The 71,533-nt window shown below is 45.3% G+C and overlaps 2 protein-coding genes across 4 annotated transcripts; one reads left to right on the top strand and one right to left on the bottom strand.

The window, feature by feature from the left end:
* The first annotated feature begins 1,964 nt into the window (after positions 1-1,964).
* LOC129844846 (uncharacterized protein SCO4629-like) lies at positions 1,965-4,518 on the top strand. Of its 3 annotated transcripts, none has more exons than XM_055913001.1 (6): positions 1,965-2,095; positions 2,602-2,690; positions 3,077-3,200; positions 3,333-3,485; positions 3,878-4,060; positions 4,295-4,518. In XM_055913001.1, exons 1-6 carry the CDS (start codon positions 2,068-2,070, stop codon positions 4,411-4,413), a joined length of 696 nt encoding a protein of 231 aa, XP_055768976.1. In that variant the 5' UTR covers positions 1,965-2,067; the 3' UTR covers positions 4,414-4,518. The 3 variants fall into 3 exon arrangements, with proteins under 3 accessions (XP_055768976.1, XP_055768977.1, XP_055768978.1); XM_055913002.1 differs by having other exon boundaries at positions 2,093-2,182; XM_055913003.1 differs by lacking the exon at positions 1,965-2,095 and adding an exon at positions 2,189-2,454.
* Positions 4,519-20,273: 15,755 nt separating this feature from the next.
* LOC129844847 (cadherin-like protein 26) lies at positions 20,274-48,613 on the bottom strand. The gene is made up of 19 exons (XM_055913004.1): positions 48,549-48,613; positions 44,001-44,072; positions 43,807-43,899; positions 43,438-43,599; positions 43,174-43,321; positions 42,771-42,943; positions 41,998-42,126; positions 41,663-41,848; positions 41,002-41,279; positions 40,732-40,877; positions 40,339-40,566; positions 39,606-39,827; positions 39,117-39,247; positions 34,836-34,919; positions 31,961-32,029; positions 26,506-26,613; positions 24,456-24,488; positions 24,245-24,316; positions 20,274-22,191 (listed from the first exon to the last, which is right to left on the bottom strand). Exons 1-19 carry the CDS (start codon positions 48,576-48,578, stop codon positions 21,985-21,987), a joined length of 2,571 nt encoding a protein of 856 aa, XP_055768979.1. The 5' UTR covers positions 48,579-48,613; the 3' UTR covers positions 20,274-21,984.
* Between the last annotated feature and the right edge of the window lie 22,920 nt (positions 48,614-71,533).

Genomic DNA, 71,533 nt, shown 5'->3' with positions numbered 1-71,533 from the left:
CTCTCCTTCCGTGGCCTCCAACTGCTCTTAAAAACAAGTAAAACCAAATGCATGCTCTTCAACCGATCGCTGCCTGCTCCTGCCCGCCTGTCCAACATCACTACTTTGGACGGCTCTGACTTAGAATATGTGGACAACTACAAATACCTAGGTGTCTGGTTAGACTGTAAACTCTCCTTCCAGACCCACATCAAACATCTCCAATCCAAAGTCAAATCTAGAATTGGCTTCCTATTCCGCAACAAAGCATCCTTTACTCATGCTGCCAAACATACCCTTGTAAAACTGACCATCCTACCAATCCTCGACTTCGGTGATGTCATTTACAAAATAGCCTCCAAAACCCTACTCAATAAATTGGATGCAGTCTATCACAGTGCCATCCGTTTTGTCACCAAAGCCCCATATACTACCCACCACTGCGACCTGTACACTCTCGTTGGCTGGCCCTCGCTTCATACTCGTCGCCAAACCCACTGGTTCCAGGTCATCTACAAGACCCTGCTAGGTAAAGTCCCCCCTTATCTCAGCTCGCTGGTCACCATAGCAGCACCTACCTGTAGCACGCGCTCCAGCAGGTATATCTCTCTAGTCACCCCCAAAACCAATTCTTCCTTTGGACGCCTCTCCTTCCAGTTCTCTGCTGCCAATGACTGGAACGAACTACAAAAATCTCTGAAACTGGAAACACCTATCTCCCTCACTAGCTTTAAGCACCAGCTGTCAGAGCAGCTCATAGATTACTGCACCTGTCCATAACCCATCTACAATTTAGCCCAAACAACTACCTCTTTACCTACTGTATTTATTTATTAATTTATTTTTGCTCCTTTGCACCCCATTATTTCTGTCTCTACTTTGCACTTTCTTCCACTGCAAACCAACCATTCCAGTGTTTTTTTAGTTTTTATTTTACTTGCTGTGTTGTACTCACTTCGCCTCCATGGCCTTTTTATATTTTTATTTATTTATACATATATCTGTTTGCCTTCACCTCCCTTATCTCACCTCACTTGCTCACATTGTATATAGACTTATTTTTTTTCACTGTATTATTGACTATATGTTTGTTTTACTCCATGTGTAACTATGTGTTGTTGTATGTCGAACTGCTTTGCTTTATCTTGGCCAGGTCGCAATTGTAAATGAGAACGTGTTCTCAATTTGCCTACCTGGTTAAATAAAGGTTAAATAAAAAAAAAAAAAAATAAAAAAAAAATATTGACAGGAATTCGCACTGTGATGCATCTGTCACATTCGCTAAAGGATTTTTCTGTGTCTTGGTTGAAAAACAAAACAGCAATGAGTTTCTGCTGACTTTTGACCTCTGAGCACAAACGAGATCAGGTATGGGCTGGCACACAATGGCTGGGTTTCATTCTAGAAAACTGATCCCTCTGTCCTTGTTATATGGCAGAAACTAGGTGGAGCTAATGTATGTGAAGGGGAAAGCATTAGAGAATAGAAGGGGATCAAATAAAATGTAGCCCTTGTGTTGTGGATGGGGTTGGGTCTAGTCATGTGACAACAACACCCAATCTAAACTTGAGTGGGTGTGCATGCAGGTTAGCAGGAAAGAGCTAGGCTTTAACAGAAGTAGAGCTCTGTTTATGTTTTCTCACAGATCTTTCACTTTGGGACCTTTCAGATTTGTGTCTGCTTCTTTCTACTCCACTTAGAAACACAATCATCAGCCTACACTCATCAAATCATGACATCAGTGATCTTCAGGTCAGAAAGTCGGAGCTCTAGAAATGCCAGAGTTTACGATTTAGAATACCGAGTTGGATGACCGTTCAAAACGATTTATCCTGATCGGATATCGTTTTTTTCCCTAGTTCCCAGTTCTTTTGAACACGCTATAGTCGGAGATTTACCAGTTCCTAGTTGTTATGAACGCGGCATTAGAGACTCAGCAGCCAATCGAATAAGAGAAAGGGGGCCTAATCAGCCGGTCGGGATAAAGAGTGAAATGTACATTAGCCAATGAGAGTTAAACTGAGCAGCTGGATATAATTTAGACTAGCCAATCACAATAATGCCATAGAGTGGAATCTGCAGTGGAATATGCCGGAACATTGGCAGTGCATCCTGGGTAAGAAAACATTGACAGGTGAACAGTGGAGAAAGGGAGAGCATCGTGCAGAATGAAAGAAAGAGACCTGGATAGAGAGCCGCTGGGGTGTGTAAAGCTTTCATCCTTGCGACAAATGAGAAATAGAACAATTCTAATGTCTTCTGAATGATGTTCGGGAGTTAAGTTTAACACTGGTGCAGTGCAGTGTAGTGTGTTGAGCATAGCCACTTCTGCTGCAGTCGTCTGTACTTTTAAAGGATGACCCACGACACCTGCCCTCAGGGCGCTGTTATTGTGGTCTGCATGCTGCTGTTGCGTCACATGTTCATTGTCAATGCAACGGACCTCCACTACAGCTCAGTTTGTTCTCCCCTGAGGTGAGGTGGAGTGCCTCCTCTCCACACATGTATTTAATGAGGACATTGTTGACCTGTGAAAATGACTACTTTTAAGTATTGATTCATTCAGTATCATGCTGTTTATTCCATTTGGTTCTGCATTTGAAGTGACTTTCTCTCCCACAGACCAGCATGTGAGAGAAATGGACAATGAGAGTGAGAAGTGGGCCAGAATTCTGTGGGACTACCTTTGTCTGCACCGTTCTCTGGAAAAGGCAAGCCTTCATATCTGATTGTACATACACAAGTTGTACATACATAAGTTTTGACTGGATGCATTTAAAATGAACTGCAATCAGAATTGTAAACAGTATGATGCAACTTCCTTCCCCATTATCTTTTGATTTGATATGCTCTTCTGGCTTCACCAAAAATAGCATCATAATGATCTGTCCTCTTTTAGGATGATGTCATACTCCTAGATTTTCTCTCAGGGTTTTCTAACAATCAATGCTGTCTCCTCTGTTGAATAATCATGTATGTTCTGTCAGTGATGTCATAATTTGAAATGCCATGATGTCCTCTGAAATGCCATAATCCTGTCATAGTGATATCATAATTTATGTATCTGAAATTGCATTATAATCCTGTCTGATCTCAGAGTGATGTCATAATAGGCCTGGGTTGCCATGATGTGCGTGTGGCGGAGAGGTCAGCTTCTCTCTTCCTGGAAGGATGGGCTCCTTGGCTGCTCTTCACTGGTTACAAAGGCAACCAGACTGCAGGTCAGCAAGACTGGGCATCATTCTCTATTTCTGTCCCTCTTTCTGCCAATGCAAGAAAGCACAAAGGCACGCACACATACCATCTTTCTATCCAATGTCTCTAATGTCTGATGTGTGTCTTGTGTGGTCCAGGTGTGTGGTCGAGGCCAGAGGCTGACGTGTTCCTGGATGTGGCTCTGAGGATGGGAGTGCCCAGGGGGAACATACTGCTGGAGACAGAGGCCACCAACACTGGAGACAACATCTGCTTCTCATACAGGCTCCTCAAGGAGAGAAACATCCCAGGTGAGACTCTCCTCATTAGACACACTGATGGAGAACCTTTCATATGAAATGTCTGTTATTGTTGTAGCGTTATTCTACAGCTAGGGGGCAGGACAGCACAACTGAATCACTGGAACACATTTCAGCCAAGCCAATATTGTATTCCTATTACAGGAGGCTGTTGAGGGGAGGACAGCTCATAATAATGGCCTGAACAGAAAAAAATGGAATGGCATCAAACACATGGAAACCATGTGTTTGATGTATTTGATCCCATTCCACTCCAGCCATTACCAAGAGCCCGTCCTCTCCAGTTAAGGTGCCACCAACCTCCTGTGATTCCTATGTACAGTATGCCAATGTGTATTTTGTCATGTACCCATTAGTGGTTGTGGTTGTCATGTCTACCCCAGCCAACAGGGTGATCCTGGTCCAGCAGCCCTTTATGGAGCGCAGGGTCTCTGCAACATTCCTGCGCCAGTGGCCTGACCAAGGGGAACACACGCATGCCATCGTTACCTCCCCCCAGATGGGCATCTCTGCCTACCCCCACCCCACTGTGGGCACTGCCACGGACCTAATAACATACATGCTAGGTATGTTCTCTGTCCATAATCCCAGGACTTTTGTGTTGTCTTAAAGCATTTAGACCATGTAAAATAAATATTTATGCCCACGTCATCTTTCTAGTGCAGGAATGTATGAAGGCATTCAGAATCAAATATTCTAAAAGACGTTGCCCCGTTGCCAACCATTTCACTTACAGCCGTGTAGAAACAACAGACATAAGTATGATGCTGTGAGTGAGGTGTAAACTTTGTGTGTTCCAGGTGTTCTAGAGAGGATCCGTGACTACCCACAGAAAGGTTTCCAGGTGGAGCAGGAGATCACACCCAGTGCTCTCTCCGCCTACCACTGGTTCCTGCAGGCTGGCTACATTCCCAAGTGAATACACAACACACACACACACACACACACTTGTGCCTATGTTTCGCTATGGACATGTTGATGCTACTGATGGTTGGGAATTTAACATTAAATTACAGTAAGTTCATATTTTGTGAAGATGGTTGTTTCATTGATACCGTGACTTGAGACGTATGAAAATATGCCACAGAACTCAATTCTTGCTTATTGTAAGTCAGTGGATTGAATGCATTTCTACATAAATAAAACAAAATGAATATAAAAGCTATTACCCTTATTTACATACCACATAGAATATACATTAAAAGACAACCCCAAAATATACACCCAAATAAAACAACTGGACCTAAGCCCAAACCTTAAAGCCCAAGTGTTTAATTGATAATAATCTTAAACATGACCATCATATATAATATCATTAGACTATTTTTGGCTTGACGTATGTGGGTAAGAGATGGTGTGGTATGTTAAAAGAATGACCTCTTTCTCTCTCATTCACCATTATAACACTATTTCATTGCAGCCATCGCATTTGTAAAATCAAAGCTAAAAAGTAATTGACATTCAAGTATTTTCCACTCCATGTTGCTCACTTCCCTGGTCTGTTCTCAGTGCAGAAATCCTTTTGTTTTTTGCTGGCTGGTCAATCCAGCCAAAGTGGGCCCTGGCCAGTGTACAGTAGAGTAGAATGTAGCATGCCTGATATGTACAACCAGGCTCCCTACAGCACAGCTGTACATAGCTACTGCCCATGTAAGATCCATTGGTAAATTGCATTTATTTTCCTTCCAGCACTGAGTTCCATCTTGGTCTTTGTATTGGTCATTGATCTCCATAGTCCTGTGTATTTTATGCTTAAAAAAAAAAAAAAAAGTTTAACATTGCTTGTTGTTATCCAGATTTTGCATGAGCAGGTTTGCTGTTCTACTTCATTTTTAAGCATGAGTGATCCAGTTCAATTTATAATCTATGAAAGCGGCCGGTACCTAGCCTGTTATGCCCATGCTAACTAGCCAGTCCTGGCAGAGCCTCTTGCCCAAGAGGGTGAGGGCAAGGTGGGCTTAGGATGCTCTGGGGTATGGGGTGTTGCAAATGGAAGCCAGCGTGTTGAACCTGGCGCCCAGGTAGAGTAGCTTTTCCTGGTCGAAGGGGGTCTCGGGGATGGAGATAAACCGACCTCCAGCTGGGTGCTCTAGGTCCCCCTCTTTAGCGTAGGGGTGGGGGGCATAGTCCCCCAGCTCCTCTCCGGGAACCTGCAGAATGAACATCCTCTGGAGATGGAGGGATTGGAGGTCACAAAAAGGTTAATGAAGGAATAGAGTTCACCAGATAGATTTCAAAAATATACATTAGAAACAGTTTGTTTTTTGTCATAGTCATGATTGTTTGTTACATGATTGAGTAGAGTCATCAAGGGCCTGGCGTTATTGAGAGAATTATTTTCTCCCCATGAGGAGTATCTTGTTTTTGTCATCATTGATCTGCTCATCATTGACCCCTGAGTGATCAGAAACATACTATCACTACACACACAACCAATACAATGCAACATGAATCAAGTGAAAGTTTCAGAAAAAATAGTTGGCAAGTTTAATTTAAATTTTAGATCTTGAAATGCCTGTCCATAACCATTGGAGTGTAATTTTGTGGGCGCACTCTGAAACCAAATTCAAAATGTTGCTGTAGTTCAGTGCCACTGAAAAGTTAATTGACAGGTCAAAAGTGGATGAAGGTAGTAGATTTATTAGACTTATATAGCCTACCTTGCGCAGAGAGGTTAATCGTTGAAACTGTTCCTGTTGCTATTGGTACGAGGAAAAATACCCTGATATCCTGAACATACTGATGCTCGCATACTGGCGGACCTCTGTACAGCCTGGGGAAAGATAGTATCACATTTACTTTGCATGGATCAACAATTTTCCATTTGCCAAATATGCCCAGTGTGAACCAAAACAATACTGATGAATGGTGAATAAATATTGCTGGTTTCCTAACCGGCATCTTACATTGGTAGAAAAGCAGCTTTTGTTCCCAGCAGACTGTCCAATTTGAGTGTGATATGTGTAGGCACCTATGATCAAAATAGCATATTGTGTGATGGAAAAAAGCAATGACCAGAGATGAATGTGATGGTAATGTTGTATGTTGTTACCTTGCAATCAGTTCCTGGGATCTCAATATTCGATTTGATCTGACGTTCTTCAGAGTTTTCATCTGTAGGGATCAGCTTCAGTTCTCTTTTACTGGTCAACAGGAGGGACAACAGTAGAAAACCTAGGAGGAACTCACAAATCTCCACACACACTGAAGTTCTAACGAACTATACCAAATCAACACTAGGTGGGGATGTAGGCCAGTATGTCTTTCTCAAGTGTAAGATTCAGATCAGTGGTGAAGTTTCCCCTAGGCACAGATCTAAGATCAGCTTCCCCTCCCCCAATCCTAACCTTAACCATTAGTGGGGAAAATGCAAAACTGGCCCACAATTAACATCTAGGGGAATCTTCACCCTACTCCTAAGATTGACTTACCTAGCAGTAGCAGCATGACACCGATGACAATCCCTACAGCCCTCGCTCCAATCTTGGTTCCAGAGGCCCTGCCGAGACTGCAGCTGAACACCAGAGCAGTCATACACGGTGACGAACAGGTTGTGGAGGGCTCCCTGACCCTGCTGGTCCAACACCATGCGCAGCAGGTCGTAGTGACCTGCTTACACTGGGTTCTCCTTCACCAGGTTCACTGTGTATCCTGGAGGGATGTGTAGTGTGAAAGAGAGTCATTAACAGCATTAGTTCAGCTAGTTTATGACTGCATATAGTATGAGACTTGGGCCAACCTGAGGTGTGTGAAACCTGCAATAGTGGTGTGTAAAGGTGAAAGAGACCATATGTAAAAATGAGGAATGAGTGGCCAGATAGGGTGTACACTCTTTAAAAAAAGGTGCTTTCTAGAACCTAACAGGGTTCTTCAGCTGTCCCCATAGGAGAACCCTTTGAAGAACCATTTTTGGTTACAGGTATTTGGTTCTAGGTATAACTTTCCACAGATGGTTCTACATGGAACCCATAAGGGTTCACCTCAAGAGACCTATCCTGGCTTCAGTATTTATCTCTCTCTTTTACTCTCTCTCTCTCTCTCTCTCCTTTGCTCTCTTTTGCTCCCTCTTTCTCTCTTTTGCTCTACCGGAATGGGCATCCATGGAACTCTTGACTGCAGACAGAGGCCTTAGTCAGTCATGCAGTAACTACAGTACCAGTCAAAAGTTTGGACACACCTACTCATTCAAGGGTTTTTCTTAATTTTTACTATTTTCTACATTGTAGAATAATAGTGAAGACATCAATACTATTAAATAACACATATGGAATCATGTAGTGACCATAAAAGGGTTAAACAAATCAAAATATATTTTACATTTGAGATTCTTCAAAGTAGCCACCCTTTGTCTTTGATGACAGCTTTGCACACTCTTGGCATTCTCTCAACCAGCTTCATGAGGTAGTCACTGAATGCATTTCAATTAGCAGGTGTGCCTTGTTAAAAGTTCCTTTGTCTCAAATGCATTAAGGAAATAAATTCCACAATCAGTTGTGTTGTGACAAGGTAGGTTTGGTATTAAGAAGATAAACCTATTTGTTAAGTCAGAGTCCATATTATGGCAAGAACAGCTCAAATAAGCAAAGAGAAATGACAGTCCAGCATTACTTTAAGAAATGAAGATCAGTCAATCCGGAAAATTTCAAGAACTGCAAGTGCAGTCGCAAAAACCATTAAGCGCTATGATGAAACTGGCTCTCATGAGGACTGCAACAGGAACGGAACACCCAGAGTTACCTCTGCAACAGAGGATACGTTCATTATAGTTAACATTAGCGTTAACTGCACCTCAGAATTTGCTGCCCAAATAAATGCTTCACAGAGTTCAAGTAACAGACACATCTCAACATCAACCCTTCAGTGGAGACTGTGTGATTCAGACTTTCATGGTTAAATTTCTGCAATGGAACCACTACCAAAGGACACCAATGTGAAGAAGAGACTTGCTTTGGCCAAGAAACACGAGCAATACGCCATCTCATTTGGTTTGTGCAAGGGCTATTTGACCAAGAATGAGAGTGATGGAGCCCCACATTTGCAAAAAAATAATAACATTCTTTGGGCTCGCCTGTTTTGCATGTTATTGTGGCATTAATACGTGTCACATATCAGTTTGCAAACAATGTCAATATATATATATATATATATCATTGAGTTAAAAAAGCCACGTACAAACATGGTCTCTTTTTTGTGTTCTTGAATAAGGCAGCTACAAAATGCTGGTGTTTCAGCCTAGCTCAGTGCTTTCTGTGGTGGTGGGGCAAGCCAGCAGAAAATACAGAACGTTGCACCATGATTGGCTCAGTATTCTGTCACTCATGGGGACACTACATCACTGCGAAGTCTAAGGGGAGACCTCAAACATTCTAGCCCCTTGGGTGAAGCCATAGAGTTACATTAGAAGTGCCCATCCAAGAAGGGTCAAGGACATTGGCCACAGATAAAATTACATCAAATCACGTAGCTTTGATTGGACTGATCATGTCAACATCATACTTTAATAATCTTAGCTAGCAGTCATCATCATGAATCAAGTCGACAATGTACTGGCAAATCCTTTTCCATCCTTATCATATGAAGATAAATAATGAAGAGAAATCATAGATAAAACTTATCGGTGCTCATCGGCCATTGGACATAAACATTACACAACACGTTGGAAATCGCAAATTCAACAATGAGTGGTTTGGAAGGAAGTGAACACAGCACAACAAGGTGAGTTGAAAAATGTCTTGTATGCTGCTGCATAAATAATGTAATATTCCAGGGAGATATGTATACTGTAGCTAAGAAAGTAATACTAAGTGTATGTTGTGTAGTAATCTGTTAGTAGCCCATGTGCCTCATGCTAATAATTTGGTCCCTTTTCCCCTCTTAATTTGCTAACTGTTCTGACTTGGTGGTGCATGTCCACATGTAGCCTAAAGCCTGTTTTAGCAAAATGTAATCATTGAATATTGTAAGAGCTTTCATTGTCTGCTTATATGCCCCCTTTATTTATCCTACGGTTCTGACTTGGTTTACAGGGAGAATACTGTAAGTGTAACGGATGTGAAATGGCTAGCTAGTTAGCGTGTACGCGCTACTAGCGTTTCAATCAGTTACGTCACTTGCTCTGAAACCTAGATGTAGTGTTGCCCCTTGCTCTGCAAGGGCTGCGGCCTCTGTGGAGCGATGGGTAACGACGCTTCGTGGGTGACTGTTGTTGATGTGTGCAGAAGGTCCCTGGTTCGCGCCCGTGTCGGGGCGAGGGGACGGTTTAAAGTTATACTGTTACATTGATGCTGTTGACCCGGATCACTGGTTGCTGCGGGGGGAAAAAGGAGGAGGTTGAAAGGGGGGTGAGTGTAACGGATGTGAAATGGCTAGCTAGTTAGCGGGTACGCGCTACTAGCGTTTCAATCAGTTACGTCACTTGCTCTGAAACCTAGATGTAGTGTTGCCCCTTGCTCTGCAAGGGCCGTGGCCTTTGTGGAGCGATGGGTAACGATGCTTCGTGGGCGACCGTTGTTGATGTGTGCAGAAGGTCCCTGGTTCGCGCCCTGGTATGGGCGAGGGGACGGTTTAAAGTTATACTGTTACATAAGAATGGCCCATGTTCTGAATTCTGTCACTGTACATTTCAATAGTTCTGAACAAATAGTTATATTGACAACGTCTGTCCTAGCTCGCTCATAAATGTCTTAATCGAAATTACGGATTGCCTCTTATCAACTCGTCGTTCCCTTATGCCATAGTTTGTACATCTCAATTGTCAGTAGAAACCACCTTTGTTTAAACAAGTCAGCTATATCAGCTATGTTTTAACTGTATCGATGCCTGACAAGGCTCCGCTGATAGCCAGGTGATCGCCCACCCGTAGCACGTGCTCCAGCAGGTATATCTCACTGGTCACCCCCAAAGCCAATTCTTCCTTTGGCCGCCTTTCCTTCCAGTTCTCTGCTGCAAATGACTGGAATGAACTGCAAAAATCACTGAAGCTGGAGACTCATATCTCCCTCACTATCTTTAAGCACCAGCTGTCAGAGCAGCTCACAGATCACTGCACCTGTACATAGCCCATCTGTAAATAACCCATCCAACTACCCCATCACCATACTGTATTTATTTATTTATTTATCTTGCTCCTTTGCACCACAGTATCTCAACTTGCACATTCATCTTCTGCACATCTACCACTCCAGTGTTTAATTGCTATATTGTAATTACTTCGCCACCATGGCTTATTTATTGCCTTACCTCCCTTATCTTACCTCATTTACACACACTGTATATAGACTTTTTCTACTGTATTATTGACTGTATGTTTGTTTTACTCCATGTGTAACTCTGTGATGTTGTATGTGTCAAACTGCTTTGCTTTATCTTGGCCAGGTCGCAGTTGTAAATGAGAACTTGTTCTCAACTAGCCTACCTGGTTAAATAAAGGTTAAATATATATTTTTTTTAAATAAGGTGTTGGGACTGCTGTTGGGACAGCTTTATGTTGGCCCTAACAGTTTATGGTCACTGTTTGTCACTGTTATAGTGCACTTAATGGATTGTTTAGTGTAGTGGCTTTGCTGGCATGAATAATTATTATATATATTTTTTGCTCCACCAAGATTTACATGCTCAAATCGCCACTGATAATAATCTATAATGAACCTTTGGCTGATCAGTGGGCAACGGCTGGTCCCCTTACCAAGAAGGAACGGACCAGTTTTCTGATTGGCTGAGCTGAGCACGCAAACTCACACTCAAAGTCAAACGCGGCATCAGCAAAGAGACCTGATCCGACTAGGACATCAGTTAGACAGCCAAGATCATGGATTGTGAAATGTGGAAAGGGTGAATATAAACTTAGAAAGAGCACATTCTACATTGTCACCTCCCTCAAAACTGCCTATTTTTTGGCTGCTACAACCATGATTGACTCACACAATAAGGTGCATTATCCTCATGATTCCTGTAATGAAAGTGTCTGCCCTGCCCCTTTTCCTGTTTCGATGGGGTATGCTGCTGTGTTGAGCCAATCACCCATTCGCATGAGAGAAAAAAATGCGTTCTGATGGTGTAACAGTTCAAAATGCAATTGTGGGAAAAACACAGTTTTGGAAGCTTTGTCCTCTTGTCCCTGTCGAAGCAAGGAAGGTCTCAGCTTTCTCTATATATGATTTTTATTCCTATAACTTTCAATATTCAGCTTAATAGCAACTATTTTACAACAAAGATATTTGATTTGGCTTTGAGATAATGAGCAGCACACACACAAAATGTGCACCGGCCATTGGGAGGGCATAGGCCAATAGGTCTAAATATATAACAACTATAGTATAATTGTCAACCCAAAATTCATGTCGATCACTGGATTCGGTTACACATCCAAAATATCTTGAGTCATGCATTACTGCTTGGACGTGTTAGATTAAACATTTCTTTAATACCCCAGTAGACTATTTATTACACTTCTTAATAAAGCCCTATGAATTCATTTATAAGATGATTACTCATGAATTGTGTCTGACCAAATCACCATATCATGGACTAGTGCCACCAACTGTCAAAATTAGAGGCACCAGTGACAGCAGAGGAAAATGTTAGTCTGGAACCCTGTAGTACTTAACACTTAGGGTACACACTAAAATTAAAAGATTCCAGGAAGATCTTTTACGGGTTCTTCAAATTGAAACCGTGGGGGAACCTCTACAAGTTCTTTGAAGAGAACCCCCTTTAATGGTTCCTCGAATAACCACTTTTACCTCGCCCATTATAAATCAGCATAACAATAACAAAAACCTTTATTTGTCAGTGTTTATTATGATTTTAGTGGCAAAGCAGAATTCAAAATATGAGGTAAACTCCCAGCAGAGCTCCAAGTTCAATCAGTATATGCTCTTTCGTGTTAATGTGTTGATATCCTTTGTATCCATAGCCAGAATGATTTTGCAGTGCATGGTGATCAAACAGGTTTCCAGTTATGTTCATCAGCAGTGTAGGAAGGGTGAAGTCTGTGAACACAAAAATAATAATTATACAGATGATGCACATGACAGTAATCATACCTTTTTTTTGTGGTAAATGTGAATGAAAAAACTGTTCACTTTTGACAACGGTTTTCATACATATACCTTGTCCATAATGTAGAGACCTCTGTGATTTTCATTGAAGAGGTCTGGGAGGAGGAAGATGGCTGCTATGACTGAGTCCTATAAGGTTTTAGAGAAACCATTAATAGAAATGAGATGATAGTCTACATGTAATCTGCATAACGCTATGTGAAAAATCAATATCAATTGTACATACCTTTGTGTGCCTCCTCGTCAGTATAGGGTTAGAGCATTGGGCCAGTAACCAAAAGGTTGCTGGATTGAATCCCTGAGCTGACAAGGTAAAAATCTGTCGTTCTGCCCCTGAACAAGGCAGTTAACCCACTGTTCCCTGGTAGGATGTCATTGTAAATAAGAATTTGTTCTTAACTGACTTGCCTAGTTAAATAAAGGTTACATTGAAAAAAAAGCTACAGACACAGAAATAAGGGGGCAGTTCAGTCATCTGTGCCCAATACAGCTAAAGCCGTCAACACCTCTTGATTGACATCCATTAAAGTGTGCCAAACACAGCCATTTGCACAAATATGAAAAGATTGATGGTATCATCATGAAACAATATCAATTTAGATAATACAAGAAACCTTACCTTAAATTGAAGAGATCTTAAAAATGTTAAGTGCCTGCACCTGCTGTTTTCTAAAATTCAAATCCACATTTTCAGTTGGGCAATTAGGTTCCTGCAAGAACCCCCAAGAACTAAGGAGGTACCTTGATGAACCCCACCTCCTATGGGGTTCTCGGAAGTACCTTTTGGGAGGATTCTTCAGTGCCAAGAACCCTAAGCGTGTTAACCCTCGCAGGGCTGTCAACCCAGACGGCATCCCAAGCCATGTCCTCAGAGCATGCGTAGATCAGCTGGCTGGAGTGTTCATGGACATATTCAATCTCATTGTAGAGTAATAGTGAAGAGATCAGCACTCTGAAATAACACGTATGGAATCATGCAGTGACCAAATACATTTTATATTTGAGATTCTTCAAAGTAGACACTTTTTGCCTTGATGACAGCTTTGCACACTCTTGTCCTCCTTGTTCCGCTGTGAAAGGACCGTCCCTGCTCAAGTGTCCGAGGCTGGGACTTGCGGGTTAGGACCGTGAGAGGCGCTGCCACCACACCAAAGTTGCATATAAAACACCTGTAAAAATTGGCAAACCCGAGGAACCGCTGGACCCGCTTTAGTGAGGTGGGATGGGGCAAGTCGGCAACCGCCTCAACCTTTACAGGGTCCATTTGGTAGAGAACTGATTCAACATATCCCTAAGAGTGTCATTGACCAATGCTTGAACGACTGCCGGTGAGTTCGATAATCTGAAGGGCATGACTAAATACTCATAGTGACCACTAGGGGTGTTAAAGGCAGCTTTCCACTCATCTCCCTCCCTGATTGTCACCAGATTGTTAGCGTTGTGGAGATCTAGTTTGGTGAAGAATTGGGCACCTTGGGCCAATTCCAAGACAGCGGACGTCAGGGATAGGGGGTAACGATTCTTGATCGTAATCCGGTTCAGCCCTTTGTAATCGATGCAAGGACGCAGGCCTCCATCCTTCTTACCCACGAAGAAGAAGCCTGCACCAGCTGTGGATGTAGAGGGGCGAATGAAACCTGCCTCCAGCGACTCCCGGATGTAATTATCCATGACTGTTGCTTTAGGGGTCGAGAGGGAGTACAGACGGCCCGGGGAGTTGTGGAGCCGGGTAAGAATTCTATGGTACAGTCGTATAGACCATGGGGGGAAGGGTGGTGGCTTGCCTCTTACTGAAGGCCTCCCGGAGGGGAGAGCGGAGAAGTCTTGGTCTTAAATGGATGCAGGAGGACACGACGAGGCTCTTGGTGGGGGTCTTAAACATTTAGTCTGGCAGTTCTTACCCCAGTCTAGTAGGTGTCCCATGGACCAGGAGAATAGTGGGTTATGTAGCGCTAGCCAGGGGTACCCTAGGATAAGGGGGTTCTCAGGAGCAGTGATTCACCCCAACCTGCAGTAGAATGGGCTTGGTCTAATATTCCATCTGACCAGAGACAATGGGATGGGACACTTCACGCAGGGGATTTGTAATTCTCTGGCAAGGTCCTGATCAATGAACTTATCCGCGGCCCCGGAGTCCATGAAGGCTTGAATCTTGTGCTGACGGTTGTCCCAGTGGAAGGTTGCGGGTAGTGACAGATAGTGACTAGGTACCCGGGAGGTAACTACACAGCTCGTCAGGGTCTCCCCTTGTCCTGGCAAGCCCTGGTGTTTCCCGTCTGCTCTGGGCATGTAGCACGGAGATGACCGAGACCTCCCGTGTATAGGCAACAGCCTTCGCACATGCGCCTGTTGGCTCAGACATGTGCGTCCCAGTTGCATGGGCTCCTCAATGCTCTGTTCGGGGGGCTTGGAGTGCTCAAGAAATCAGGATACTGGGGTGATGTCAAAAAGGCACTGTCTCACGCGTTCTCGGAGGCGGTTGTCGATCCAGATTGCCAGCATTATCAGGGACTCAAGGTCCTCTCCCAGTTCCGGAGAGGCCAGTTCATCCTTGATGGAGTTGGTGGAAAGCGGTGAACAGGGTCTCCGTATTCCACCCACTCTTGGCGGCGAGGGTGCGGAACTCAATGGCGAAGTCAGCCATTGGTCTCGCCCCTTAGAGCAGGGGTGTCAAACTCATTCCACGGAGGGTCTAGTGTCTGCAGGTTTTTGGTTTTTCCTTTCAATAAAGCCCTAGACAACCAGGTATGGGGAGTTCCTAACTAATTAGTGATGTTAATTCATCAATCAAGTATAAGGGAGGAGCGAAAACCCGCAGACACTCGGCCCCCCGTGGAATGAGTTTGACACCTGTGCCTTAGAGGATGTTGAACAGTCGGCTGGCCGCTTCTTGTCCGCTGACTGAGTGGTCGAAGTCTCGTCGCAGATCGGCAATTAAAGCTAATATGGAGCTGCAGGATGGTGGCTTCTGTTCCCACACCGCCGTTTTTTTGCATTTTGTGTAACTTATTTGTATCTTATTGTGTACATAATGTTGTTGTTACCGCCTCTTATGACCGTAAATAACTTCTGGACATCAGAAAAGCGATTACTCACCACGGACTGGAAGAAACTTTTTCCTTTAACGATTCCGACGAGACAGATATCCTGCTTTCACTGGAACAGGCCCAGATCCACGCCTTTTGCGTGAAGAAATGATGCCGGAAAAGGGGACGCAGATTGGGGATCCTTCTGAGAATCCCGGAGGCGAGTGAGTAAACTCCCAATGCCTTCCATTCTTCTTGCTAACGTGCAATCATTAGAAAATAAAATTGATGGCCTAATATTAAGATTATCCTACCAACGGGACATTAAAAACTGCAACATCTTATGTTTCACCGAGACGTGGCTGAATGAAGAAAAGGACAATATAGAGCTGGCAGGATTTTCCATGCACCGGCAGAACAGAGACGCTACCTCTGGTAAGACGAGGGGTGGGGGTGTGTGTCTTTTTGTCAATAACAGCTGGTGCGCGATGTCTAATATTAAAGAAGTCTCGCGGTATTGCTCTCCTGAGGAATAGTACCTTATGATAAGCTGTCGACCACACTATCTACCAACAGAGTTCTCATCTGTATTATTCGTAGCCGTCTATTTACCACCACAAAGCGAAGCTGGCACTAAGACCGCTCTCAACCAACTCTATTAGGCCATATGCAAAGTAGAAAATGCTCACCCAGAAGCGGTCCTCCTAGTGGCCGGGGACTTTAATGCAGGCAAACTTAAATCAGTTTTACCAAATTTTTACCAGCATGTCACATGTGCAAACAGGGAGAAAAAAAATCCTAGACCACCTTTACTCCACACACAGAGATGCAGAGATGCTGTTTAAAATGGCGCCGAAAGAAATGGCAGCAGTTTTACGGGCGCCCAACCAAATGTGCTATTATGTGGGGGTTTTTGCGTTATTTGTAACTTATTTTGTACATAATGCTTCTGCCACCGTATCTTACGGCAAAATAGAGCTTCTGGATATCAGGACAGCGGCCGACATCCCCGTTATTTGCAAGAGGATGCAACGCAGGTACAGAGGACAAAGAGCCTGGTCAGGACCCGGAGATGGCGAGTGGGAAAGCTGCCGCTACCGTCAATATTACTCGCCATCGTGCAATCATTGGACAACAAATAAGACGAGGCACAATCACGAATATCCTAACAACGGGACATCAGAAACTGTAATATCCTATGTTTGATGAAATCATGGCTGAATGACGACATGGATATTCAGCTAGCTGGATATACGCTGCAACTGCAAGATAGAACAGCACACTCCGGTAAGACAAGGGGGGTGGTCTGTGCGTATTTGTAAACAACAGCTGGTGCACGAAATCTAAGGAAGTCTCTAGATTTTGCTCACCTGAAGTAGAGTATATTGTGATAAATTGCAGGCCACAATACTTGCCTGAGACTTTTCAGCTATACTTTTCGTGGCTGTTTATTTACCACCACAGACAGATGCTGGCACTAAGACCACACTCAGTCAGCTGTATAAGGAAATAAGCAAACAAGTAAACCACTCACCCAGAGGCGGCACTCCTAGTGGCCGGAGACTTTAATGCAGGAAAACTTAAATCAGTTCTTCCAAATTTCTATCAACATTTTAAATGTGCAACCAGAGGGAAAAAAATTCTAGATCACCTGTACTCCACACACAGAGACGCATACAAAGCCCTCCCTCGCCCTCCATTTGGTAAATTCGACCACAGCTCTATCCTCCTGATTCCTGCTTACAAGCAAAAATGAAAGCAGGAAGCACCAGTGACTCGGTCTATAAAAAAGTGGTCAGATGAAGCAGATGCTAAACTACAGGACTGTTTTGCTATCACAGACTGGAACATGTTCCGGGATTCTTCCGATGACATTGAGGAATACACCACATCAGTCACTGGCTTTATCAATAAGTGCATCGAGGATGTCGTCCCCACAGTGACTGTACGTACATACCCCAACCCGAAGCCATGGATTACAGGCAACATTCACACTGAGCTAAAGAGTAGAGCTGCCGCTTTCAAGGTGCGGGACTCTAACGCGGAAGCTTACAAGAAATCCTGCTATGCCCTGCGACGAACCATCAAACAGGCAAAGCGTCAATACAGGGCTAAGATTGAATCATACTACACCGGCTCCGATACTCGTCTTATGTGGCAGGGCTTGCAAACTATTACAGACTACAAAGGGAAGCACAGCCGCGAGCTGCCCAGTGACACGAACCTACCAGACGAGCTATGCTCGCTTCGAGGCAAGCAACACTGAGGCATGCATGAGAGCATCAGCTGTTCCGGACGACTGTGTGATCACGCTCTCCGTAGCCGACGTGAGTAAGACCTTTAAACAGGTCAACATACACAAGGCTGTGGGGCCAGACAGATTACCAGGACGTGTGCTCCGGGCATGTGCTGACCAACTGGCAGGTGTGTTCACTGACATTTTCAACATGTCCCTAATTGAGTCTGTAATACCAACATGTTTCAAGCAGACCACCATAGTCCCTGTGCCCAAGAACACAAAGGCAACCTGCCTAAATGACTACAGACCCGTAGCACTCACATCCATAGCCATTACGTGCTTTGAAAGGTTGGTAATGGCTCACATCAACACCATTATCCCAGAAACCCTAGAGCCACTCCAATTTGCATTCTGCCCAAACAGATCCACAGATTATGCAATCTCTATTGCACTCCACACTGCCCTTTCCCACCTGGACAAAAAGAACACTTATGTGAGAATGCTTTTCATTGACTACAGCTCAGCGTTCAACACCATAGTACCCTCAAAGCTCATCACTAAGCTAAGGATCCTGGGACTAAACACCTCCTTCTGCAACTGGATCCTGGACTTCCTGATGGGCCGCCCCCAGGTGGTGAGGGTAGGTAGCAACACATCTGCCACGCTGATCCTCAACACTGGAGCTCCCCAAGGGCGCATGCTCAGTCCCCTCCTGTACTCCCTGTTCACCCACGACTGCATGGCCAGGCACAACTCCAACACCATCATTAAGTTTGCAGATGACACAACAGTGGTAGGCCTGATCACCGACAACGAAGAGACAGCCTATAGGGAGGAGGTGAGTACTAGCAGTGTGGTGCCAGGACAACAACCTCTCCCTCAATGTGAGCAAGACAAAGGAGCTGATCGTGGACTACAGGAAAAGGCGGGCCGAATAGGCCCGCATTAACATCGACGTGGCTGTAGTGGAGCAGGTCGAGAGTTTCAAGTTCCTTGGTGTCCACATCAGGAGACTGAAAAGATTTGGCATGGGTCCCCAGATCCTCAAAAGGTTCTACAGCTGCACCATTGAGAGCATCCTGACCGGGTGTATCACCGCCTGATATGGCAACTGCTCGGCATCTGACCATAAGGCGCTACAGAGGGTAGTGCGAACGGCCCAGTACATAACTGGGGCCAAGCTTCCTCCCATCCAGGACCTATATAATAGTAGGTGTCAGAGGAAAGCCCAGAAAATTGTCAGAGACTCCAGTCACCCAAGTTATAGAGTGTTTTCTCTGCTACCGCAAGGCAAGCGGTACCGGAGCGCCAAGTGTAGTACCAAAAGGCTCCTCAACAGCTTCTACCCCCAAGCCATTAGACTGCTGAGCAATTCATAAAAATCGCCACCGGACAATTTACATTGACCCCCCCCCCTCTTACACTGCTGCTACTCGCTGTTTGTTTGTTACCTATGCATAGTCACTTCGGCCCCACCTACATGTACAGATTACCTCACACTGACTCGGAACCGGTGCCCCCTGTATATAGCCTCGTTATTGTTAGTCTTATTGTGTTACTTTTTATTATTACTTTTAATTTTAGCCTACTTGGTAAATATTTTCTTCTTCTTGAACTGCACTGTTGGTTAAGGGTTTGTAAGTAAGCATTTCACGGTAAAGTCTACACTTGTTGTATTCGGTGCATGTGGAAAAAAAAGTTTGATTTGATAATTTGGACACACCTGAGTGTCATTAATGTCTCTAGGATGGTCTAATAGGATAAAATGCCAGGGCTGAATTCTTGTCCAAGTCCATCCCTGACGGGAAGTCAATTCAGCCCCAATGTCATTTACCTTAGAAGGTGGATACTGTATAAAAAAATATTAGGACTTACAATGTAGTTGCAATAATGTTACTAATTGAAATTGGTTTTCTAGCAAATGCATATGTATTATAAACAAATCAAACTGTTAGCTCATTATCGATCCTCTGCTTAGGATATGTATTACATAAAGTTGTAGCTCTCCTGCAACATAGAGGACAATATTATCTAGTACTTGATGTGTGCATACTGTTTTTTATATGTCACAAACTTTACAGAATCAAGTCTTGTACCGCACCTCTACACACTCTAGGTCTCTCCACTCCTCTATTCTGTAGTATTACAGAACCAGTTCTACAACTTGGTCTGTAGCATCGACAGGAAGGGCGGGTCAGAGCATGTACTATCGGCATGATTCAAACTCAGTTTGCTGAGGGATCATTAGAAGGGGTCAGATATGGGTACAAGTTTAGGATCTTAACTTGAGCCAGTTTGCTATAGAAGGAAAATAATCCTGCAGCAACAGGAAATGTGCATTATGTGGATTATAATTAATGGCCATTTTTGTAGGGGTTGATATATTCTTCATAAGAGAAAATCAAGTCTGAAATGTCAATGTGGAAATTACGAACTTCAGAAGCCTTTTTAAACCTCAAATACACTACACGTTTTAAGATATCCTGCAAAAGAGTGGGCAAATTAAGACCCTACCTCTGTAGTGACAGGACTACACAAAAATGACCTTCTCCTATTCACATGAAATTGTTACAGTGAGTTGTTACAGTCAGTATTACGGAGAACTCAAGGGGGTGTTCCAAGGAATTCATGTCATTGAAGTGATTTCATGTCATGTTTAGTGTGAAAAACCTTGAAAACCATTTAGGATCATAATCGTGTTTTTGTGAGGTATGGCTGAGAGATACGGAGACACTTTTCCATGACGTGCATACTTTAATCAAATTTGAAATATAAACAAAAACATGTTGATATATTGTCTTTTGATACAAAACCGGCATAGCAGTAGACGTTAGCAGGGATTAAAAGAGAAGCAAGTCAAAAAGAAAAAAAGACCTGTGCGCAAAAGTGAAGGAAACCAAGTCTAGTATTATACAGTGAACCTTTACATTATGTTTAGGATACACAACAGCACAGCTTTGATTGCTCTTAAAGGTTTGGTGAGGGCAGGGCACACAATGGTTCCAGGCTGTCAGGTTAGGCATTGTCACTTTTCTGCAGATAGGTGATGATTCCAAAATAGCTATCAATTGTTCTTCTGAATCTGCTGTGTTCCAATTCTATACTACCAGACATCGTGTGGGATTCTACTCCATCGAGGTCAAGAAATTAGTTTCAAGCAACATGTGTAAATCGTTATCCTAAGCAGAGAGAGGTTATGAAGTATCATTCGCACGATAGTAAAACTCCCACAGAGGTGATGTTGACATTTCCATCCAAGTGTTGGCATCAAAATTATCCCATTCTGGCATAACTAGTAGATCAAGAGATGATAAGGTGCTGCTGAAAAGTACTGTGAAGCCTGATGATAAAAAACACATTAAACAACAAAACAACAGTGTTGGAAAAGTACCCAATTGTAATACTTGAGCAAAAGTGAAGATACCTTAATACAAAAGGACTCAAGTAAACGTGAAAGTCACCCAGTAAAATGTACGGATAGCCAGGGGTACACTCCAACACTCAGACATTATTTACAAACAAAGCATTTGTGTTTAGTGAGTTCGCCAGATTAGAGGCCCTATCGATGACCAGGGATGTTCTCTTGACAATTGTGTGAATTGGAAAATGTTCCTGTTCTGCCAAGCATTCAAAATGTAATGAGTACTTTTGGGTGTCAGGGAAAATGTATGAAGTTATTTTCTTTAGTAATGTAGTGGAGTAAAAGTTGTCAAAAATATAAATAGTAAACTACTTTAAAGTATTTGTGCTCAAGTACTTACTTTACACCACTGCAAAACAATCACCATACAAACACACCCCGGCCCTGTCAAAACATAAATCCATAAATCCATCCGAGCATGATGTGGTTTATTTAGTGCAGTGAGGTCATTATTCATTGTTTCTTCAGACATCCAAAATATCAAAAGTGTTTCTCACAGTCCCTCCTTGTGTGGGTAAAAGCCAATCCAGCATGTTTTTTTGTCGGTAAAAAAATGGCCCTCTGTCGAATATGACGCAAAGCATGATCCAGAATCTCAATGGGCGATGTTTGGTGTAACTGTCCTCTTCTCCAGCTGATGGCGCTCACCCTATCAGTGTCGTAGTGCAGTTACATTAGAACCATCTCCAGTTCCAGTCCAGCCAGTTGTGTGTGTTTGTGTGCGTGTGTGTGTGTGCATGCGTGTCTACAGCCTGATGTTCCTCTCCTGCATGTCCTGCTGACAGATGCCCCCCAGGGTGTTGAATTTTGACCCCAGGTCCCCCAGGAACTCCAGGTTGTCATCCAGTTTGTTTAGCGACAGCTCGTCCAGCGACTGGCACTTGCTGCCTGTCCCCTCGTAGCCATACCCGTAAGGTTGGTAGTCCACCTCGTCTCCAATCATATGCAGCTTCTGGAGCACCAATGTGTCAATGTTAGAAAATATTTAAGAAAAATCTTAAATCATATTTTAATTAGATTCTACAAAATCTTATAAAACTCTCAATACTAATAACTAAACAAGTAGGCTATGTATATGTAATAGATCCAATACAGGGATACTTCTTACATTACAGAATTTGTATTAATGATAAGATAAATATTACCACCATTAGATCTTGTTTTCAAGACCACATGGTGCATCATACACATCTTTACCAAAATGTCTCTCTCTGTTCTAACACAACAGGCTACTTACTGTATGTAACCTTTTCTACATGTCACATACAGTACCAGTCAAATGTTTGGACACACCTACTCATTCCAGGGTTTTTCTTTATTTTTTACTATTTTCTACATTTTAGAATAATAGTGAAGACATCATAACCATGACATAACACATATGGAATCATGTAGTAACCAAAAAAGTGTTAACCAAGGCAAAATATATTTTATATTTGAGATTCTTCAAAGTAGCCACCCTGTGCCTTGATGACAGCTTTGCACACTCTTGGCATTCTCTCAACCAGTTTCATGAGGTAGTCACCTGGAATGCATTTCAATTAAGAGGTGTGCCTTGTTAAAAGTTAATAAGGAGTTTCTTTCCTTCTTAATGCATCTGAGTGAATCAGTTGTGTTGTGACAAGGTAGGGGTGGTATACAGTGGGCTCCCGTGTGGCGGAACGGTCTAAGGCACTGCATCTCAGTGCTAGAAGCGTCACTCCAGACCCTGGTTCGATTCCAGGCTGTATCACAACCGGCCGTGATTGGGAATCCCATAGGGCGGAGCACATTTGGCCCAGCTTCGTCCGGGTTAGGGTTTGGCCGTCACTGTAGATAACAATTTGTTCTTAACTGACTTGCCTAGTTAAATTGAAAATTAAAAACAGAACATCGCCCAATAAAAATAAAAAACAGATGATCACCCTATTTGTTAAAAGACTAAGTCCATATTATGGCAAGAACAGCTCAAATAAGCAAAGATAAACGACAGTCCATCATTACTTTAAGACAGGAAGTCAATGAAGTCAGTCAATGCGGAACATTTCAACAACTTTGAAAGTTTCATCAAATGCAGTCGCAAAAACCATCAAGCGCTATGATGAAACTGGCTCTCATGAGGACCAGCACATGAAAGGCAGACCCAGAGTAACCTCTGCTGCAGAGGATAAGTTACCAGCCTCAGAAATCGGCAATTAACTGCACCTCAGATTTAAGCCCAAATAAATGCTTCACGGAGTTCAAGTAACAGACACATCTCAACATCAACTGTTCAGAGGAGACTGCGTGAATCAGGCCTTCGTGGTTGAATTGCTGCAAACACACCACTACTAAAGGACACCAATAAGAAGAAGAGACCTGCTTGGGCCAAGAAACACAAGCAATGGACATTAGACCGGTGGGAATCTGTCCTTTGGTCTGATGAGTCCAAATTTGAGATTTTTTGGTTCCAACCGCCGTGTCTTTGTGAGACGCAAAGTAGGTGAACGGATGATCTCAACGTGTGTGGTTCCCACCGTGAAGCATGGAGGAGGAGGTGTGATGTTGTGGTGGTGCTTTGCTGGTGACACTGTCTGTGATTTATTAAGAATTCAAGGCACACTTAACCAGCATGGCTGCAACAGCATTATGCAGCAATGCACAATTCCATCTGGTTTGCACTTAGTGGGACTATAATTTGTTTTTCAACAGGACATTGACCCAAAACACACCTCCAGGCTGTGTAATGGTTATTTGACCAAGAAGGAGAGTGACAGAGTGCCGCATCAGATGACCTGGCCTCCACAATCACCCGATCTCAACCCAATTGAGATGGTTTGGGATGAGTTGGACCGCAGAGTAAAGGAAAAGCAGCCAACAAGTGCTCAGCATATGTGGGAATTTCTTCAAGACTGACTACCTCATGAAGCTGGTTGAGAAAATGCCAAGAGTGTGCAAAGCTGTCATAAAGGGAAAGGGTGGCTACTTTGAAGAATCTCAAATATTAAATATATTTTAATTTGTTTAACACTTTTTTGGTCTCTTACCCGGTCTATGTGCTCTGAGATGTGCTGGTTCGACAGCAAGCCGAAGGAACGGGAATACCTCGAAGAGTTACTCTGAGGAGAGAGTGGAGAAAACACAAAAAAACAAACATGGATGATTGATGGAGGAACAACAGTGTATGTCGTGTGTATGTATGTGTCAATGGTGTGGTGTCAAGTAGACCAGATCCTGATAGTGCACGGCAACACTTACCCTCATGGTATTGTTCCTGCTTGTAGTCTGGTACTGCAATTAGAAAATATAATATCAACAATATGAATGTGTAAGTATCGACTGCATTAACTTCTTGCGACTACAGGGGGTGCTGTTTTCTCATTAGCATAATTGCATTACAGACTAAACGGCTTCCTACTCAATTCTTGCTCGTACAATATGCATATTATTACTATTATTGGATAGAAAACACTCTCTAGTTTCTATAGGCGTTGGAATTTTGTCTCTGAGTGGAACAGAACTCATTCTACAGCAATTTCCCTGACATGGAGTCAGATTTCACACATTTTGGCCCCTGATCTGGAGTCAGTTTAAAGGCCACTGTGAACGCTATCAGGATACGGACACTGCTTACTGGATGCCTTTACGTGATGACGATTTGAATGGTATCGATTGCGCAATCACAGCCACTATAAATGAAAAAAACCTGTAGGTAGGAACTCTTTTCCAGATGCGCCGGGCGCGCGGTGGACACCGACCTGCTCTTTTTCCAAGCATTAGTGTAGGGAGTAATATTTCTCCGGTCATGTTTTTACTCGTTATAGGAGTTAAAAACATCATAAGGTAGTTAATTTAAACCGTTTTATAGCAATTTATATCCGTTTAGTGCGATTTTGGGACATTTATTTCTGATACACTTTCAAGCGCCGGGCAGGTTTCCAGTTCATGCCGAACGCAGTGGACATTTCCACATGGCAAGAGGACAGCTTTCGACCAAAAGACGATTAGACCCAAGAAAGGATTCTTTGCCCAAGATTCTGATGGAAGAACAGCTCAAAGTAGGAACAATTTATTATGATAAATCGTGTTTCTGTCGAAAAATGTTAATGCTTATGACGCCATCTTCTTAGACGTAGCTTCGCTTGGCGCAAACTGTATTGAAAAGTAAGGATAATTAAAAAAATGTAAATCAGCGATTGTATTAAGAATTAAATTGTCTATCAATCGCTGTCCACCCTATATTTTTTAGTCACGTTTATGAGTATTTATGTATACGACTAGATCACTGTCTAATATGGTGCACGACATTTTCTGACCAGCTGGGCTACTTTTCTCATTGTCTAACCATGATTTTGGTGGCTAAATATGCACATTTTCGAACAAACTGTATATGTATGTTGTAATGTGATGTTACAGGAGTGTCATCTGAAGAATTCTGAGAAGGTTAGTGAAAAAATTTATATATTTTGGCGATGTTTACGTTATCGCTCTCTTTGGCTAGAATCAATGCTGGGGTAATGTTTGCACATGTGCTATGCTAATATAACGATTTATTGTGTTTTCGCTGTAAGACACTTAGAAAATCTGAAATATTGTCTGTATTCACAGGATCTGTGTCTTTCGATTAGTGTATGTTGTGTATTTTTACGAAATGTTTGATGATTAGTAATTAGGTAAACACGTTGCTCTATGTATTTATTCTAGTCCATTTGTGACGGTAGGTGCAATTGTAAACTATGATATCTACCTGAAATATGCACATTTTTCTAACAAAACCTATCCTATACCATAAATATGTTATCAGACTGTTATCTGATGAGGTTTTTTCTTGGTTAGTGGCTATCAATATCTTATTTTAGCCGAATTGGTGATAGCACCTGATGGAGTAAGAAACGGATGGAGTTAGAAAAGTGGTGTCTTTTGCTAACGTGGTTAGCTAATAGATTTACATATTTTGTCTTCCCTGTAAAACATTTTAAAATCTGAAATGGTGGCTTTATTCACAGGATCTGTATCTTTCATTAGGTGTCTTGGACTTGTGATTTAATTATATTTAGATGCTACTATTTAATTGTGACGCTATGCTAGCAATGCTAATCAGTGTGGGGGGGGGGGGGTGCTCCCGGATCCGGGGTAGATGCTCGTTAGAGGTTAATGCACCCACTTCACTGTATAAAACATTGATAACCTGTAGTTAATCTGTAATAACCTGTATCTATACACCTGTCAAATCATACAGCACTATAGTAAAAATTCATAAAAGGAGGGTTATGTTTCCCTCTAGTGGCTGCCTGCAGATGTCACTCACCATGCCCCGCCCACCCTGGCTTCTCAGAGTTCCGTTGGCCTCGCCCATTCTCTGGAATGTTCCCCCTCCTGAGAACCCTCCCTCTCCTGACGAGGACACCTGGGTGACCTGGGGAGAGATGGAGGTTGAGTTCTGAGACATAGGCACTGCTGCTAAGACTACTGGATGGCCTCTGTTTTGCAAGCTCTGACCCAGCTTTCTATTTTGTGATTCTTTTGTCATTCATTTTTACTTTATTTTCATGAAATGTATCCTCTATCATTTCTTACAACCGACAAGAACGTTTGAACATCAGATCAGCAGTTAACCTCTTGGAACTATAGGGGGTGCTGTTCCGCATTAGCATATTTGTGTCTCCAAATTAAACTGCCTCGTGCTAAATTCTTGATCGTACAATATGCATATTATTGTTATTATTGGATAGAAAACACCTTCTAGTTTCTATAGAAGTTGAAATTTTGTCTCTGAGTTGTACAGAACAATTTCTACAGCACTTTTCATGACAGGGTTCAGATTTCAATTTTTTTTACCTCTGATCTGGGGTCTGTTTTTAAGGCGACAGTGAATGCTATGAAGAAACCGACACTGCCTACGTCTTCCTCTGGGTGTCTGTACGTCATCACGCTTTCAATGGAATCGATGGGATATTCACAGCCAGTATAAAAGACCAAAATGTATAGAGACCGCCCTTTCTCGTCGTGCGCCTGAAGCGTGAAGGGCATCGGACCTGCCTCGTTCCAAATCGTTTTCTAACCAGCAATATTTCTCCGGTCATGTTTTTACTCGTTTTAGGTGTTAAAAACATCAAAATGTAGTTAATTTGAACCGTTTTATAGCAATTTATATCCGTTTAGTGCGATTTTAGAGGAATTTATTTGTTGTGCACTCTGAAACTTTGGACACGTTTTGGGGTGTCGGTCGTTGGTGGTGGACATTTCGAAGGACAGAGGACATCTATCGACCAAAAGACGTTTATAACATAGAAAGGATACATTGCCCAAGAATCTGATGGAAGAACAGCTCAAAGTAAGCAATATTTAATATGATAAATCGTGTTTCTGTCGAAATATTTTAAACGCACATTTCGCCATTTTGTTTGGTATAGCTTCACTTGGCGAACCCTGTATTGAAAAGTAAGGATAATTTTAAAAATGTAAATCAGCGGTTGCATTAAGAACTAATTTGTCTTTCGATTCCTGTAAACCCTGTATTTTTTAGTCAAGTATATGATTAGCTATTAATTAAACCAGATCACTCTGAAAGATGGCGACCGACATTTTCAGGCTTGTTTTGCTACTATTTTCATTGTGTAACCACGGTTTTGTATGGCTAAATATGCACCTTTTCGAACAAACTGTATATGTATATTGTAAAATGATGTTACAGGAGTGTCATCGGAAGAATTCTGAGAAGGTTAGTGAAAAAATTAATATCTTTTGGCGATGTTGACTTTTATCGCTCACTTTGGCTAGAATCAATGCTGGGCTGCTATGTGCTATGTGCTACGCTAATATAACGATTTATTGTGTTTTCGCTGTAAGACACTTAGAAAATCTGAAATATTGTCTGTATTCACAGGATCTGTGTCTTTCGATTCGTGTATGCTGTGTATTTTTACGAAATGTTTGATGATTAGTAGTTAGGTAAACACGTTGCTCATTGTAATTATTCTAGTCCATTTGTGACGGTGGGTGCAATTGTAACCTATGGCAGCTACCTGAAATATGCACTTTTTTCTAACAAAACCTATCCCATACCATAAATATGTTATCAGACTGTCATCTAATGAGTTTTTTTGTTGGTTAGGGGCTATAAATATCTTAGTTTAGCCGAATTGGTGATGGCTACTGGTGTTGGTGGACAAATAAAAGATGGTGGATTATGCTAATGTGTTTTTAGGTAATAGATGTACATCTTTACATATTGTGTCTTCCCTGTAAAACATTTTAAAAATCGGAAATGGTGGCTTTATTCACAAGATCTGTATCTTTCATCTGGTGTCTTGGACTTGTGATTTAATGATATTTAGATGCTACTATCTACTTGTGAAGCTATGCTAGCTATGCTAAACAGTGTGTGGGGGGTGGGGGGTGCTCCCGGATCCGGGTTTCTGAGGCAGTAGAAGTTAATTACCTAAATTCAGGCTTCATCTTCAACTCATCTGCCCTGAGCTCTTTTTGTAATTCCGACCCAATTTTTGGGATACGCAAGAAGAAACGCCGGCATTACAGAGGCAAGAGAGGGGGATCCTGAAGGCGAAGGGAAAACCGGCCACCTCTTCCCTCCATTGTACTTTCCAATGTCACTTGATAGTAATTTGCTTCTAACGTGATTCTCAAAACTGCAATATTCTCTGCATTTCGGGAACATGGCTCTCGGACACGTCTTCCTCACCACTAGGGGTGATAAAGTCATTGACCACTGTTATTTTACCCACAAGCAAACATACAAGGCCCTCCCTCGTCCACCATTCGGCAAATCAGATAATAACTCTGTACTCCTGCTTCCTGTTTACAAGCAGAAGCTCAAACAGAAAGTACCCGTGACTCAATTCATTGAAAAATGGTTACCAGAATCAGAGGTTATGCTACAGGACTGCTTTGCTAGCGCTGATTGGAATATGTTTTGAGACTCCGTTTATAACATCAACAAGCTATCAACTTCCCTCAGCGGCTTCATTAGGAAATGCATAGGCGAATTTGTCCCCACAGTGAAGGTTCGCTGCGTCCCCAATCAAACGCCCTGGATTAACACTGAGGTTGGCGCTAAACTAAAGGATAGGGCTACCGCACACAGGGCTTTCGCAGCCAACCCTGAGGCTACGGCTGAGGACTGGAACAAGTACAAAAAGTCCTGCTATGTCCTCCGCAGAGTCATCAAATGAGCAAAAGGACAATATAGGAATAAGGTGGAATCATATTACACGTAATTAGACGCCCGCCGCATGTGGCAGTGGCTACAGTCCATTACGAATTACAAAGGAAGACCCAGCCGTAAACTGCTTAACACTGCCTCTCTATCAGACGAACTCATTGCATTTTATGTATGCTTCAACAATACCAACATTGTGCTGGGTGTGAGGGCCGTCACAGACCCAGATGATTGGGTGATATCGCTCTCCGAGGTCGACGTGACTAAAGTCTTTAATCAGGTCAACACTCACAAGGCCGCGGGGCCGGACAGTATTCCAGGGCGCATTCTCAGAGCATGTGCAGAACAGCTGGCAGGCATATTCACAGTGATTTTCAACCTCTCCTTGTTCCAGTCTGTAATCTCCACATGTTTTAAGATGACCACAATCACTCCTGTTCCCAAGAACTCTAAGGCTTCATGCCACAATGACTACCGCCCTGTTGCACTCACATTTGTAATCATGTGGTAGTTTGAGAGGCTGGTTAAGGCACACATCAACTCCAATTTGTATACCGCACCAACAGATCCATAGATGACACAATCTCAATTGTACGCCACACTGACCTCACCCACATAGATAAAAGGAATACCTATGTGAGAATGTTGTTCGTTGACTACAGCTCAGAGTTCAACGCCATTGTCCCCTCTAAACTCGTAACCAAGCTTACGAACCTGAGACTAAACACCCAGGTGGTGAGGGTAGGCAACATTACCTCTGCCACGCTGACACACAACATGGGGGCCCCACAGGGGTGTGTGCTTAGTCCCCTCCTGTACTCCCTGTTTATCCACGACTGCGTGGCCATGCATGATTCCAACACCATCATCAAGTTTGCTGACGATACGATGTAGGTAGGCCTGATCTCCGGCATTTATGAGACAGCCCACAGGGAAGAGGTCAGTGACCTGGCACAACAATTTATCCCTCAGCGTCAGTAAGACCAAGGAGTTGATCGTGGACAACAGGAAACGGGGGGCACACCCCCATCCACTTCAACAGGGCTGCAGTGGAGCGGGTGTCTAAATCACTCAGGACTTCAAATGTTGACAGTTCCTCTTCCACCTCAGGAGGTTGATAAGGTTTGGCAGGGGCCCTCAAATTCTCTAAAAGTTCTACAGCTGTACCATTGAGAACATCTTGACTGGCTGCATCACTGCTTGGTATGGCAACAACACCGCCCTCGATCGCATGGCGCTATAGAGGGTGGCGTGAACAGCCCAGTTGGTCATTGGGGCCGAGCTCTCTGCCATCCAGAACCTCTATATCAGGCGGTGTGAAAAGGAAGGCCTAGAAAATCGTTAAAGACTCAAGCCACCCAAGCCATAGACTGTTCTCTCTACTTTCGCACGGCAAGCGGTACCGGTGCATCAAGTCTGACACCAACAGGCTCCCGAACATCTTCTATTCCCAACCCAAAAGACTGATAAATAGCTAACAAAATAGCTAACTAAATGGCTACACGCACTATCTGAGTTAACCCTTGTCACACACACTGACACTCCAACACACGCAAACACTCAATCCATAGTTTGCTCACACACACATACATTTATACTGACGCTACACTCACCCACTCATATACAATCATCATATACACTGCTGCTACTCTGTTTATCATATATCCTGATGCCTAGTCACCTTACCCTATACATATCTACTTCTATCGATCCAGTATCCCTGCACATTGTAAATATGGTACTGGAGCTGACCCTGTATATCGTATGCTTACTTACTTTCTCGTATTCTTCTTATTTTTATTTATTGTGTGTTTTTGTTCTACCTTTTTTTGTATATTGCATCGATATTGATTACTGCCTTGTTGGGTGTATAGTTTTCAAGAAAGGCATTTCACTGTACTTGGGCATGTGACATTAAAACTTGAAAACTTGAAAGGTTATATACATTTCAATGTAGACTGATGCCCTACTCCATCAGCTGACTGAATTGTGTACCACTGTTGTCACCACTATTTTGTTGCGTTAAGTATCTAACATGGTATGAGCATGTTAGATAATGACATAGTAATAGGGAAAATGCACAAAGTGCAAAATTAAAGCATAACTGAGGATTATGAAGAGTTAAATTCTGTTATGTACACAATGATGTAGTACCACTCAATGTAGAACTACGGAAAGTATACCACTGAGACAGGTAGGAAGAGCATTTAAGATCTTCACTCTTTGAAATGTCTCTCACAAATAGTTGACACAGGTCAAATGCAAAGCTTATCAGTGCTATTGAACAGTCAGGACAGTACAACTGGTTCAAGCTAAATAAAACTTTTGCATTTTGTTATTTTGCCATCGGCTAATATCCTCCCAAAAACAAAGTTTCCCACAGTTCAGATTGAACTATAGCCAGTGAACAAGGGCAGGCATGAACTGCATGTATTTCACACTGCCCAAATGGTTTAATGTGATGTGAGACTTCCATCGACTAGAGATGAGATGCATCCAAAAGGGAAAAGTATTTCAAGGTATTTAAAAACACATACTTTAAAAAAACTTGAAAATCGTGATTGTCAGTAAGGATGTCACTCACAATGGTCCTCCCTGTGGTTCTGTACATCTCATTGGCCTCTTGGGTCGTCTCATTAGTCTTCTGAGTAAACTGTCCAATCAGAGAGCAAGAATTAAGCACAGCATAAACAACAGTGATTTAGACTGTGATCAAAGTGTTGTAGTAAGATGGTAGAAGATATAGTAACTAGTTGTTGGTGGTGACAGAGTTAAGAATATAATAATATTTACATTTTAGTCATTTAGCAGACACTCTTATCCAGAGTGACTTACAGTTAATGAGTTCATACATTTCATTATTTTTTTCCTCCATACTGGTCCCCCGTGGGAATCAAACCCACAACCCTGGCGTTGCAAGCACCATGCTCTACTGTACCAACTGAGCCACATAATATGATATACAGGTCTGTGGAGTAGAAGTTCTCTAATGGTGGCAAATGAAGTGGTGTAGTACAGATGTAGGATCTTCATTTGATCCCCCTGTATCAGGAGAACTTTCCTGCAATGCAGGAAATGTTTCACTTATAGTGTATTTGAGGTTTTAAAAGGCTTCAGAAGTTTTTGACTTGATTCCCTTATGAAAATCTATCAACCCCTACAACACTGTCCATTAATTATAATCCACATAATAAATCACATTTCCTGTTGCTGCAGAATTATTTTCCTGCTGTAGCAAACTGGCTCAAATTAGAATCCTACTTCTGTAGCAGATAGAAAGGTAGGGACAGTTATATAATAGGTAGTTCTGTTCAAACAGTAGCACTATCTTACAGATAGGAGACTTGGCTCTAACTCATTCTCCATTGGCAAGCATATGATACATATTGCTTGTAAATCCCTCAATCTTAGGAAACCATAATTTAATGTTACATTATATATACAAAAGATATGTGGAGACCACTTCAAATTAGTGGATTCGGATATTTCAGTCACACCCGTTGCTGACAGGTGTATGAAATTGAGCACGCAGCCATGCAATCTCCATAGACAAACATTGGCAGTAGAATGGCCTTACTGAAGAGCTCAGTGACCTTCAACATGGCACCGTCATAGGATGTCACATTTCCAACAAGTCAGTTTGTCAAATTTCTGCCCTGCTAGAGCTTCCCCCGGACAATTGTAAGTGCTGTTATTCTGAAGTGTAGGAGCAACAACGGCTCAGCCGCGAAGTGATAGGCCACACAAGTTCACAGAATGGGACTGCCGAGTGCTTAAGCGCGTAGCACTTAAAATATATCTGTCCTTGGTTGCAACACTCACTACCGAGTTCCAATCTGCCACTGGAAGCAATGTCAGCACAATAACTGTTCGTCGGGAGCTTCATGAAATAGGTTTCCATGGCCGAGCAGCCGCCCACACAAGCCTAAGCTCACCATGCGCAATGCCAGGCATTGGCTGAAGTGGTGTAAAGCTTGCTGCCATTGGAGTCTGGAGCAGTGGAAATGCGTTCTCTGGAGTGATGAATCACGTTTCACTTTCTGGCAGTCCGGTGGCCGAATTTTGGTTTGGCGGATATCAGGAGAATGCTACCTGCCCATGCATAGTGCCAACTGTAAAGTTTGGTGGAGGAGGAATAATGGTCTGGGGCTGTTTTTGATGGTTCGGGCTAGGCCCCTTAGTTCCAGTGATTCTAGACGATGCTGTGCTTCCAACTTTGTGGCAACAGTTTGGTGAAGGCCATTTCCTGTTTCAACATGACAATGCCCCCGTGCACAAAGCGAGGTCCATACTGAAATGATTTGTCGAGATTGGTATGGAAGAACTTGACTGGCCTGCACAGAGCCCTAACCTCAACCCCTTTGAACACTTTTGGGATGAATTGGAACCCCGACTGTGAGCCAGGCTTAGTCGGCCAACATCAGTGCTCGACCGCACTAATGCTCTTGTGGCTGAATGGAGGCAAGTCCCCGCAGCAATGTTCCAACATCTAGTGGAAAGCCTTCACAGAAGAGTGAAGGCCGTGATAGCAGCAATGGCGGGACCAAATCCATATTAATGCCCATGATTTTGGAATGAGATGTTCAACGAGCAGGTGTCTTCGTACTTTGGTCATGTAGTGTATGTCACTCAGTGCCCTTCTAAATCTTCTGAATCTCACTGATGTGGTCCACCGGGCCTACTTCACCATGCACACTGTGTCCTGCCCAATCCACTACACTCAATATCGTAGTACATACTAATTCGCTCCATAATATCCATACACTCGATAAATCTCTGGTACACACTACTGTGATGTGGCCTATACTTAGCTCTTTAGTAATCACATCTGTACTGTATTCTATAATTAATCTTCACCCTTTACAAAATGCAAGTCTCCTCCAAGACTTGTAAGCAAATGTTTAGGTTTTTAAACCTGTTCTGGGGGCTCTAACACATTCTTTGAGCAGATGAGTCATCTTCCCTGCACAGTCAGCCTTACCATATAAATGTGGTTTGGAGAATGTAGTCAGTGTTGTAGGCTTACTCACTCTGCATGTGGCACATGTGCTCATGAGTCACACCCAAATCATGGATGTGATCTCTTTTACTCTCTCATTGGTACTACAGAACTAAATTATGCTAATAGTGACTGAACCTGCTTCATTCAGTGATTACCATACATACCGTACCTATTAGAGGGAAGCACACACCGTAGACAGAAACTACTAATTACCTGTAACTGTCGTGATTTTAATTACTTTTTCCTCCATCATATGACACCTCACACACTCTCTCACACAACTCCACCTAACCGTGCAGAACACACCCACAGACACGTCATTGAAAAATCTCAGGCCCTGTGTTGACCATAGACTGTTTTTTGTATTTTTAAATAAGGGCTGTGACACGGAAAAAGATGAGTTACAGAAAGAATGAAAAAGAAGACAAGAAGAAAGTAAGAATAGTGTCCAGTTTACCGGTATGCCTGGGGTGGTCTGCTTCATTCCATCTATCACTTCCCTGTTAGGAGCGGTGGGGGTCAGGATCAACATGGGCTCACCCTAAAAGGTAGGGACAGGAGGAGAGGGAGAGGAGGAGAAGAAAAAAAGGTGGATATGGGTATAAGAGCAGCAGAGAGGAGACAGGAGAGGTAAGTAGAGAGTATTGGAAAAGAAGAAGAGTTTATGATTGCAGAGGAGAGGAAAGAGATGAGGAGAGGAAAGAGATGGGGAGAGGAAAGAGATACCAGGAAAGAGATGACAAGAGGAAAGAGAAAAGAGATGAGGAGAGGAAAGAGATGAGAGGAAAGAGGAAAGAGATGAGGAGAGAAAAGACGAAAGATATGAGGAGAGGAAAGAGATGAGGATAGGATAGAGATGAGGAGAGGAAAGAGATGAGGAGAGGAAAAGACATGAGGAGAGGAAAGAGATGAGGAGAGAAACGAGATGAGAGGAAAGAGATGAGGAGAGGAAAGAGAAAAGAGATGAGGAGAGGAAAGAAATGAGGAGAGAAAAGAGATGAGGAGAGGGAAGAGGAAAGAGATAAGAGATGAGGAAAGAGATGAGGAGAGGAAAGAGATGAGGAGAGGAAGGAGGAAAGAGATGAGGAGAGAAAAGAGATAAGAGAAAAGAGAAAAAAGATGAGGAGAGGAAAGAGAAAAGAGATGAGGAGAGGAAAGAGATGAGGAGATGAAAGAGAAAAGAGACGAGAAGAGGAAAGAGAAAATAGATGAGAGGAAAGAGATGAGAAGAGGAAAGAGATGAGGCAAGGAAGAAGAAAAGAGATGAGGAGAGGAAAGAGAAAAGAGATGAGGAGAGGAAAGAGAAAAGAGATGAGAAGAGGACAGAGAAAAGAGATGAGGAGAGGAAAGAGAAAAGAGATGAGAGAAAATGAACATTGAAAGTTATTACAAGATGAAACATCATGTCAGACTACAAACTGGTCACATACCAGAGGAAGAATACCTGTCTTGCCAAAAACATGTAATTCCCAGACTCAATGACAACAATAATATAAGCACATGACTGGGGTTTCAAAGCTACTGGTGATTTACCAAAGTTACCGGAATCGTCAGTAATTTTGGTAATTTACAGAACATCTATGGCAACCTATTGTAACTTTGGTCAATTATACTTGAATAACTTAAATGTATATATATTTTATATATCTGTGTCAATATCGTTCATGAGTATCTAGTAGATAGACCATATGGTTCAAAAGAAAATTCATGAAAAAGTATCTAATTAACATTGGCATTTTTTTCAATTCCGTCTGAAACTCTTCAACTATTGACTTTTTCACAACTGCCACCAGTTTGACGCCAAAACATTGACAACAAATACATATTGACATAATAAAATAACTACATACTGACATGGTAAAATAGCTACATACTGACATAGTAAAATAAATACATACTGACGTAGTAAAATAAATACATACTGACATAGTAAAATAAATACATACTGACATGGTAAAATAACTACAAGTGTGTAATATATAAAGGATATTTCATGCTGAAACCCTCATATTAAACACCAATGGTATTGACTAAGTTGATGGTTTATATTTAAGATGACGTTTTACAGCTTTGTCATTCTATTTTTTATTTTAAAATAGTCTTGTTTAATTATTACATATTTGACATGTGATGAGGCCAAACAGAGGGCCAACCTTCGCTCTCTCTCCCCCGCTACTCTCTCCTCTTCCATCCTATCATCTCTTCCCTCTGCTCAAACCTTCTCCAACCTATCTCCTGATTCTGCCTCCTCAACCCTCCTCTCCCCCCTTTCTGCATCCTTTGACTCTCTATGTCCCCTATCCTCCAGGCCGGCTCGGTCCTCCCCTCCCGCTCCGTGGCTCGACGACTCATTGCGAGCTCACAGAACAGGGCTCCGGGCAGCCGAGCGGAAATGGAGGAAAACTCGCCTCCCTGCGGACCTGGCATCCTTTCACTCCCTCCTCTCTACATTTTCCTCTTCTGTCTCTGCTGCTAAAGCCACTTTCTACCACTCTAAATTCCAAACATCTGCCTCTAACCCTAGGAAGCTCTTTGCCACCTTCTCCTCCCTCCTGAATCCTCCCCCCCCCCCCCTCCTCCCTCTCTGCAGACGACTTCGTCAACCATTTCGAAAAGAAGGTCGACGACATCCGATCCTCGTTTGCTAAGTCAAACGACACCGCTGGTTCTGCTCAGACTGCCCTACCCTGTGCTCTGACCTCTTTCTCCCCTCTCTCTCCAGATGAAATCTCGCGTCTTGTGACGGCCGGCCGCCCAACAACCTGCCCGCTTGACCCTATCCCCTCCTCTCTTCTCCAGACCATTTCCGGAGACCTTCTCCCTTACCTCACCTCGCTCATCAACTCATCCTTGACCGCTGGCTACGTCCCTTCCGTCTTCAAGAGAGCGAGAGTTGCACCCCTTCTGAAAAAACCTACACTCGATCCCTCCGATGTCAACAACTACAGACCAGTATCCCTTCTTTCTTTTCTCTCCAAAACTCTTGAACGTGCCGTCCTTGGCCAGCTCTCCTGCTATCTCTCTCAGAATTACCTTCTTGATCCAAATCAGTCAGGTTTCAAGACTAGTCACTCAACTGAGACTGCTCTTCTCTGTATCACGGAGGCGCTCCGCACTGCTAAAGCTAACTCTCTCTCCTCTGCTCTCATCCTTCTAGACCTATCGGTTGCCTTCGATACTGTGAACCATCAGATCCTCCTCTCCACCCTCTCCGAGTTGGGCATCTCCGGCGCGGCCCACGCTTGGATTGCGTCCTACCTGACAGGTCGCTCCTACCAGGTGGCGTGGCGAGAATCTGTCTCCTCACCACGCGCTCTCACCACTGGTGTCCCCCAGGGCTCTGTTCTAGGCCCTCTCCTATTCTCGCTATACACCAAGTCACTTGGCTCTGTCATAACCTCACATGGTCTCTCCTATCATTGCTATGCAGACGACACACAATTAATCTTCTCCTTTCCCCCTTCTGATGACCAGGTGGCGAATCGCATCTCTGCATGTCTGGCAGACATATCAGTGTGGATGACGGATCACCACCTCAAGCTGAACCTCGGCAAGACGGAGCTGCTCTTCCTCCCGGGGAAGGACTGCCCGTTCCATGATCTCGCCATCACGGTTGACAACTCCATTGTGTCCTCCTCCCAGAGCGCTAAGAACCTTGGCGTGATCCTGGACAACACCCTGTCGTTCTCAACTAACATCAAGGCGGTGGCCCGTTCCTGTAGGTTCATGCTCTACAACATCCGCAGAGTACGACCCTGCCTCACACAGGAAGCGGCGCAGGTCCTAATCCAGGCACTTGTCATCTCCCGTCTGGATTACTGCAACTCGCTGTTGGCTGGGCTCCCTGCCTGTGCCATTAAACCCCTACAACTCATCCAGAACGCCGCAGCCCGTCTGGTGTTCAACCTTCCCAAGTTCTCTCACGTCACCCCGCTCCTCCGCTCTCTCCACTGGCTTCCAGTTGAAGCTTGCATCCGCTACAAGACCATGGTGGTTGCCTACGGAGCTGTGAGGGGAACGGCACCTCAGTACCTTCAGGCTCTGATCAGGCCCTACACCCAAACAAGGGCACTGCGTTCATCCACCTCTGGCCTGCTCGCCTCCCTACCACTGAGGAAGTACAGTTCCCGCTCAGCCCAGTCAAAACTGTTCGCTGCTCTGGCACCCCAATGGTGGAACAAACTCCCTCACGACGCCAGGACAGCGGAGTCAATCACCACCTTCCGGAGACACCTGAAACCCCACCTCTTCAAGGAATACCTAGGATAGGATAAAGCAATCCTTCTGACCCCCCCCCCCCCCCCCCCCCCCCTTAAAAGATTTAGATGCACTATTGTAAAGTGGCTGTTCCACTGGATGTCATAAGGTGAATGCACCAATTTGTAAGTCGCTCTGGATAAGAGCGTCTGCTAAATGACTTAAATGTAATGTAAATGTAAAATAATTAGACACCTGTGATAATCTGAAGTACCCAAAAGGGCCACTAGATGTCTTGTGATAAATTACATAACATCTGTGAAAGACACCCAAATTCTGGTAGTTTACTGGTAAACTTAGAAAGTTTCCATTACTATACCCTCCCTTTTCAACCCTACACAGGACAGCTCAGTAAGTGATTGTATTGTACACTCCTGTCATTGTGCTGAACACCCAGACACATAACTTAATGTATACATTCGGCACAAATACTGTAGATATACATGCACACATGCACGTGAACATATACACCCACACACACCTTGCATGCACTGCCCCCTGCCTCCTCGTTGTATTTGATGAGAGTCTGGTTGCCCTCTTCTTGCAGGTTGAGGGGGAGGTGTGTGAACTTCTTACCGCCACACTCACACAGCAGGAGGAAAAGCAGTAGCACTGGGAAAGGGACACACAACCACACAGTCACCACTAACAGTCATATCTCATAGCATTTTACCATACAAAAAATGAATGGATGTTTAGTGTTTTTATAACTTTTCATAGCATGCTGTATCACTGCTATCTATCAACATGTTTTAATTACAATAATGCATCAAAAGTTTGCTTTCATTTGATAGATGTGATTTAGTTTAGACTGAATTGGTGTCTCTCTCTTCATTTTTTCCACTGAATTTCAGGCCACAAGCACTAAGTTCTAAGAGTGTCTGAGTAACTGACTTACTGATTATCCACCTACTCTCTAACTATCCCTATATACTGTACAGTACTCCATTCCTATTCCCTTCTAACTCACGTAAGAGGAGCAGCAGTCCAGCCAGCAGTAGTCCTATAGCGGCAGAGCCCAGGCTGGAGCTCCGGGGTAGAGAAGCCCTACATTTGTCTTCTTTCCCACAGTCACACACTATCACCTGGACAATGTCATGTGCCTCCTGGCCTTGCTGGTCGAGGATCACCAGAGGCACCGTGTAGTTACCGTACGGCAGGGTCTTCAGACTGACCAGACCCGCCTCCATACCTGACCACCGGGGGAGAGCAAGGGAGAGTGGTGGACGGAGAGGAAAAGAAGGTAGGAGGTTAATTTAGCAATAAGTCCTGAGGGGGTGTGAGTCATGCGTATGGGTTGAGTCATGCGTATGAACAGCCCTTAGCCGTGGTATTTTGGCCATATACCACAAACCCCCGAGGTGCCTTTTTGCTATTATAAACTGGTTACCAATGTAATTAGAGGAGTAAAAATAAATGTTTTGTCATACCCGTGGTATACAGTCTGACATACCACGGCTGTCAGTCAATCAGCATTCAAGACTCGATCCACCCAGTTTATAATGATATTTAATTCTGTGCTGCTACAAAGGAAGGACCTGGCGTCTGAGTAGTGCTATTTTCTAGGTTAGCAGGTTGTATGGCGATAGTAGATGGATAAAAGCAGTGCTTTGGTGTGTGGGTGTGTGTGTGTGTCCGTGCGTATGTGTGTGTGTGTGTGTGTGTGTGTGCGTGCGTGCGTGCGTGTGTGTGATTCTGCTGACCATTGGCAGGGTCCAGTTTCCAGTGGCTCTTCAGTGTTTTGTCTCCATTGTCCACTCCCAGGGAGAAGGAACAGGGGCATCCAAAGGGAGGTTTGTCCTTGTCTTCTACTGGCACAATCACTTTGTTACCACACATGACCAGCTCCTTCTCCACCAAAGAGGGTATGTTATCATTGATATCCCCCAGGTGAACCAGAATGGTGCCTGTAGCTGTGGCAGGAGGTTTGCCTGAGAGAGGAAGAGATTCTTTAAATACTTTATTATGCTCAATACCATATACTGTACATATGCATACGTACGTACCACACACAGCTACATGCATGTTCACACGCACGCAGGTGCACACGCAGGCACACACACAGACACAGACAAACACACACCTCACGCACTAACCGTCATCTATGGCATGGATTTGGATAGTGTATATGTTGTCTTTGTTGACGTGAGGTGACTCCCGGTCCATCTTCTTCACTGTAGTAACCGCTCCTGTCTTGTTATCTATGGTGACCCAGCCTGCTGGGTCCTCAACTAACTCATACCTGGTCAGGACATGGATGGGACAGATAAATGCTTACTTTGAATCCATACTGTACATACAAAATAAATTGTGGTAATCAATATCACAACCCAGGTGAATCTGAGTCATCACATGTTGCCACCTGCCTGATTTTTCCCACATCTGAGTCAACGTCGGTGACCTTGGGCGTGTACAGCACCTTCCCTGTCACCTCCTCCTCCTTCACGTACACGTCTACCACCTTTTTGTCAAACTCCGGGGGGTCGTTCACGTCAATCACTTCCACCGCCACATTCACTCTCTGGGGGAGCGCGGTCAGGGTTTTGGGGGAGTTGGGCCCTCCTGAGCCACACACAAACAGAGGCTCCTCATTCTCCACGGCGATCTCCACGTTGGTCACCGTCGTCTTCTCAAAATCCTTCCCCTGGGAAATGTAGTCCCGTACTTATGTTAGAGCAATGTAAGTCAATACAAAACAAAAATGGAAAAAATTACTTGGAACTAGTACTATCTGCAGCAACTATCATGCAGCAACAAGACATGTGCGTTAATATGTGGAGTATAATTAATGGTCATTTTTGTAGGGGTTTATACATTTTTCATCAGGGCAAATCAAGTCTGACATTTTAAAGTGGAAATTACAAACTTTAGAAGCCTTTTTAAACTTTGAATACACTACAAGTTTGCCTTTACTGTTGTGCAGGAAAATGATCTGCAACAACAGAGTGATCAAATTAAAATGGCATATCTGTAAGTGACGTTGATGCTCAGAACCTTGAATAAGGTCATAAGGTCAAACAGACTCACCTTGATGACAGTCAGTATACCTTCGTTGGTCTTGGGGTCGGTCTCAATCTTATAGTTCCCTTCCTCGTTCCCCTTCACAATGGAGTAAACAGCCCGCCATGCGGGGGTGTTGGGGGTGTCTGCGTCAGTCACAGCCACTCGGAGTATCTCCCTATTGGACTCCATCTCCATAACCTGAGTATTGTACTGCACAGAAAGAAGGTAAAGTAAATATTTGTGTTTCACAAATCAATAAAGGCATGTTCACTCAATCAGTTGATCAATTGATCAATCAACCAATCAACCAACAAATCATTGAATCAGTCAATCAACCAGTCAACCAACTTGGAACTTACAGTCTTGTTTTTGAACACTGGCTGGTGAGTGTTGGAGTCCATTATGTGGAGGTTGACTACTGCAGTTGAGGACAGGGCTGGTTTCCCATGATCCTTAGCTTCAACAACCACTTTATACATCTTTGCTTTCTACACAAAGAACAAAATAAATGAAATATTGATCCCACCATTTTAAAATACAGATTAAAATACACATTAAGAACACCTTTGTAATATTGAGTTACACCCCCTTTTTGCCCTCAGAACAGCCTCAATTCGTTGAAGGTGTTGAAAGCATTTCAGAGGGATGCAGGCCCATGTTCAGTTCAATGCTTCCCACAGTTGCGTCAAGTTGGCTGGATGTCCTTTGGGTGGTGGACCATTCTTAATACACACAGGAAACTGTTGAGCATGAAAAATCCAACAGCGTTGCAGTTCTTGACACAAACCGGTGCGCCTGACAGCTACTACCTTACCCTATTCAAAAAGGTGCTTAAATATTTTGTCTTGCCCATTCACTCTCTGAATGGCACATACACAATTCATGTCTCATTTGTCTCAAGGCTAAAACATCCTTCTTTAACCTGGCTCCTCCACTTCATCTACACTGACTGAAGTAGATTTAACAAGTGACATCAATAAGGGATCATATCTTTCACATGGATTCACCTGGTCAGTCTGTCATGTTCATAATGTTTTGTGTATGTGTTTGTGCGTGGGTACGTCAAGTGTGTGTGTGTCTGTGCATGTAATGGCTTGTCTGTGTGTGCATATGTGTTGTAGTGGAACCTCACGTCATAGTCGAAGCAGCCGGTGAAGGTGAGCTGGCTCATCTTAGTGCCCTCCACCTGCTTCAGGTTGATCTGGGGCTCAGCTGGCTCCTGAGACAACACCCGTAAACTGATGGTGGAGTTTTCTGTGTTCGCCTCATCCCTGTCCCTGACTGTCAGAGGCACTGGCAGATAGCCTAAGACGGGGAGAGGAGGGCAGGAGGGGAAGATCAGGGAGGAGGAGGAGAAAAGGGGAAATTAGTTCCCCTTTATATGTTCTCTCTGCTCAAAAAGAGCACCCACTTGCCACTTGATTTCTCAGCCGAACGCAATGACTGATTGGTTCTTGTGCGAACAGTCTAGTTAAGTATACTTTGTGCAAGGCCTATATGCAGGCATATGATTTACAGCCTTTCTGTGTACTGACCCTCTGGTAAACTTTCTTTCACACTGGCTTTCGTGATAAGGTTCTCAAAGTAAGGCGCATTGTCATTGATGTCCTTAATCGCCACGTCGAACCCCAGAGTACTGTCCACGAGATTACCAGTCTCCTTGTCCATGATGTCAAAATTAATCTGTAGGAAATAATATTATGATTGTCAATTTATGTTTAGATATTCTGTTTGGTTAAGATAGTTTTAGGTAATCTGTCTGTCTGTCCGTCCTTCTGTCTGTGTGTGTTGATGCTCACGTGAAAGAAGGGGTATGTCTCCCTGTCAATAGCCTTGTATACATAAACCACTCCGTCCGTGTTGCCAATGGAGAACACGCCCATCGGTTCCTCGGTCACTCCGGTTCCACTTATACGGAACTGGTAGTTGTTTTTGAGCATTGGCGTTTTATCGTTGAATATCTGGAAAGACAGCCTTGTTGATGAGCAGTTTGCAGTTGTATGAATACTGGGTCCCTGGTTTAGGAGAAGCCCAAAACAGGTCCTGGGTTTACAGTATGACTTACTAGAGAGTTATGTTGGAAGCAACTGTTCTTCTGATGAATGACCATAGACTATTTATGGGCCCAGTGCTTTTGTACCTTGTTTGGTGGTGCATGATGTTTTTACCTGTGTGGCTATCTTGGGAAAAGGTCCAGGGTCCTCCTCCACTAGCTCAATGGTGGACAGGACCCACCTTCTTTTGGAACGCACCAGCAGCTCCTTTAGGAAAGGGGATGAGGGCCATTGTACTTCTTTCTATAAACTCAAAAATGTATTTCAAGATTTTCTCTCTCTTTTTTCTGGAAATGCCCATGACATACCCGCTTTTCCCGCTTGTTCATTGTATAGTTGCCGGTATCGTGTGCCATTGCTAATGCAACCATGATTGAGACCTGATGACATAAACAGTTACAACATGCAATTAGAGAGAATATATTTGTGCAAAGTAAAAAAATACATAAAGATGAAGGTGTGATTCATCCAGTCTCTCTCTCTCTTTCTCTACCTCTACCTCTCTCTACCTCTCTCTACCTCTCTACCCCATGGACACTGTTCATAGACATAATAGAAAAAACACAAATTATACCTAATGAATCATCCAATGAGGTAGCGGTTAATAGTGTGTTCGAATCCCTGAGCTGACTAAGTGAAAGAGCTGTTCATGTGTCCTTAATAAGCAAGGCACTTATCCCTAATTGCTCCGAATAAGAGTGTCTGCTAAATTACTCAAATGTACATTTCATTAGAAGGAACACTAAGAGATGGACACTTTTAGTTGGTCAAGGGATGGTCAAATGGAAAAGTTGCACCACAAATGAACAGATGAAAAAGCTGAAGAATATGTTTATGCAGGGTCAGGCATTAAAACACAACGGGGTGTGTAGTATGATGATTTAAGGAAAGCTCTTACGGTTGAAGGCAAGGTGAAGATTTATAACATTGACTTGGGATTATATTTACTGCAACCAATTGACATGTATATTACATAATAAGCAGTTTGAGAATGTAGACTACAAACGAAGGCTGTCCGCTAAACATTGACAGTTTTGGCTCAGTCCAGTAAAGAATACAAGTTCAGAGTGAAAACGCAATTCGGTAGATCCGTGATCGATTCAATTCTGGAGAATGTTACAAAGTATGATGTGAAATGAGGGCACTTGCATTCTCACCACCATGGCCTCTGATAAAGACTTTATGTTAATTCATCCTCCAGAAACCCTGCATACTCAGCTATCAACACCCATTCAATGATGTCCCATTTATCATGGGAGATTTTCAAAGTCATAATAGATTGAAAGCTCAGTGAACTCCGTACATGCTCAGACAGGTAGTTTTAGTAGAGAGTAGTTTCGCATTAACATGCCAAGAAAGTTATTTGGCATATTTCAGTAAGTGATGCTGTGAAGTGAGGTGAACAAACATGTCACTGTAAATGAGGTGAGAGATGAGACGAGACAAGCTTCACAAAATAATGGTGGTAAAAGTGTAAGGGAAGATGGTATATTTACAGTTAAGTAGAGTGTGTGCAGAGCATTGGAGAACATACGCCTGACATGATTTTCAACGGAAAGTCTAGTTGAAAAAAGTTCACCAGATAATACCAGTTTGCAAGCTAGATTCAGCTAGCCTACAGTGCAGCTAGCTAATTTCTCTGAGGTGATTCGGCTAGCTAGACAGATAATATGGACATAATCAGCTTGGTAAAACTTGGATGAACTTGACTGATGCTCCAACAGACCGAAGCAGAGATTCTAAGACTAGGGAAAATAGTATCTTCCCATCAGTTGTTGACATTTTGATTTGTAGTCTACTGGCCTGAAGCACACTTCACAGCTGAGTGTAAAATAATAGGCATCCTTGCACACTCACACTTCAAACCTCTTAAGGATCCGCCCCTTTTTTTCAATTTTCGCCTAAAATGACATACCCAAATCTAACTTCCTGTAGCTCAGGCCCTTTAGCAAGGATATGCATATTCTTGGTACCACTTGAAAGGAAACACTTTGAAGTTTGTGGAAATGTGAAAGGAATGTAGGAGAAAAAAAATCAACCGTTTTGTGTGTACGTTTTTGTACCATCATCTTTGAAATGCAAGAGAAAGGCCATAATGTATTATTCCAGCCCAGGTGCAATTTAGATTTTGGCCACTAGATGGCAGCAGTGAATGTGCAACATTTCAGGCTGATCCAATGAACCATTGCATTTCTGTTCAAAATGTTGTATCAAAACTGCCCAAATGTGCCTAATTTGTTTATTAATAACTTTTCATGTTCAAAACTGTGCACTCTCCTTAAACAGTAGCATGGTATTATTTCACTGTAATAGCTACGGTAAATTGGACAGTGCAGTTAGATTAACAAGAATTTAAGCTTTCTGCCAATATCAGATATGTCTATGTCCTGGGAAATGTTCTTGTTACTTACTACCTCATGCTAATCGCATTAGCCTACGTCAGCTCAACCGTCCCGTGGAAGGGACATGATCCCGAAGAAGTTTTAAAGACAATGTCAGTCAGATGGCAATGATATCTCCCGTTTGTCCAAAGTGTAATGGGTATCTGCCTATATGTAGCCTAACTGAACATCAGGGGCACCAGGTAGCCTAGTGGTTAGAGCGTTGGGCCAGAAACCAAAAGGTTGCTAGATTGAATCATTGAGCTGACACGGTAAAAATCTGTCGTTCCGCCCCTGAACAAGGCAGTTAACCCACTCTTCCTAGGCCGTCATTGTAAATAAGAATTTGTTCTTAACTGACTTACCTCGTTAAATAAAATGAAAATGTATTTTCCTCTAGGATGCCCACAAGCCTCACAAGACACGTCTGAAGTTGATACAGCCTCTTCCGCCAACTTCTGTCTAAAGCATCCAAACGGTTTCGGCTACACACTACTATGACCCCTCCGTGGAAAGCTGAGACTCGCACAAGACCTGTCTGAAGGTCCCCGGTACCAGATAAAAAAATGAATGGAAGTATATATCGAGATAGTTTCGTGCCTAAAATAGGAGAATAAATGCATGTAAAAAAAAAAAAAAATGTATGATCTTTCTAATGTCTCTCAGATATAGGACAGACACTTCAGAACAAACTTCGTTTAGATACTTTTTTTGGGGCTATCTGTTGTTCCATGTAGTGAATCTGTTATTCAATGTGATTATATTGGCTAATAGCAGTAATGCCAAATTCAATGTGTCATCCAATAATTGTTTATATATTTGTTTGATACCTTAAGGGATCTTAAAATTCAAAATCAAATAGCTAAATAATCCTTGGTATGACCATCTTAAAACAATTCCATGTGTTAGTTTAGACCGCCCCCCTTCACATGGCTTAGACCCTGGACGCAGGCCTGGGCAACTCCAGTCCTCAGGGGCCTGATTGGTGTCACACTTTTGCCCCAGCCCGGCTAACACACCTAACTCCAATAATCAACTAATCATGATCTTCAGTTAAAAATGCAATTAGTTTAAGTCAGGTGTGTTTGCTAGGGATGGAGAAAAGTGTGACACCAATCAGGCCGCGAGGACTGGAATTGCCCAGGACTGCCTGGAGGGTTAAAACCCCTGGCAGGTATTTTGTGCCATTGTTGATGAGGTAGGCTAGATGGACTAAAAACCTTTCAACATTCAGAGAGAAAACACTCAAAGCATTGCAAAGTGGCATACTAATGTTATAACATGATAAACTGCACCCAGATGACACTTCTGTGATCAATATTTCAGGTATGTTTACATTTATACCAGGGGTTGGAACCAGTTCATGGAACAGAACCGAAAATCAGAAAATAATTTTTTGAGGAACATTACCAGAACCGAGAACAAAAGTGATCTATACTGTTCCGGAACAGAACTGTTATTTTAAAAGCATGGGAACAGGTTATAATGTTGTTTTACACTCTGGATATTTTTTTCCAATCCCACAAAAATCACAACAAAGCACCTATGCAAAACCCTCATTGTAACTCATAAATGTATTCCAGTGTGTGTGTGTGTGAAGCCCACCTGCCACCTCCCTCCGAAGCATAGGGTACTGTAGCTACTGACGTTACAGGCGTGATTCAGAAATTAGGGAGAGAGATTTTAATTAGAGAACAATGGATACACTTTTTCAATGCCAGTTAACGATATTATAGTTATCACATTTCACATTTTATTTATCAACTACAAAAAGGTAAGAAGTGTTTTTATTTTAATTCTGGTCCAACATTAATCTTGTTAGCTAGCTAGCTTGTTAGCTAGCTCTGATCTAGCTCTGGAAAACTCTAGGTGACATTATGTGTAATGTAATGGATCTGAGATTCATGATCAAGGGCTAGCTCTGGTCCAACATTAGTTAAGCCAACTCTCGGAAATTCAAAGACATTTAATGTTCCTTCATAGAAGCCGATCCTCCGTAGGTATAATTCTGTGGGTCTAATTCAGATAATGCATGTCATAACAACAAGATGCCCAGTGCTTCATGCCCAGAGCTCTCTTCATCCGCAAAATTTCAGTCGCATGTCGCACCCTACACTACACTTCTATGTTCAATGCATGTACATAGTTTGCCCGCTCCACAGCAAGCTACTCTAGCCATTGGTGAAGCGATTTAATGTCAAGCTAAATGTAAAATGAAAAAAATATTTTAGAGATTTTAAAAGGAACAGAGAGGAACAATATTAACCATGACTTATTTTGGGTCAAAACGTTTCAGAACTTTATTTTGCTGGTCGGAACAGTGAAACTGAACACAAAAAATTAGGGTTCTGTTCAGAACGAAACGATTGGAAAATAATTTTAGTTCCAACCCCTGGTTTAGACAAATGTGCCTATTTTGTCAATGCTAATCTACTTTAGCACAATGAATTCTGTAGAAGCTGGTTTTGTACTCACTATCAGCTGAAGCAAGGACAACTTCCCCATTTTGGACCGTTCCGCTTGATATCCTCTGGGTGAGTGTCAACATCTCACCTGTGGTAGAGGAGCTTGAGACACTTGGTACAGGCAGTATGTGAGGGACGGCCCACTATCCCTCCAGGCAGAACAGGCGTGTTTGATCCTGTGTGTGTGTGTACATTATCAGGACACTAATTTCCTAACAAATCACCAGAATGTCCTAACAAGGTAGGAAAACAAGAAGATTTTAGAAAATTCTGAACTTTTATCATGTTCTGAATTTGTTTAAATGCTATTTTAGGCTTAAGGGTTGCACTCTTAGAAAAAAGGTGCTATCTAGAACCAAAAAGGGTTCTTCGGCTGTCCCCATAGGAGAACCCTTTGAACAACCCCTTTTGGTTCCATGTAAAACACTTTCCACTGAGGGTTCTACCCACTGTTCTCTCTAAGCTGTTCGCTGCACAGGACTGCACGGTCCCCGGGACTGCCCAGGCAGAGAAGAACCAAATTGAACTTCACTCCACTAGAGATTTCCCTGTTAGTTAGCACTATCAACGTTTCCCTTTACTGTGGGAATTGTGATCGAATCAACGCAATATTAGCCACTTTCAATGCAACATACAAAACGAACTATGCTTTTGTTGTAGGCAGAATGCAGTGGAGAGTAGGATTCTATTGCATTGACAGGCACTACTCAGGCCCATACTCTTCTACACAGACATGTGCGCCATAACAAGTCAGAGCTGCAGCACGCCTATATGCAAATAGACCATTGCAATGCACTGTATGGATCTGTGCCATTCAGCGGTTGTGAGTAGATGAGCTTGTTTTGAGATCAAAGCGAGAGCTACATGTAGCGACGTGAGCATATTTGTACATTTGTTCATATCCTTTGCTTGTTAGTGATTTATTAGCCCCGTTACAGATAATGTGTAGTCAGCAATGGGGGAGTGATTACCTCCTAAAAGAGCACAAAACGTGTGCATTTCTAGACATTGTTGACCAATAAAATTTATAAAAATTATAAAATAATTTATCTTTCGTCTCTGTGTTTTCATAATTTGCTGAATCTCACAGGAAACATCATCTGAGTGAGGGAAACAGCGCCCCTCTGTCTCAGTATGTGTAGCCCATGTATCTGATGCTATCTGGAACAAAAGAGTATGACATGTTGCCGCCGTAGCATTTGATTGATTGATGCTAGCAAGCATTTGTCCTCCCTTGATCATTTTTCAAAATAAAATAATTTATTTTATTGTGGGTTGTCCTAGCACAGAAAAATGCCCCCCAAGGGAAGCCAGTTTGGATTTGGCTTACACCAATCAAGTCACATCCTAAACTAAACGTCATCATTGTCAGACAAAGGTCTCTGTTTCTGGTCTGCTTGTGTTGATGTCCTGCAGTAGCTAGTTTTCTAAATCAGCCCTTTCCTAAGCCATGGATGGAGATTTGGATTTGGTCTTGTGGTTTTGACTGAATTCTCTGTACAGGCCAATGATTATGAAGGTGATTCTGATCTAAACATGAATTAAGATATTGTGCCACTGGCCTGTGACGATTTAATTTCAGTATGTAGCCTTAACTAGCTAGCTAACTTAGCTGATTCCTTTTTGCCCATGCATTTTAGCAAGGTAGCCTATGAAAACTTAAACTAAATGAGTACTGTATGACAGACCCATAAACCATTTTGCAAACATGAAAGAAAGGAGAATGGTATTGGCATTCAACTAATCTACAAGTAGGGTGAGTCAACATTATTTGTTTAACTTCTTGAAGCTAGGGGGCAGAATTTTTATGTTTGGAAAAAATAACATTCCCAATGTAAGCTGCCTATTTCTCAGGCCCAGATACTAGAATATGCATATAAATGACAGATTGGGATAGAAAACACTCTAAAGTTTCCAAAACTGTCAAAATTCTGTCTGTGACTATAACAGAACTGTTATAGGCGAAAACCTGAGGAAATCCAACCCGGAAGTGCCTCTTATTTTGAAAAACCCTTGTTCCATTGCCTGCCTTTCCTCCATTTAAAGGGATATCAACCATATTCCTTTTGCAATGGCTTCCACAGGGTGTGAACAGTCTTTAGACATAGTTTCAAGCTTTTATTCTGAAAAGTGAGCAAGATTTATCAAAACGCGTCAGTGGATAGCTGAATGTCCTTCGATTAGTTCATGCGTGCAAAAGTTGTAGCTCGACATTTTCTATATCTCTTTTATTGAATAGTTTACCGTCTGGTTGAAATATTATTGATTATTTATGTTAAAAACAACCTGAGGATTGATTATAAAAAACGTTTGACATGTTTCTACGAACTTTACGGATACTATTTGGAATTTTCGTCTGCCCTTCATGACCGCTCGAGCCTGCTGATTTCTGAACATAACGCACCAACCAAATGGAGGTTTTTGGATATAAAAATAATATTTATCAAACAAAAGGAACATTTATTGTGTAACTGGGAGTCTCGTGAGTGCAAACATCCGAAGATTATCAAAGGTAAGCGATTAATTTGATTGCTTTTCTGACTTTCGTGACCAAGATAATTTGAGGCTAGCTGTTCTTACTGTTTTGTCTAGTGATTGATAAACTCACAAACGCTTGGATTGCTTTCGCTGTAAAGCATATTTTCAGATTCTGACACGATAGGTGGATTAACAAAAAGCTAAGCTGTGTTTTGGTATATTTCACTTGTGATTTCATGATTATAAATATTTTTAGTATTTTTTTTAATTTGGCGCTCTGCAATTCAGCGGTTGTTTACGAAAATGATCCCGCTAAAGGGATCCGTGCGGCAAGAAGTTAAGAAGCCTTTTGGACCTAGACTTGGTGCTCCGGTACCGCTTGTCGTGCGGTAGCAGACAGAAGAGTCTATGACTATGATGTAAATGTAATGTTTTTTAGCGGCAGGGACTGGGAGACTATTCAGGATCAAGGGAAAGATCAACGGAGCAGAAAGACACCTTGATGAAAACTTGCTCCAGAGCGCCCTGGACATCAGACTGGGGCAAAGGTTAACCATCCAACAGGACAATGACCCTAAGCACACAGCCAAGACAACGCAGGAGAGGCTTTGCGACAAGTTTCTGAATGCCCTTGAGTGGCCCAACCAGAGCCCCGTCTTGAAACCGATCGAAACATCTCTGGAAAGACCTAAAAATAGCTGTGCAGTTATCCAACCTGACAGAGCTAGAGAGGATCTGCAAAGAAGAATGGGAGAAACTCCCCAAGTACAGGTGTGCAATACTTGTAGTGCCATACCCAAGAAGACTCTGGGCTGTAATTGCTGCCAAAGGTGCTTCAACAAAGTACTGAGGGTCTGAATAGTGTAAATGTGATATTTCAGTTGTCTAGTTTATACATTTAGAAAAATGTTGAAAGTGTTGCTTAGTCGTTATGGGGTATTGTTTGTATATTGATGAGAATTAAAAACAACAACATTATAGTCAGGGTGCACATGGGCGGCATCCCAGATCTAATCCGAGCGCTTAAGCCATTCGTCCACTGCAGGAGCTTCGATCTGGCTCTGAAGCCAAGGTGCCAGAACCGGCTGATACTCCAGTACGCACTGGAAGGGGGAGAGGTTAGTGGAGGAGTGGCGGAGTGAGTTTTGGGCCATCTCTGCCCAGGGGATGAACGACGCCCACTCCCCCGGCCGGTCCTGGCAATATGACCGCAGAAACCTACCCACATCCTGATTTACTTTCTCCACCTGTTCGTTACTCTCGGGGTGAAAACCTGAGGTAAGGCTGACCGAGACCCCCAGACGTTCCATGAACGCTCTCCAAACCCTGGACGTGAACTGGGGACCCCGATCAGAGACTGTCCTCAGGTAACCCGTAGTGCCAGGATCCACAACAACCAGGATCGTGGTGTTGCCCTGTGAGGGAGGAAGATCCGTCAGGAAGTCCACTGACAGGTGCGACCACTGCCGTTGTGGAACGGGTAGGGGTTGTAACTTCCCTCTGGGCAGGTGCCTGGGAGCAGTGCACTGGGCGCACACCGATGGACCACCAGTGGACCACCAGTACTTCCCATTAAGGCCACTTACCGTCCGACCGATGCCAGGGTGACCAGAGGAGGGTGACGTGTGGGCCCGATAGATCAAACGGTCGCGAACAGCAGACGGAACATACAGGCACCCAGCTAGACACTGGGGGGGGAGTGGACTCTGTGCGCAACGCCCGCTCAATGTCCGCATCCAGCTCCCACACCACCGGTGCCACCAGGCAAGAGGCCGGAGGTATGGGAGTGTGATCCATGGACCACTCCTCTGTGTCATATATCTGGGACAGTGCGTCTGCCTTAGCATTCTGGGAACCTGGTCTGTAGGACAGGGTGAAAACAAAACGGGTAAAGAACATGGCCCACCTTGCCTGGCGAGAGTTCAGTCTCCTCGCCGCCCGGATGTACTCCAGATTGTGGTGGTCAGTCCAAATGAGAAAAGGGTGTTTAGCCCCCTCAAGCCAATGTCTCCACGCCTTCAGAGCCTTGAAAACAGCCAACAGCTCCCGTTCCTCCACATCATAGTTTCGCTCCGCCGGGCTGAGCATCTTCGAAAAGAAAGCACAGGGGCGGAGCTTTGGTGGCGTGCCGGAGTGCTGAGAAAGCATGGCTCCTATCCCAGCCTCGGACGCATCCACCTCCACTATGAACGCCAAAGAGGGATCCGGATGAGCCAACACGGGAGCCGAGGTAGTCAGAGCCTTCAGGTGACCAAAAGCCCTGTCCACCTCAGCCGACCACTGCAGCCGCACCGGTCCCCCCTTCAGCAGTGAGGTAATGGAAGCTGCTACCTGACCAAAACTGCTACCTGATCCGGATAAACCTCTGGTAGTAGTTGGCAAGAAACCGCTGCACCACCTTTACCGTGGTGGGAGTTGGCCAATTACGCACTACTGAAATGCGGTCACTCTCCATCTCCACCCTTGACGTGGAAATGCGGTACCCTAGGAAGGAGACGGACTGTTGGAAGAACAGACATTTCTCAGCCTTGACGTACAGGTCATGCACCAACAGTCAACCAAGCACCCTGCGCACCAGGGACACATGCTCGGCGCGTGTAGCGGAGTATATCAGAATGTTGTCGATATACACCACTGCACTCTGCCCGTGCAGGTCAGAGTGCAGTGGTGTATATCGATATCGAATTTTGTGAAGAAGCGCGCCCCGTGCATTGACTCGATCGCACTGACAATGACAGGCAGCGGGTAGCTGTACCTCCCAGTGATCTGATTGATCCCTCGATAGTCAATACACGGGCGCAGACCTCCATCCTTCTTCTTCACCAAAAAGAAACTCGAGGAGGCAGGTAAATTGGAGGGCCGAATGTATCCCTGCCCCAGGGATTCAGAGACGTATGTTTCCATAGCCGCCGTCTCCTCCTGTGACAGAGGATACATGTGACTCCTGGGAAGTGCTGCGTCTACCAGGAGATTTATCGCACAATCCCCCCGTCGATGGGGTTGTAATTGAGTCACCTTCTTCTTACAGAAGGCGAGAGCCAAATCGGCATATTCTAAGGGGATGCGCACGGTGGAGACCTGGTCTGGACTTTCCACCATAGTCGCACCGATGGAAACCCCTACACACCTCCCTGAGCACTCTTGTGACCACCCCTTGAGAGCCTTCTGTTGCCACGAGAAATTGTGGGATCATGACAGGCCAACCAGGGTAGGCCCAGCACCACGGGAAACGCAGGGGAATCAATAAGGAAGAGACTGATTCTCTCCTTGTGACCCTTCTGCGTAACCATGCTTAGTAGAGCGGTGGCCTCCCTAATCAGCCCTGACCCTAATGGTCGACTATCTAGGGCGTGCATAGGGAAGGGCATATCCACAGGAACAATGGGAATCCCTAAACTATGGGCAAATGAACGGTCAATAAAATCCCAGCTGCGCCTGAATCTACGAGCGCTTTATGCTGAGAATGCGGGGAAAACTCAGGAAAAGTAACATACAAAAACATGTGTGCAACAGATGGCTCTGGGTGAGAATGGTGCCGGCTCACCTGGCTCACCGGGCACCGGCTCACAATGGTGCCCTGCCTGCTGCCTTGATCCCCAGAGGAACCAACCCTCTGCGGCCACAGATGGTGCACGAGACGGAACCTCCTCCGGTCTCCCTGAGCGCAGCACCTCCCAGCTCCATGGGCATCGGTGCGGTGGTGCTGGGGGATGGAACCGACACACCCCGCTTTGGACATCCGCGGGTAGCCAGCAGGTTATCCAGCCGAATGGACAGGTCCACCAGCTGGTCGAAGGTGAGGGTGGTGTCCCGGCAGGCCAAACCCCGACGGACGTCCTCGCGCAAACTGCAGCGATAGTGGTCGATCAGGGCCCGTACGTTCTACCCCGTGCTGGCGGCCAGGGTCCGAAAGTCCATTGCGAACTCCTGCTTCGCTCCTCGTCCACTGCCTCAGATGGAAGAGACATTCACCCGCCGCCCTACCCCTTGGGCGGGTGGTCGAAAACCAGTCAGAGAGCACAAACACTTCACAACAAACAATTTCACACACAGACATGGGGGGGACAGAGGGTTAAATACACAACAAATACTGAGGGAATGTAAACCAAGTGTGTGGGAAAACAAGACAAAACAAATGGAAAATGAAAGGTGGCTCGTCGATGGCTAGAAGACCGGTGACGTCGACTGCCGAACGTCGCCCGGACAAGGAGAGGAACCTTCTTCGGCGGAAGTCATGACGGTCTAGAGGCAACTCAATCCTTCTTTTTAATTGCCTAGTTTGCTTTTAATACCAGAGTTAGGATAGCTTCTCCTAGCTAATTAGCTAAATCTCTCAGGATGTGATGGTGGCTAGAAATGGCTAGAAACACTTTTGATATTTTAGGGAGGCAGTTGACACAGTCTAGTGTTCCAACCTTGTTGCCAACTTTTCAGTTTGATATGTTCTGTGTAAACAAAGGATTGTCCTTTTCTTTGTTCTATTATGCCTATCCCTATTCATTTCTATGTACAGATGACTAAGCATTGCAAATGTATCCAATCTATATTCTCAGGCTGTACAAAAATATGAATCAAATAGAACATTAACAGTACAATTGTTCTGTATGGTCCAAGACAGTCACTACTGTACCTGAAAGATGGTTCACAGCCATTTTCACCAGGCAAGCAGAAATGTGAGCAGATCGTCTTGAAGTAGGCTTATGTCCGGTGACATGGTATATGATTGACACATTGGTGCAGTTCACCCCTTACCCTGATACATTGTAGACTCCTATGATGCCATGTTTAAGAGCAAATTCACATCTAACACTATACAACCTAACACCACGCGCTGTATAACGCTGTACAATATTCATGAAATGCTTTTATTACAGCTTGAGAAGCTACAATTCCTGGGCTTTAGGCCAGTGTTGCTACTAAAAAAGCAGAATGCCAGGACAGTGGAGGTGTGAAACGATGACTCCAAGAGCAATCTTGGTATAGTCCTCCAAAGTTAGCCTTAAAAAATGCAGGGCATTGTCGAAATTGTGGTAGAAAGTAAGATTACCTTATTTTACTTGGCTTAATTGGGGGGGGAAACATTCTGTTTTCGGTAGATTGAAATGAGGTACATTGAGCGTGCAGTTTAACCAGAGCAATACCCAATTAAAATGTCTGATTAACCCAGAGGAGGCACACATGTAAAGCCACAGTTTTCAGTATTAATTTATGGTAAACTGAGGGATAAGGTTGGAGAAATGTAAGCACACTCAAAATCATAGACAGAGCTGTGGATGCACCGATGGGCAGTCGATAATAGTTTTAAACACATTTAAAGCTGTACATTGCTTTCAAACAAACATAAACAATGCACTAATACAGGCTTAGTTCTTGGTACCAAACTTGCATACAAGTTGGAGTTACCTTTGCAGTTAAAGTTCCCTGTGAAATGCAAGAATGGAATTGTAGATGGAAGAGGAAAAAGGTTATTGATAATAGCTATAAAGTTGAAATATGTCTTAAATCATGCCATGTGTTGATGAAATTAGTAACCAGTGTAGTGGCTGACCTTCCTGATATCCACTCTAGCACAGGTGGGATTGTTAAGAAAAGCATAGCAATATCATAGTTTCATAGTCTTAACGTGTGCACGGTGATCATGGTAGAACTGTATGCCCTCCATACCTGTGCATACCTAATTCCTGGTCACACGTGTACTTAGACCTGTGACCAGTGACCCATGACTCAACATATAGTGTGTGAAATATAGGAAAATTGTCTTAGACACAATATACACAGACATACACATTATTTTGGTGGAGTTTTTTGCAAAGTTCTCCGTATTGTACATTGCTCTCCGTTACTGTTTTTTGTATGGTCATTAGCAGGGTATACATGATGCCAATTTTAGCTTCAAGACACAAGCAATTTGAAAAAACTAAATAATAGATTGTGCTGATTGATTGGTATATTGAACCATATCGCTCGCCGTAGTTTAAAAACTCAGTGTGGATAGTTTTAAAACAAGGACATTTCGGGATTCTGGCATCTTTATGCACCTTCACCATTGTATCTCAGTTTATACATTGATTCATTTCTATGTTTTTTTCTTTGCAGTGGGATGACGTTTGGCCAATTTGCTGTAGTGGTGGCGACTACAGTAGTAAAGGTAGTAGTAATACTAGGGTTAAATATGTTAGATTTACAGTGTTCTTTCTTTCAGCAACTACAGCCACAACAATAAATCATTTTATTGCAACGCTGGCGTTTTGAATTTTTTTATAGTTCATAAGCCAGGTAAGTCATTACTGTTGCCATTATTTGTTCTTATTATCATATATCCAAATGAAATGGAGTTGACCCTTTTCACACTATCATGCTGACTGACTCAGTCTCCAACCATACTATGTAAAAACAAAATATTCATTAGTGAAGTCACCACAATGAATTCTTATTTTATAAAAATTTGTAATTAAGGCAATCATTACAACTCATGCTTCCTGCATATAACTGTAATTGTCATTCCAAGATGGCATTGCAGTCAGACGTCCTTTTGTCCTCGTCTTGTCGTGTCCCGTATATATACACTGCTCAAAAAAATAAAGGGAAAACTTAAACAACACAATGTAACTCCAAGTCAATCACACTTCTGTGAAATCAAACTGTCCACTTAGGAAGTAACACTGATTGACAATAAATTTCACATGCTGTTGTGCAAATGGAATAGACAACAGTTGGAAATTATAGGCAATTAGCAAGACACCCCCAATAAAGGAGTGGTTCTGCAGGTGGTGACCACAGACCACTTCTCAGTTCCTATGCTTCCTGGCTGATGTTTTGGTCACTTTTGAATGCTGGCGGTGCTTTCACTCTAGCGGTAGCATGAGACGGAGTCTACAACCCACACAAGTGGCTCAGGTAGTGCAGCTCATCCAGGATGGCACATCAATGCGAGCTGTGGCAAGAAGGTTTGCTGTGTCTGTCAGCGTAGTGTCCAGAGCATGGAGGCGCTACCAGGAGACAAGCCAGTACATCAGGAGACGTGGAGGAGGCCGTAGGAGGGCAACAACCCAGCAGCAGGACCGCTACCTCTGCCTTTGTGCAAGGAGGAGCACTGCCAGAGCCCTGCAAAATGACCTCCAGCAGGCCACAAATGTGCATGTGTCTGCTCAAACGGTCAGAAACAGACTCCATGAGGGTGGTATGAGGGCCCGACGTCCACAGGTGGGGGTTGTGCTTACAGCCCAACACCGTGCAGGACGTTTGGCATTTGCCAGAGAACACCAAGATTGGCAAATTCGCCACTGGCGCCCTGTGCTCTTCACAGATGAAAGCAGGTTAACACTGAGCACACGTGACAGACGTGACAGAGTGTGGAGATGCCGTGGAGAACGTTCTGCTGCCTGCAACATCCTCCAGCATGACCAGTTTGGCGGTGGGTCAGTCATGGTGTGGGGTGGCATTTCTTTGTGGGGCCGCACAGCCCTCCATGTGCTAGAGGTAGCCTGACTGCCATTAGGTACCGAGATGAGATCCTCAGACCCCTTGTGAGACCATATGCTGGTGCGGTTGGCCCTGGGCTCCTCCTAATGCAAGACAATGCTAGACCTCATGTGGCTGGAGTGTGTCAGCAGTTCCTGCAAGAGGAAGGCATTGATGCTATGGACTGGCCCGCCCGTTCCCCAGACCTGAATCCAATTGAGCACATCTGGGACATCATGTCTCGCTCCATCCACCAACACCACAGACTGTCCAGGAGTTGGCGGATGCTTAAGTCCAGGTCTGGGAGGAGATCCCTCAGGAGACCATCCGCCACCTCATCGGGAGCATGCCCAGGCGTTGTAGGGAGGTCATACAGGCACGTGGAGGCCACACACACTACTGAGCCTCATTTTGACTTGTTTTAAGGACATTACATCAAAGTTGGATCAGCCTGTAGTGTGGTTTTCCACTTTAATTTTGAGTGTGACTCCAAATCCAGACCTCCATGGGTTGATAAATTTGATGTCCATTGATAATTTTTGTGTGATTTTGTTGTCAGCACATTCAACTATGTAAAGAAAAAAGTATTTAATAAGAATAGTTCATTCATTCAGATCTAGGATGTGTTATTTTAGTGTTCCCTTTATTTTTTTGAGCAGTGTATATTAAATGTTGTGTTATTTTATAAATCCCTCATTGTTCCCATCTGTGCTTGGGTGAGCAATAATTTGTACATTGGCTCTATTTGGCTTCAGTATGCATGTTTTCACCATTCTGAATGTCTAAAGAATCCACTCGGTCTCCCCCCCTCTCCTCTCTGGTCTCAGTCTTAATTAACTCGGTCTCTCCTCTCTGGTCTCAGTCTTAATTAACTCGGTCTCCCCCCTCTCCTCTCTGGTCTCAGTCTTAATTAACTCGGTCTCCCCCATCTCCTCTCTGGTCTCGGTCTTAATTAACTCGGTCTCCCCCATCTCCTCTCTGGTCTCAGTCTTAATTAACTCGGTCTCCCCCATCTCCTCTCTGGTCTCGGTCTTAATTAACTCGGTCTCCCCCCTCTCCTCTCTGGTCTCGGTCTTAATCAACTCGGTCTCCCCCCCCCTCGTCTCTGGTCTCGGTCTTAATTAACTCGGTCTCCCCCCCGCTCCTCTCTGGTCTCGGTCTTAATTAACTCGGTCTCCCCCCTCTCCTCTCTGGTCTCAGTCTTAATTAACTCGGTCTCCCCCCTCTCCTCTCTGGTCTCAGTCTTAATTAACTCGGTCTCCCCCCTCTCCTCTCTGGTCTCGGTCTTAATTAACTTGGTCTCCCCCCTCTCCTCTCTGGTCTCGGTCTTAATTAACTCGGTCTCCCCCCTCTCCTCTCTGGTCTCGGTCTTAATTAACTCGGTCTCCCCCCCTCTCCTCTCTGGTCTCCTTCTTAATCAACTCGGTCTCCCCCCTCTCCTTTCTGGTCTTGGTCTTAATTAACTCGGTTTTCCCCCTCTCCTCTCTGGTCTCGGTCTTAATTAACTTGGTCTCCCCCCTTCTCCTCTCTGGTCTCGGTCTTAATTAACTCGGTCTCCCCCATCTCCTCTCTGGTCTCGATCTTAATTAACTCGGTCTCCCCCCTCTCCCCCCCTCTCCTCTCTGGTCTCGGTCATAATTAACTCGGTCTCCCCCCTCTCCTCTCTGGTCTCGGTCTTAATTAACTCGGACTCCCCCGTCTAATCTCGATCTCGGTCTTAATTAACTCGGTCTCCCCCCTCTCCTCTCTGGTCTCGGTCTTAATTAACTCGGTCTCTCCCCCTCTCCTCTCTGGTCTCGGTCTTAATTAACTCGGTCTCCCCCCCTCTCCTCTCTGGTCTCGGTCTTAATTAACTCGGTCTCCCCCCTCTCCTCTCTGGTCTCGGTCTTAATTAACTCGGTCTCCCCCCTCTCCTCTCTGGTCTCGGTCTTAATTAACTCGGTCTCCCCCGTCTAATCTCGGTCTCGGTCTTAATTAACTCGGTCTCCCCCTCTCCTCTCTGGTCTGGGTCTTAATTAACTTGGTCTTCCCCCTCACCTCTCTGGTCTCGGTCTTAATTAACTCGGTGTCCCCCCCTCTCCTCTCTGGTCTTGGTCTTAATTAACTCTGTCTCCCCCCCTCTCCTCTCTAGTCTCGGTCTTAATTAACTCGGTCTCCCCCCTCTCCTCTCTGGTCTGGGTCTTAATTAACTCGGTCTCCCCCCTCTCCTCTCTGGTCTCAGTCTTAATTAATTCGGTCTCCCCCCTCTCCTCTCTGGTCTCGGTCTTAATTAACTCGGTCTCCCCCCTCTCCTCTCTGGTCTCGGTCTTAATTAACTCGGTCTCCCCCCTCTCCTCTCTGGTCTCGGTCTTAATTAACTCGGTCTCCCCCCTCTCCTCTCTGGTCTCGGTCTTAATTAACTCGGTTTCCCCCCCTCTCCTCTCTGGTCTCCGTCTTAATTAACTCGGTCTCCCCCCTCTCCTCTCTGGTCTTGGTCTTAATTAACTCGGTTTCCCCCCTCTCCTCTCTGGTCTCGGTCTTAATTAACTTGGTCTCCCCCCTTCTCCTCTCTGGTCTCGGTCTTAATTAACTCGGTCTCCCCCTTCTCCTCTCTGGTCTCGGTCTTAATTAACTCGGTCTCCCCCCTCTCCCCCCCTCTCCTCTCTGGTCTCGGTCTTAATTAACTCGGTCTCTCCCCCTCTCCTCTCTGGTCTCGGTCTTAATTAACTCGGTCTCCCCCCCTCTCCTCTCTGGTCTCGGTCTTAATTAACTCGGTCTCCCCCCCTCTCCTCTCTGGTCTCGGTCTTAATTAATTCAGTCTCCCCCCTCTCCTCTCTGGTCTCGGTCTTAATTAACTCGGTCTCCCCCCCTCTCCTCTCTGGTCTCGGTCTTAATTAACTCGGTCTCCCCCGTCTCCTCTCGGTCTCGGTCTTAATTAACTCGGTCTCCCCCCTCTCCTCTCAGTCTTGGTCTTAATTAACTCGGTCTCCCCCCCTCTCCTCTCTGGTCTCGGTCTTAATTAACTCGGTCTCCCCCCCTCTCCTCTCTGGTCTCGGTCTTAATTAACTCGGTCTCCCCCATCTCCTCTCTGGTCTCGTTCTTAATTAACTTGGTCTCCCCCCCTCACCTCTCTGGTCTCGGTCTTAATTAACTCGGTCTCCCCCCTCTCCTCTCGGTCTCGGTCTTAATTAACTCGGTCTCCCCCCTCTCCTCTCTGGTCTCGGTCTTAATTAACTCGGTCTCCCCCCTCTCCTCTCCTCTCGGTCTCGGTCTTAATTTACTCGGTCTCCCCCCCTCTCCTCTCTGGTCTCGGTCTTAATTACCTCGGTCTCCCCCCTCCCCTCTTTGGTCTTGGTCTTAATTAACTCGGTTTCCCCCCTCTCCTCTCTGGTCTCGGTCATAATTAACTTGGTCTCCCCCCTCTCTTCTCTGGTCTCGGTCTTAATTAACTCGGTCTCCCCCCCTCTCCTCTCTGGTCTCGGTCTTAATTAACTCGGTCTCCCCCCTCTCCTCTCGGTCTCGGTCTTAATTAACTTGGTCTCCCCCCTCTCCTCTCTGGTCTCGGTCTTAATTAACTCGGTCTCCCCCCTCTCCTCTCTGGTCTCGGTCTTAATTAACTCGGTCTCCCCCCCTCTCCTCTCTGGTCTCGGTCTTAATTAACTCGGTCTCCCCCCTCTCCTCTCGGTGTTTGTCTTAATTAACTCGATCTTAATTAACTTGGTCTCCCCCCCTCTCCTCTCTGGTCTCGGTCTTAATTAACTCGGTCTCCCCCCTCTCCTCTCTGGTCTCGGTCTTAATTAACTCGGTCTCCCCCCTCTCCTCTCTGGTCTCGGTCTTAATTAACTCGGTCTCCCCCCTCTCCTCTCGGTGTTTGTCTTAATTAACTCGGTCTCCCCCCTCTCCTCTCTGGTCTCGGTCTTAATTAACTCGGTCTCCCCCCTCTCCTCTCTGGCCTCGGTCTTAATTAACTTGGTCTCCCCCCCTCTCCTCTCTGGTCTCGGTCTTAATTAACTCGGTCTCCCCCCTCTCCTCTCTGGTCTCAGTCTTAATTAACTCGGTCTCCCCCCCTCTCCTCTCTGGTCTCGGTCTTAATTAACTCGGTCTCCCCCCTCTCCTCTCGGTGTTTGTCTTAATTAACTCGGTCTCCCCCCCTCTCCTCTCTGGTCTCGGTCTTAATTAACTCGGTCTCCCCCGTCTCCTCTCGGTCTCGGTCTTAATTAACTCGGTCTCCCCCCTCTCCTCTCTGGTCTCGGTCCTAATTAACTCGGTCACCCCCCTCTCCTCTCTGGTCTTGTTCTTAATTAACTCGGTCTCCCCCCTCTCCTCTCTGGTCTCGGTCTTAATTAACTCGGTCTCCCCCCTCTCCTCTCGGTCTCGGTCTTAATTAACTCGGTCTCCCCCCTCTCCTCTCTGGTCTCGGTCTTAATTAACTCGGTCTCCCCCCTCTCCTCTCTGGTCTCGGTCTTAATTAACTTGGTCTCCCCCCCTCTCCTCTCTGGTCTCGGTCTTAATTAACTCGGTCTCCCCCCTCTCCTCTCTGGTCTCGGTCTTAATTAACTCGGTCTCCCCCCCTCTCCTCTCGTGTCTCGGTCTTAATTAACTCGGTCTCCCCCCTCTCCTCTCGGTGTTTGTCTTAATTAACTCGGTCTCCCCCCCTCTCCTCTCTGGTCTCGGTCTTAATTAACTCGGTCTCCCCCGTCTCCTCTCGGTCTCGGTCTTAATTAACTCGGTCTCCCCCCTCTCCTCTCTGGTCTCGGTCCTAATTAACTCGGTCACCCCCCTCTCCTCTCTGGTCTTGTTCTTAATTAACTCGGTCTCCCCCCTCTCCTCTCTGGTCTCGGTCTTAATTAACTCGGTCTCCCCCCTCTCCTCTCGGTCTCGGTCTTAATTAACTCGGTCTCCCCCCCTCTCCTCTCTGGTCTCGGTCTTAATTAACTCGGTCTCCCCCCCTCTCCTCTCTGGTCTCGGTCTTAATTAACTCGGTCTCCCCCCTCTCCTCTCTGGTCTCGGTCTTAATTAACTCGGTCTCCCCCATCTCCTCTCTGGTCTCGGTCTTAATTAACTTGGTCTCCCCCCCTCTCCTCTCTGGTCTCGGTCTTAATTAACTCGGTCTCTCCACCTCTACTCTCTGGTCTTAATTAACTCGGTCTCCCCCCTCTCCTCTCTGGTCTTGGTCTTAATTAATTCGGTCTCCCCCCCTCTCCTCTCTGGTCTCGGTCTTAATTAACTTGGTCTCCCCCCCTCTCCTCTCTGGTCTCGATCTTAATTAACTCGGTCTCCCCCCTCTCCTCTCGGTCTCGGTCTTAATTAACTCGGTCTCCCCCTTCTCCTCTCGGTCTCGGTCTTAATTAACTCGGTCTCCCCGCTCTCCTCTCGGTCTCGGTCTTAATTAACTCGGTCTCCCCCTTCTCCTCTCTGGTCTCGGTCTTAATTAACTCGGTCTCCCCCCTCTCCTCTCTGGTCTCGGTCTTAATTAACTCGGTCTCCCCCCTCTCCTCTCTGGTCTTGGTCTTAATTAACTCGGTCTCCCCCCTCTCCTCTCTGGTCTCGGTCTTAATTAACTCGGTCTCCCCCCTCTCCTCTCGGTCTCGGTCTTAATTAACTCGGTCTCCCCCCTCTCCTCTCTGGTCTCGGTCTTAATTAACTCGGTCTCCCCCCTCTCCTCTCGGTCTCGGTCTTAATTAACTCGGTCTCCCCCCCTCTCCTCTCTGGTCTCGGTCTTAATTAACTCGGTCTCCCCCCTCTCGTCTCTGGTCTCGGTCTTAATTAACTCGGTCTCCCCCCCTCTCCTCTCTGGTCTCGGTCTTAATTAACTCGGTCTCCCCCCTCTCCTCTCTGGTCTCGGTCTTAATTAACTTGGTCTCCCCCCTCTGCCCCTCTGGTCTCAGTCTTAATTAACTCGGTTCTCCCCACTCTCCTCTCTGGTCTCGGTCTTAATTACCTCGGTCTCCCCCCTCCCCTCTCTGGTCTTGGTCTTAATTAACTCGGTTTCCCCCCTCTCCTCTCTGGGCTCGGTCTTAATTAACTTGGTCTCCCCCCCTCTCCTCTCTGGTCTCGGTCTTAATTAACTCGGTCTCCCCCCCTCTTCTCTCTGGTCTCGGTCTTAATTAACTTGGTCTCCCCCCTCTCCCCCCCTCTCCTCTCTGGTCTCGGTCATAATTAACTTGGTCTCCCCCCTCTCTTCTCTGGTCTCGGTCTTAATTAACTCGGTCTCCCCCCTCTCCTCTCTGGTCTCGGTCTTAATTAACTCGGTCTCCCCCCTCTCCTCTCGGTCTCGGTCTTAATTAACTCGGTCTCCCCCCCTCTCCTCTCTGGTCTCGGTCTTAATTAACTCGGTCTCCCCCCTCTCCTCTCTGGTCTCGGTCTTAATTAACTTGGTCTCCCCCCCTCTCCTCTCTGGTCTCGGTCTTAATTAACTCGGTCTCCCCCCTCTCCTCTCTGGTCTCGGTCTTAATTAACTTGGTCTCCCCCCTCTCCTCTCTGGTCTCGGTCATAATTAACTTGGTCTCCCCCCTCTCTTCTCTGGTCTCGGTCTTAATTAACTCGGTCTCCCCCCTCTCCTCTCTGGTCTCGGTCTTAATTAACTCGGTCTCCCCCCTCTCCTCTCGGTCTCTGTCTTAATTAACTCGGTCTCCCCCCCTCTCCTCTCTGGTCTCGGTCTTAATTAACTCGGTCTCCCCCCTCTCCTCTCTGGTCTCGGTCTTAATTAACTCGGTCTCCCCCCCTCTCCTCTCTGGTCTCGGTCTTAATTAACTCGGTCTCCCCCCTCTCCTCTCTGGTCTCGGTCTTAATTAACTTGGTCTCCCCCCTCTGCCCCTCTGGTCTCAGTCTTAATTAACTCGGTTCCCCCCCTCTCCTCTCTGGTCTCGGTCTTAATTACCTCGGTCTCCCCCCTCCCCTCTTTGGTCTTGGTCTTAATTAACTCGGTTTCCCCCCTCTCCTCTCTGGTCTCGGTCATAATTAACTTGGTCTCCCCCCTCTCTTCTCTGGTCTCGGTCTTAATTAACTCGGTCTCCCCCCTCTCCTCTCTGGTCTCGGTCTTAATTAACTCGGTCTCCCCCCTCTCCTCTCGGTCTCGGTCTTAATTAACTCGGTCTCCCCCCCTCTCCTCTCTGGTCTCGGTCTTAATTAACTCGGTCTCCCCCCTCTCCTCTCTGGTCTCGGTCTTAATTAACTCGGTCTTCCCCCCTCTCCTCTCTGGTCTCGGTCTTAATTAACTCGGTCTCCCCCCTCTCCTCTCTGGTCTCGGTCTTAATTAACTTGGTCTCCCCCCTCTCCTCTCTGGTCTCAGTCTTAATTAACTCGGTTCTCCCCCCTCTCCTCTCTGGTCTCGGTCTTAATTACCTCGGTATCCCCCCTCTCCTCTCTGGTCTTGGTCTTAATTAACTCGGTTTCCCCCCTCTCCTCTCTGGTCTCGGTCTTAATTAACTTGGTCTCCCCCCCTCTCCTCTCTGGTCTCGGTCTTAATTAACTCGGTCTCCCCCCCTCTCCTCTCTGGTCTCGGTCTTAATTAACTCGGTCTCCCCCCTCTCCCCCCCTCTCCTCTCTGGTCTCGGTCATAATTAACTTGGTCTCCCCCCTCTCTTCTCTGGTCTCGGTCTTAATTAACTCGGTCTCCCCCCTCTCCTCTCTGGTCTCAGTCTTAATTAACTCGGTCTCCACCCCTCTCCTCTCTGGTCTCGGTCTTAATTAACTAGGTCTCCCCCCTCTCCTCTCTGGTCTCAGTCTTAATTAACTCGGTCTCCCCCCTCTCCTCTCTGGTCTTGGTCTTAATTAACTCGGTCTCCCCCCTCTCCTCTCTGGTCTCGGTCTTAATTAACTCGGTCTCCCCCCTCTCCTCTCGGTGTTTGTCTTAATTAACTTGGTCTCCCCCCCTCTCCTCTCTGGTCTCGGTCTTAATTAACTCGGTCTCCACCCCTCTCCTCTCTGGTCTCGGTCTTAATTAACTTGGTCTCCCCCCCTCTCCTCTCTGGTCTCGGTCTTAATTAACTCGGTCTCCCCCCCTCTCCTCTCTGGTCTCGGTCTTAATTAACTCGGTCTCCCCCCTCTCCTCTCGGTGTTTGTCTTAATTAACTCGGTCTTAGTTAACTTGGTCTCCCCCCCTCTCCTCTCTGGTCTCGGTCTTAATTAACTCGGTCTCCCCCCTCTCCTCTCTGGTCTCGGTCTTAATTAACTCGGTCTCCCCCCCTCTCCTCTCTGGTTTCGGTCTTAATTAACTCGGTCTCCCCCCTCTCCTCTCGGTGTTTGTCTTAATTAACTCGGTCTCCCCCCCTCTCCTCTCTGGTCTCGGTCTTAATTAACTCGGTCTCCCTCCTCTCCTCTCTGGTCTCGGTCTTAATTAACTTGGTCTCCCCCCCTCTCCTCTCTGGTCTCGGTCTTAATTAACTCGGTCTCCCCCCTCTCCTCTCTGGTCTCGGTCTTAATTAACTCGGTCTCCCCCCCTCTCCTCTCTGGTCTCGGTCTTAATTAACTCGGTCTCCCCCCTCTCCTCTCGGTGTTTGTCTTAATTAACTCGGTCTCCCCCCCTCTCCTCTCTGGTCTCGGTCTTAATTAACTCGGTATCCCCCCTCTCCTCTCTGGTCTCGGTCTTAATTAACTCGGTCTCCCCCCTCTCCTCTCTGGTCTCGGTCTTAATTAACTCGGTCTCCCCCCCTCTCCTCTCTTGTCTCGGTCTTAATTAACTCGGTCTCCCCCCTCTCCTCTCGGTGTTTGTCTTAATTAACTTGGTCTCCCCCCCTCTCCTCTCTGGTCTCGGTCTTAATTAACTCGGTCTCCACCCCTCTCCTCTCTGGTCTCGGTCTTAATTAACTTGGTCTCCCCCCCTCTCCTCTCTGGTCTCGGTCTTAATTAACTCGGTCTCCCCCCTCTCCTCTCTGGTCTTGGTCTTAATTAACTCGGTCTCCCCCCCTCTCCTCTCTTGTCTCGGTCTTAATTAACTCGGTCTCCCCCCTCTCCTCTCGGTGTTTGTCTTAATTAACTTGGTCTCCCCCCCTCTCCTCTCTGGTCTCGGTCTTAATTAACTCGGTCTCCACCCCTCTCCTCTCTGGTCTCGGTCTTAATTAACTTGGTCTCCCCCCCTCTCCTCTCTGGTCTCGGTCTTAATTAACTCGGTCTCCCCCCTCTCCTCTCTGGTCTTGGTCTTAATTAACTCGGTCTCCCCCCTCTCCTCTCGGTGTTTGTCTTAATTAACTCGGTCGTAATTAACTTAGTCTCCCCCCCTCTCCTCACTGGTCTCGGTCTTAATTAACTAGGTCTCCCCCCTCTCCTCTCTGGTCTCGGTCTTAATTAACTCGGTCTCCCCCCCTCTCCTCTCTTGTCTCGGTCTTAATTAACTCGGTCTCCCCCCTCTCCTCTCGGTGTTTGTCTTAATTAACTCGGTCGTAATTAACTTAGTCTCCCCCCCTCTCCTCACTGGTCTCGGTCTTAATTAACTAGGTCTCCCCCCTCTCCTCTCTGGTCTCGGTCTTAATTAACTCGGTCTCCCCCCCTCTCCTCTCTGGTCTCGGTCTTAATTAACTCGGTCTCCCCCCTCTCATCTCGGTGATTGTCTTAATTAACTCGGTCTCCCCCCCTCTCCTCTCTGGTCTCGGTCTTAATTAACTCGGTCTCCCCCCTCTCCTCTCTGGTCTGGGTCTTAATTAACTCGGTCTCCCCCCCCTCTCCTCTCTGGTCTCGGTCTTAATTAACTCGGTCTCCCCCCTCTCCTCTCTGGTCTCGGTCTTAATTAACTCGGTCTACCCCCCTCTCCTCTCTGGTCTCGGTCTTAATTAACTCGGTCTCCCCCCTCTCCTCTCGGTGTTTGTCTTAATTAACTCGGTCTCCCCGCCTCTCCTCTCTGGTCTCGGTCTTAATTAACTCGGTCTCCCCCGTCTCCTCTCGGTCTCGGTCTTAATTAACTCGGTCTCCCCCCTCTCCTCTCTGGTCTCGGTCTTAATTAACTCGGTCTCCCCCCCTCTCCTCTCTGGTCTCGGTCTTAATTAACTCGGTCTCCCCCCTCTCCTCTCTGGTCTCGGTCTTAATTAACTCGGTCTCCCCCATCTCCTCTCTGGTCTCGGTCTTAATTAACTTGGTCTCCCCCCCTCTCCTCTCTGGTCTCGGTCTTAATTAACTCTGTCTCCCCCCTCTCCTCTCTGGTCTCGGTCTTAATAAACTCGGTCTCCCCCCCTCTCCTCTCTGGTCTTGGTCTTAATTAACTCGGTCTCCCCCCCTCTCCTCTCTGGTCTCGGTCTTAATCAACTCGGTCTCCCCCCCTCTCCTCTCTGGTCTCGGTCTTAATTTTTATCTCGGTCTCCCCCCCTCTCCTCTCTGGTCTCGGTCTTAATTAACTCGGTCTCCCCCCCTCTCCTCTCTGGTCTCGGTCTTAATTAACTCGGTCTCCCCCCCTCTCCTCTCTGGTCTCGGTCTTAATTAACTCGGTCTCCCCCCTCTCCTCTCTGGTCTCGGTCTTAATTAACTCGGTCTCCCCCATCTCCTCTCTGGTCTCGGTCTTAATTAACTCGGTCTCCCCCCCTCTCCTCTCTGGTCTCGGTCTTAATTAACTCGGTCTCCCCCCCTCTCCTCTCTGGTCTCGGTCTTAATTAACTCGGTCTCCCCCCCTCACCTCTCTGGTCTCGGTCTTAATTAACTCGGTCTCTCCCCCTCTCCTCTCTGGTCTCGGTCTTAATTAACTCGGTCTCCCCCCCTCTCCTCTCTGGTCTCGGTCTTAATTAACTCGGTCTCCCCCCTCTCCACTCGGTGTTTGTCTTAATTAACTCGGTCTCCCCCCCTCTCCTCTCTGGTCTCGGTCTTAATTAACTCGGTCTCCCCCCTCTCCTCTCTGGTCTCGGTCTTAATTAACTTGGTCTCCATCCCTCTCCTCTCTGGTCTCGGTCTTAATTAACTCGGTCTCCCCCCTCTCCTCTCTGGTCTCGGTCTTAATTAACTTGGTCTCCCCCCTCTCCTCTCTGGTCTCAGTCTTAATTAACTCGGTTCTCCCCCCTCTCCTCTCTGGTCTCGGTCTTAATTACCTCGGTCTCCCCCCTCTCCTCTCTGGTCTTGGTCTTAATTAACTCGGTTTCCCCCCTCTCCTCTCTGGTCTCGGTCTTAATTAACTTGGTCTCCCCCCCTCTCCTCTCTGGTCTCGGTCTTAATTAACTCGGTCTCCCCCCCTCTCCTCTCTGGTCTCGGTCTTAATTAACTCGGTCTCCCCCCTCTCCCCCCCTCTCCTCTCTGGTCTCGGTCATAATTAACTTGGTCTCCCCCCTCTCTTCTTTGGTCTCGGTCTTAATTAACTCGGTCTCCCCCCTCTCCTCTCTGGTCTCAGTCTTAATTAACTCGGTCTCCACCCCTCTCCTCTCTGGTCTCGGTCTTAATTAACTAGGTCTCCCCCCTCTCCTCTCTGGTCTTGGTCTTAATTAACTCGGTCTCCCCCCTCTCCTCTCTGGTCTCGGTCTTAATTAACTCTGTCTCCCCCCTCTCCTCTCGGTGTTTGTCTTAATTAACTCGGTCTCCCCCCCTCTCCTCTCTGGTCTCGGTCTTAATTAACTCGGTCTCCACCCCTCTCCTCTCTTGTCTCGGTCTTAATTAACTTGGTCTCCCCCCCTCTCCTCTCTGGTCTCGGTCTTAATTAACTCGGTCTCCCCCCTCTCCTCTCTGGTCTCGGTCTTAATTAACTCGGTCTCCCCCCCTCTCCTCTCTGGTCTCGGTCTTAATTAACTCGGTCTCCCCCCTCTCCTCTCTGGTCTGGGTCTTAATTAACTCGGTCTCCCCCCCCTCTCCTCTCTGGTCTCGGTCTTAATTAACTCGGTCTCCCCCCTCTCCTCTCTGGTCTCGGTCTTAATTAACTCGGTCTACCCCCCTCTCCTCTCTGGTCTCGGTCTTAATTAACTCGGTCTCCCCCCTCTCCTCTCTGTGTTTGTCTTAATTAACTCGGTCTCCCCGCCTCTCCTCTCTGGTCTCGGTCTTAATTAACTCGGTCTCCCCCGTCTCCTCTCGGTCTCGGTCTTAATTAACTCGGTCTCCCCCCTCTCCTCTCTGGTCTCGGTCTTAATTAACTCGGTCTCCCCCCTCTCCTCTCTGGTCTCAGTCTTAATTAACTCGGTCTCCACCCCTCTCCTCTCTGGTCTCGGTCTTAATTAACTCGGTCTCCCCCATCTCCTCTCTGGTCTCGGTCTTAATTAACTTGGTCTCCCCCCCTCTCCTCTCTGGTCTCGGTCTTAATTAACTCTGTCTCCCCCCTCTCCTCTCTGGTCTCGGTCTTAATAAACTCGGTCTCCCCCCCTCTCCTCTCTGGTCTTGGTCTTAATTAACTCGGTCTCCCCCCCTCTCCTCTCTGGTCTCGGTCTTAATCAACTCGGTCTCCCCCCCTCTCCTCTCTGGTCTCGGTCTTAATTTTTATCTCGGTCTCCCCCCCTCTCCTCTCTGGTCTCGGTCTTAATTAACTCGGTCTCCCCCCCTCTCCTCTCTGGTCTCGGTCTTAAATAACTCGGTCTCCCCCCCTCTCCTCTCTGGTCTCGGTCTTAATTAACTCGGTCTCCCCCCTCTCCTCTCTGGTCTCGGTCTTAATTAACTCGGTCTCCCCCATCTCCTCTCTGGTCTCGGTCTTAATTAACTCGGTCTCCCCCCCTCTCCTCTCTGGTCTCGGTCTTAATTAACTCGGTCTCCCCCCTCTCCACTCGGTGTTTGTCTTAATTAACTCGGTCTCCCCCCCTCTCCTCTCTGGTCTCGGTCTTAATTAACTCGGTCTCCCCCCTCTCCTCTCTGGTCTCGGTCTTAATTAACTTGGTCTCCACCCCTCTCCTCTCTGGTCTCGGTCTTAATTAACTCGGTCTCCCCCCTCTCCTCTCTGGTCTCGGTCTTAATTAACTTGGTCTCCCCCCTCTCCTCTCTGGTCTCAGTCTTAATTAACTCGGTTCTCCCCCCTCTCCTCTCTGGTCTCGGTCTTAATTACCTCGGTCTCCCCCCTCTCCTCTCTGGTCTTGGTCTTAATTAACTCGGTTTCCCCCCTCTCCTCTCTGGTCTCGGTCTTAATTAACTTGGTCTCCCCCCCTCTCCTCTCTGGTCTCGGTCTTAATTAACTCGGTCTCCCCCCCTCTCCTC

The sequence above is a fragment of the Salvelinus fontinalis genome, unplaced genomic scaffold (genome assembly GCF_029448725.1).
Source record: "Salvelinus fontinalis isolate EN_2023a unplaced genomic scaffold, ASM2944872v1 scaffold_0240, whole genome shotgun sequence".
In the NCBI taxonomy this organism is placed as follows: Eukaryota; Metazoa; Chordata; class Actinopteri; order Salmoniformes; family Salmonidae; genus Salvelinus; species Salvelinus fontinalis.
This window is presented reverse-complemented; position numbering and strand designations above follow the sequence as displayed.

Excerpts from the sequence above, each read along its gene's own strand:
- LOC129844846 (XM_055913001.1), top strand. The coding sequence starts at position 2,068 with ATGCCGGAACATTGGCAGTGCATCCTGG. Across the intron at positions 2,096-2,601 it reads ACATTGGCAGTGCATCCTGG|ACCAGCATGTGAGAGAAATG; the intron begins GTAAGAAAACAT and ends TCTCTCCCACAG. Across the intron at positions 3,201-3,332 it reads CAAAGGCAACCAGACTGCAG|GTGTGTGGTCGAGGCCAGAG; the intron begins GTCAGCAAGACT and ends TGTGTGGTCCAG.
- LOC129844847 (XM_055913004.1), bottom strand. The coding sequence starts at position 48,578 with ATGGGGAAGTTGTCCTTGCTTCAGCTGATA. Across the intron at positions 40,878-41,001 it reads TCAGATGTGGGAAAAATCAG|GTATGAGTTAGTTGAGGACC; the intron begins GCAGGTGGCAAC and ends TGTCCTGACCAG. Across the intron at positions 32,030-34,835 it reads AGACCACCCCAGGCATACCG|TTTACTCAGAAGACTAATGA; the intron begins GTAAACTGGACA and ends CTGATTGGACAG.